The sequence below is a fragment of the Clarias gariepinus genome, chromosome 1 (assembly GCF_024256425.1).
Source record: "Clarias gariepinus isolate MV-2021 ecotype Netherlands chromosome 1, CGAR_prim_01v2, whole genome shotgun sequence".
In the NCBI taxonomy this organism is placed as follows: Eukaryota; Metazoa; Chordata; class Actinopteri; order Siluriformes; family Clariidae; genus Clarias; species Clarias gariepinus.
The window spans coordinates 5,875,683-5,947,771 of NC_071100.1; the positions used below are offsets into that span (position 1 = coordinate 5,875,683).

A 72,089-nucleotide genomic window follows, 5' to 3' on the forward strand; every position below is an offset into this window, starting at 1 on the left:
AAGGCAGAGTCTCTGGTCCTCAGAAGTGCACGCACTTCCGCAGTAATCCACGGTTTCTGGTTGGGTCGTGAGATGATGTTCTTGGAGACAGTGACGTCATCGGTGCACTTGTTGATGTAGCTGGTCACTGATGACGTGTACTCCTCCAAGTCAGTGAAGTCGCCGTAAGTTGCAGCCTCCCTAAACATGTTCCAGTCAGTGCTCTCGAAACAGTCCTGAAGAGCAGAGATGGCTCCTGCTGGCCAGGTTTTCACCTGCTTCAGAACCGGTTTTGAGCGCCTCCCTCTATATCCGGTCTCTTGGTGAGGTCATATCATCGCATGGATTCTCATACCACTGTTATGCAGACGACACCCAACTTGTTCTCTCCTTTCCTCCCTCTGACACTCAGGTTTCCACCCGGATCTCAGCATGTCTGGCAGACATCTCATTTTGGATGGCTGCTCATCAGCTGAAGCTCAATCTCAGTAAAACCGAACTGTTGTTTATCCCTTGTGACTCATCTCCAGGTCAAGACCTTGTGATATCCATGGACAACAACCACATCACTCCCTCAACCACTGCCCGCAATCTTGGGGTAACTGTGGACAATCATCTGTCATTTTCCCCACACATCGCTAACCTTACTCGCTCTTGTCGATTTCTTCTTTACAATATCAGAAGAATTCGCCCATTTCTTTCTTCACAGGCTACTCAGGTGCTTGTTCAGTCCCTTGTTATTTCAAGACTGGACTACTGCAACTCACTCCTGGCAGGCCTGCCTTTGTCCACGATTCGTCCCCTGCAACTGATCCAGAATGCAGCAGCACGACTAGTTTTTAACCTTCCCAAGTTCTCCCACACCACCCCACTCCTCCGCTCCCTGCACTGGCTTCCTGTAGCTGCCCACATCAAATTCAAAACACTGATGCTTGCCTACAAAGCTAAAAATGGCCCAGCACCCACTTACCTCTCTGCACTAATTACACCACGCACTGCACCACGTTCCCTCCGATCCTCCAGCACTGCTCGCCTCATCCCACCATCTCTCAGGGATCGAGGGCGGCATTCATCCAGGCTCTTTTCTGTTCTGGCACCTAGGTGGTGGAATGAACTTCCTCTAGATGTCCGTACATCAGAGACTTTAACTATCTTTAAACGACGACTTAAGAAGCATCTGTTTCTCCAGTACTTGGACTAACCCCCCCCCCCCCCTCAAAAAAAAAAAAAAAAAAAAACTCTTCTCAGATGTGTTGGACTAATGGTACTTAGTTATTAACCTAGTTAACCCAGTGTAAGTATGTATTCAATCTTGTAAACATTAAAGCACTTTTTGTAAGTCGCTCTGGATAAGAGCGTCTGCCAAATGCCTAAATGTAAATGTAAATGTAAATGCATTATCTTGCTGGAAGTAGCCATCAGAGGATGGGTACATGGTGGTCATAAAGGGATGGACATGGTCAGAAACAATGCTCAGGTAGCCCGTGGCATTTAAACAATGCCCAATTGGCACTAAGGGGCCTAAAGTGTGCCAAGAAAACATCCCCCAGACCATTACACCACCACCACCAGCCTGCACAGTGGTAACAAGGCATGATGTATCCATGTTCTCATTCTGTTTAAGCTGAATTCTGACTCTACCATTTGAATGTCTCACCAGAAATCGAGACTCTTCAGACCAGACAACATTTTTTCAGTCTTCAACTGTCCGATTTTGGTGACCTCGTGCAAATTGTAGCCTCTTTTTTCTATTTGTAGTGGAAATGGGTGGTACCCAGTGGGGTCTTCTGCTATTGTAGTCCATCCGCCTCAAGGTTGTGCGTGTTGTGACTTTACAAATGCTTTGCTGCATAACTCGGTTGTAACGAGTGGTTATTTCAGTCAAAGTTGCTCTTCTATCAGCTTGAATCAGTTGGCCCATTCTCCTCTGACCTCTAGCATCAACAAGGCATTTTCGCCCACAGGACTGCCGCATACTGGATGTTTTTCCCTTTTCACACCATTCTTTGTAAACCCTAGAAATGGTTGTTTGTGAAAATCCCAGTAACTGAGCAGATTGTGAAATACTCAGACCGGCCCGTCTGGCACCAACAACCATGCCACGCTTAAAATTGCTTAAATCACCTTTCTTTCCCATTCTGACATTCAGTTTGGAGATTGTCTTGACCAGGACCACACCCCTTAATGCATTGAAGCAACTGCCATGTGATTGGTTAATTAGATAATTGCATTCATGAGAAATTGAACAGGTGTTCCTAATACTTCTTTAGGTGAGTGTATATACAGTGTGTGTTGTAAGGATGTGTACAGTTTTCTAAAATCCACTCTTATCTTGTCTCCTGTGTCAGTCATGGCTTCCTCCAGCAGTGTCCTGTGTGAAGATCAGCTCCAGTGCTCCATCTGTCTGGATGTGTTCACTGATCCAGTCTTTACTTCATGTGGACACAACTTCTGTATGATCTGTCTCAAAGAGTTCTGGGACAGCAGTTCACACTGTCTGTGTCCAGTGTGTAAAACATCTTTTGCTAAAAGACTTGAGTTATGTGTGAATACGTTTATCTCTGGACTGGCTGCTCCTTTTAAGAAGTCAGTTCAGTTGAAATCCAGCAGTGCTGCAGAAAAACCCACCCAATCTCTGGTACTCTGTGAGATCTGCTGTGAAAAGAAATGTGCAGCTGTGAAGTCCTGCCTGACCTGTATGACCTCTTACTGCAAGACTCACCTGGAACCTCATAAAAGAGTGTCTTCATTAAAGAAGCAGAAACTGATGGAGCCTGTGGAGAACCTGGAGGACTACATCTGCCAGAAACATGAGAGACCCCTGGAGCTGTTCTGTAGAGACGACCAGACGTGTGTGTCAGTTCTGTACTGAAACAGACCACAAAACTCACAACACTGTTCCTATAGAGGAGGAGAGTGCAGAGAAGAAGGTGAGAGACTGAAACTTATTAATGGATAGTAAAAGTTTGCAAACTAATGAAATGCAATGACCAAGAGTTGAACATCATCTATATTTTTCTCAGACTGAGATGGAAAAGACAGGAGCAGAAGTTCAGCAGATGATCCAGGAGCGACTGAAGAAGATTGAAGAAATAAAACACTCTGTAGAACTTAATAATGTGAGTCTCTCCTTCAAAACAAATACATTAGTGGAATCCTGATACAATCATATGAAATAAAATATTTTATCTTGATTTAATCTCCTGTTAGAAAACCACAGAGAAGGAGAAAGCAGATGTTGTGGAGATTTTCAGTGCTCTGATGCGCTGCATTAGGAGAAGACAGGCTGAACTGTTTAAGGTGATGGAGGAGAAGCAGAAAGCAGCAGAGAGGCAGGCTGAAGAGTTCATTGAAGATCTGGAGCAGGAAATCACTGAGCTAAAAAGGAGAAACACTGAGCTGGAGCAGCTCTCACACACTGAGGATCACCTCCACCTCCTACAGGTCAGAGTCCCTCTGTTTCTCAATAGCAATGCAGCACATGACAGGACAGCAGTCCCCATGCTGAGGGATTTCTCCTCTCTCCTGCTGTACTGTAGATTTACCCGTCACTGTGCAGCCCTCCACACACCCAGGACTGGACTGATGTCACTATTAACTCTCGTCTGAGTGTGGAGACTGTGAGGAGAGCTCTGTCTCAGATTCAGGAGACTCTCAGTGAGGAAATGGAGAAGCTTGATGAGACCGGTCAGTATTTGCTGATCTAAATGCTAAAATTCATAAAGATTCAGATAACAGAAGTACCGCAACTTTTTTTTTTTACTGCTTGTGTGTGTTCTATTGTTACAGCATCAGCAATTTACAATAATCATATATTTTATTTCACCTCATAAAAATAAAATAAAATTATAATAAAAAAGAAATATATATGACATCAATAATATTCTTAATTTTCAAACAGAACTGAAGAGAATTCAACAATATGCAGGTTTGTGAGCTCTTATCTGATCACACGACTAAATATATATTTCTTTACTGTTACATACTGTACAATGATAAACCTGATGTACGCTGTGTTTCTGTCTCTCAGTGGATGTGACTCTGGATCCTGATACAGCGAATCCTAAACTCATCCTGTCTGATGATGGGAAACAAGTTACAGATGGAGACACAGAACAGAATCTTCCAGATAACCCAAAGAGGTTTGATTCTTATCCTGATGTCCTGGGAAAGGAAGGATTCTCCTCAGGGAGATTTTACTATGAGGTGCAGGTCAGAGGGAGTACCGAGTGGGATTTAGGAGTGGTCAGAGAGTCAATTAAGAGGAAAGGCAAGATTACAGCCAGTCCTAAAGATGGACTCTGGTGTGTGTGGCTGAGAAATGATACTAAATATGAGGCTCTGGACTCTCCTCTTGTCTCCCTCTCCTTAAAACAGGCTCCTCAGAAGGTGGGGGTGTTTGTGGATTATGAGGAGGGTCTGATCTCCTTCTATGATGTTGATGCAAAGTCTCATATCTACTCTTTCACTGGTCAGACTTTCACTGAGAAACTTTATCCACACTTCTGCCCCTGTCCTAATGATGAAGGTGAAAATTCAGCACCACTGATTATCTGTCCTGTTAGTCAAATATAATATTAATTTTATTGTTTGTTTATTTGTATTGTATTTAGAATTTTGTGATCATCTATTTTACATTATCTAGTCCTGTTTATACTGTAGTGAAACAATCACAGAAACAGCAACATTAGTTACATTTTAACTCTGTAAACTAATGAGGTGTTCAAATACGAGCAGTATTGTGGATAATCGTCTCTCATGCTCAGTCTCAATGCGTGTGCGTCACTCATATAGTCAAAATCTGTATACGCTTATTCTGTTTACTATAACACTGTGACCATGTGTGTGTGTGCGCATAAAGCATTTTTTCTTCTATGAGTGAGAGTCTCTGTTGGCAAACTGATGTTCGGGCCCGTGTGTGTGTGTGTGTGTGTGTGTGTGTACTGTACACACTGTAAACCCTGCTAAGATGATTGCACTTAAACCATTTGAGGCAAATGATTTAACTAATTGACAGTAAAAAAAATACATTTGGTTAATTAGAGTCAACTTAAATGTAAAACAGTCAAAATGCCATATTTAAACTCATACACACTTAATTTATTTATTTTTGGCTAAGTAGAGTCAACTTAAATGCAAAATACTCAGAACCTAATATTTTACTTCAAATGCACTTAATACCATATTTGTACTAAAATAATTGGGATAGGAATATTCCAGATCAGTTTGCATTTTCTTTTGTCAATGAACACACAATGCAGTTTTTATTTTTATTTTATTAAAACACAGTGCAGGGTCACCGCCCTATAAAATTAGTAGCTCACTTTGATCCGAGTTTTACCAAGTTCCTGAATGAAGATAAAAGTGTTTATCATGGACTTTGGGTACTCCAGGCGGATTGCATAGGTAAAGTCCAACAAGAGACACATAGCTTGAGGCAGGTTGGTGAGTGAATCCATTACAAGGCTGCCCTCTAGGATGATCCTCACTCTTGTGGGGTTCAGTTGTGGTGATGTAGGGCTCGTGGCTCTGTTGTTCTCATAGCAGAGAATTCCCACTGGAATGTCCAAGGATTCTCCATCATTAAGATTCTTCATTGTGTGAGAGACAAGACAATAAAGAAGAAATTCAGGTAAACTGCAATCTGTCAATATATGACTATATGCTCTTATGTCTTTTAGTTTGCTTTTTATAATTCACTGTAGTTTTTTTGTTGTAATGTTGTGTAAAACAGGCCCTTTGAATTTTCCATAATTTATGCAGTAATGTATTACCTCTTGATAACAGGAAAGGCACATTATCAGACAAATCAAGTTAAAATCAACTTAAAGTAAAATGGCAATGATACGTAAACATATTAAGTAACTAACAATAAGAATTAAAATAAAATTACACACAGAGCTGCTCTTAAAGATCATAAATGCATCATCGCCAAAAATGACTTGAAGTCCCCTCAGGACAAAACATCTAATAATAATGATTTCCATCAAGTACACCAAAAACTTCTTCTTTAAGATCTTTTATAACGACTGAAAAATACAAAACAAGTCACATTTTTGCATACAGGAAAAGTTACTCATAACACAAATGAACCTCTTTTAACTTGTTGTACAATTATGTATTTTATGTAAGACAAGAAAAAAAAAAATTCAGAGGAAACATCCACAAGACTGGCTTTCTGTGAAAAGGGCTGGGGGGTGTTGGACTATCTGGCTAATTTTACGGATTATTTTCAAAGTAAAATTAGTTGTTTAATTCTATAAATTACATTAGCTTCATGGTTTAAAAAAGTTCAATAAAATGTACATTTATTTAAACTACTGTTGCCAACAGTGTTTGTATTAAAACCAACCTCAAATTTACACATTCAGATGTGCACAGATTTTTAACTAGAATTGTTTAAACTGTTTTTAATTTGGAGTAATTGAACATAGAAAACAACTTACCAATCTGTGGTAAGTCTGTGATAAGTTTACCAAAAAAAAAAAAAAAAACTTCTTCTTTAATGCATTCAACTGTCATTTAAAATAGTCCAAACTTGTGAATAACAGAAAAGCAAATGTATTATTTTTTTTTTACTTTATGCTACAGATAAGTTCCAGAAAACATATTTGTTTAAAGAGAGGGTAAATTCCTCAAAAGATCAGATTTACTCTGTAATATTAGGAATAAGGTCCAATTTCCTCAATATCCTCCAACAAAGAAGCTCAGACTAGTTTTGAATCTTGTGTAAAGATTGTCAATGTGTGTGAGAGTGTATGTCTTTGTCCCAGACACCTGCAGCTGAGGCCACACACACTTTAACATCAGCATAAAAGATCTAACAAAAAGTTAATATTCAAAATTCTAATTCTATTATTTGACGGCTGGATGGATGGATGAATGGATGGATTGATGGATTGATTGATTGATTGATTGGTTGATTGATTTTAATGATCCAGAAGAAAATCTGCCCACTTCTGCCCACACTGTCGACACTCTGCAAAAACTTGGTTTTGCTTCCCTTTAGTCCTGATCTCGTTCCACTGGACTTTCACCTGTTTGGTCCCCTGAAAGCAGCCCTACGAGGACGAAGATTTACTTCTGAAGTAATTATATTATATAATATTAATAATATATTTTCATTTACGTCTATATATTTTTTTTCTTAAAGAGTATGTAAAATTATATAGATATATTTGTTTTATATTAAAATTCTATATAAAATATATGTATTATTTAAATTTATATTTTAATATAAATTATATATTTACCCCAATGGTGAGTAAAAAAACACTCACCATAATAAATAAAAATAATAACTAATATAATTATAGATTATACAGTACATGTATAATTAATACATGGCAAATTGCTGAAAACAATGATAAGTTACAAAACAACAGTATACATAAAAGAATTAAAACATACACAGAAGCACCACATACGGATTTACATAACACTTCCTGTAATATGGGAGAATTAGAGTGCCGTAATGACTATAATATTTGTGCACATGGGTTCAATTATATCTCTTCAAATTGCTAAAAATGGCTCTTTAAGTGACATTTATATATATGGTAGGTCCTGACCACTGCAGTCCAGGAAAGGACCAGACAAGCAGTTGGAGTTGATCTGACCCAATAATTTAACTGTCACAGTGAGGCCCTTGTTAAAAGTTCAAGTTCAAGTAGGCATTATTGTCGCTTCAACCATATACAGTTAGTACACAGTGAAACGAAACAACGTTCCTCCAGGACCAAGGTGCTACATGCAACATAAATTTACAACATAAATTAAAAAATAAAAATAAACCAGCTAACTGGCCTAGTTAGCTGGCTAGCAAAGACAACACAGATTGATCTAACATAAATTACAAAATAAATTAACAAAAACTTACTAACTAAGGAAGACTATCTACAGGGTTTTTACAGACAACCAACAGACAACATAAAGTGCACGTGCAAATGTGCAAACAAAAGCAACAAAGTGACAGTGCGACAACATAACATAATAATAAGGTGTTGAGGTGATGAGTTGAGGTAGTGACAAGACGTTAAGAAGTTAGTGCAAAAGTAGTCCAGTAATGAATATTGTGCAAAAGAGCATTTACAGGTTGGTGTGTACGATAGTTTGGTGGTGTAGGTCAGTGTGTCTGCGCTTGCGTTGGATAGTCAGTCCAATCTCAATGTTTTGAGGTAGTTGAGTTAAGCTGAGTGATAATGTCAAATCAAATCAAATTCAAATTTTATTTGTCACATACACAGTCATACACAGTACGAAATGTAGTGAAATGCTTACACAACCGCCAGTGACCTTAAAAAGAGAATTAAAGCTTATAATAGTAATAAATATGAATAAAAGAAATATGATAGAAAATTTAAATAAAAAAGATAAAATAAATAAAATAAAATTTAACTAGGAAAAATAGAACTAAAAATAGAAACTGAAAATAGAAATGTACTGTACAAATAGAAATATAATGGTGTGCAAATATGCATAGAAAAAGTGACTTTGTGCAAAGCTAATTAAAGTGTCTTTGTGCAATGGTCCAGAATGTAAACGTAAACATGTAGTGTAGATGTGCGTGGAGTTGTCCATAGTGTCCATGGATGTATAAAGATTGATTGATTGATTGTGAAAATTGTGAAAATATTGTGTTAATTCTGCATAGTGGTGTGGTTGAGAGACCTTATCGCCTGCGGGAAGAAGCTCCTCTCAAGTCTCTCTGTGTTGGCCCTCAGGGAGCGGAATCGCTTCCCAGACCGCAACAGAGTGAACAGTCCATTGTTGGGGTGGCTGAGGTCCTTCACGACCTTTCTGGCCTTGGTCCAGCACCGCTTGGTGTAAATTGAGTGCAGGTCAGGGAGCTCGGTGCGGATGATGTGCTCAGCTGATCGCACCACCCTCTGTAGAGCTCGTCTGTCCTGCATGGTGCTGTTCCTGAACCAGGTCGTGATGTTTCCCGTCAGGATGCTCTCTATGGTGCAGGAGTAGAAATTCCTGAGCACCTTGGAGGGCAGTCTAAAGTCTCCCAAGCGTCTGAGGTGGTACAGACGCTGCCGGGCCTTTTTTACCACGGTGTTGATGTGACAGGACCATGCCAGGTCCAGCGTGATGTGAACACCGAGGTATCTGAAGCTGTCCACTCTCTCCACTGGGCTCCTGTTGATGATGGGGGTCTGGTAGTTCCTCACCTGCTTTGTACTGAAGTCCACTATCAGCTCCTTTGTCTTGCTGACGTTCAGGAGGAGATTGTTTCTCTGGCACCAGTTCTCCAGTTTTCCAACCTCCTCCAGGTAGGCCGTCTCATCGTTGTTGGTGATCAGGCCCACCACGACAGTGTCGTCAGCAAACTTGATGACGGTGGTGGAGTTGGTAGTGGCCACGCAGTCAGAGGTGTACAGAGAGTACAGCAGGGGGCTCAGAACACATCCCTGGGGGCTCCAGTGCTGAGAGTGAGGGAGGTTGAGACATGTCCGCCCATCCTTACTGCCTGTGGTCTGCCAGTCAGAAAATTGGAGATCCACTGACACATTGATGAGCTGAGTCCCAGGTGCTCCAGCTAGGTGGTGAGTGTGGAGGGAATTATGGTATTAAATGCAGAGCTGTAGTCGATGAAGAGCATTTTCACATAATTCCTCCTCCGAGTGTCCAGGTAAGTGAGAGATGTATGAAGGAGATGTGAGATTGCATCGTCCGTGGAACGGTTTGGACGGTATGCAAACTGTAGTGGGTCCAGTGTGTCTGGTAGTGAAGAAAAGATGAAGTCTCTGACCAGGCGTTTAAAGCACTTCATCACTACTTAGGTAAGAGCTACAGTACAGGGTGATAGTCATTAAGAGAATTCTCTTTGGGACAGGAACAATGATGGACTCTTTGAAGCATGTGGAGATCACCGACTGATTTAGAGAGATGTTGAATATCTCTGTGAACACAGGTGCTAGCTGGTCTGCGCAGGCTCTGAGGATACGGCCTGAGATGTCGTCTGGTCCTGCTGCTTTCCTGGTGTTCACTCTCTTGAAGGCTCTCCTCACGTCATGCTCGGTGATGATGAACGCGCTTCCGGTGCTGGCAGTGACTTCCTGTCTGTAGCCGTTAGAGCCGCTAGCATTAGCATCGCTAGCGTCTTTAGCTGCAGCCTCGAAGCGAGCATAGAAAGTGTTCAGCTCGTCTGCCAGAGTCACGTCCGCGTTCGTCATACCGGTTGTTGGTGCTTTAAAGTCCGTAATTGTCCTTAATCCCTGCCACAGGCTCCTAGAGTCACTCTGTTGGAGTTTTGACTCTAGTTTTCTCCTGTAGCGCTGCTTCGCCTCTTTCACCGCCTTCCGGACGCTGTATGACGCAGCCTTGTACGGTTCCATGTCCCCCGACGCGAGTCCCGTTTTGTAGACAGCGGTGCGAGATCTCAGAGCGTCGCGGATGGTTTTATCCACCCACGGCTTCTGGTTGGGAAACGTTTTAATAGTCTTTTTCTCTACGGTATCGTCCGCTAATTTCCCAATGAATCCCACAACCGCTTCCGTAAACACGCTGACGTCATCATCGGAGCTGTTTCTGAACATGTCCCAGTCTGCGTCATCGAGTGCGTCCTGTAACGCGGCCACCGATTGGTCCATCCAGCGCGCGACCTCCCTCTGAACCGGAACTTCCTGTTTCAGCCTTTGTTTGTATTTTGGCATGAGGAAGATGGCGGCGTGGTCGGATTTACCAAACGGAGGGCGAGATTGTGCCTTGTAGCTGTCCTTGACCGTTGTATAACAATGATCCAGTGTCCTTTCGCCCCTGGTGGGGCAGGTGATGTGCTGATAAAAGTTCGGCGCTGCGCGTTTGAGGTTGGCACTATTAAAGGCCCCTGCTACAATAAGCGCAGCGTGCCGGTGTTGTGATTGTTGCTGTGTGAGTGCCTCATGCAGCTCGCATAAGGCAGTGTCCGTGTCCGCTTGTGGTGGAATATAAACGGGGCTGATTTTGACCGATGTAAACTCCCGAGGTAGATAAAAAGGACGACACATGATGGACAGTAGTTCCAGGTTTGGTGTGCAGGAGCGTGTGAGAGGAACAACGCTCGCGCTGTTGCACCAGCTGCTGTTCACAATTAAACACACGCCGCCTCCCGTTGACTTCCCCGAGTCCCGTGTCCTGTCCATGCGGTGAACCGAGAAGAACTCGCCCGGCTGGATGGCATGGTCTGGCACCGCTGAGTTCAGCCATGTCTCTGTGAAGCAGAGGAGATTGCAGTCCCGAATGTCTCTCTGGAACTTTATCCTGGCCCTGAGGTCATCGAGCTTGTTCTCCAGTGACTGGACGTTGGCGAGCAGGATGCTAGGCAGAGGTGTGCGGTGTGCACGGGCTCTCAGCCTGTTCCTGACGCCGGCTCTTTTCCCTCAGGGCCGCCGCTTCGCGCCGCGTCCTTTGTTTTCCCTCAGGATCTTAATCGGCCAGCTCGGATCCGGAGTTAAAAATGTCGAATTGTGAGTACATTGTATACCAATAGAAACAAGAGTGTCTCTATCATAACTAATGTACTCCATGGTGGTAATTTGACTGGTTTTAAAATGCTAAAAACTAACTTAAAGAACAAAAACAAAGAAAAGGTGGTTGGAGCAGTCGTGACGGCAGCCGACCTCACCGGCGCCACCTTCGAGTTCTAATGTTTGTGTGTGCGTGCGTGTGTGTGTTTGTGTGTGTGTGTGTGTGTGTGTGTATTAGTCCGGTCCCTTTTTGTTGAGAAGAAGGATAGTTTGTGGAAATAAGCTGTTGCACAGTCTGGATGTGTGTGCCCGAATGCTTCGTTACCTTTTTCCAGATGGCAGGAGTGTGAAGTGTGAGTGATGGGTGTGTCCGATCAGCCACAATGCTGGTGGCTTTGCCGATGCAGCGTGTGGTGTAGATGTCCTCAATAGAGGGGAGAGAGACCCTGATTATCTTCTCTGCTGTCCTCACTATCCGCTGTAGGGTCTTGCGGTCCGATATGGCACAATTCCCAAACCAGACAGTGATGCAGCTTCTCAGGATGCTCTCGATAGTTCCTCTATAGAAGGTGGTCAGGATCGGTGGTGGAAGCTGGGCCTTTCTCAGTCTTCTCAGAAAGAAGAGACGTTGTTGTGCTTTCTTGTGTAGGGAGCTGGTGTTGAGGGACCAGCTGAGGTCCTTCTCTAGGTGGACACCCAGGAATTTAGTGCTTTTGACGACCTTCACAGAGGAGCCGTTGATGCTCAGCGGAGAATGGTCGCCTCATGTCCTCCTAAAGTCAACAACCATCTCCTTTGTCTTGTCAACATTCAGAGACAGGTTGTTGTCTTTACACCAGTCTGTTAGGCTCTGCACTTCCTCTCTGTATGCTGACTCGTCGTTCTTGCTAATGAGACCCACCACGGTCGTGTCATCAGCGAACTTAATAATGTGATTTGAACTGTGAGTTGCTACACAGTCGTGAGCTAGCAGTGTGAACAGCAGGGGACTGAGCACACAGCCTTGTGGGGCCCCAGTGCTCAGTGTGGTGGTGCTGGAGGTGCAGTTCCCCATCCGTACTGACTGAGGCCTTCAGGTCAGACAGTCCAGGATCCAGTTGCAGAGGGAGGTGTTCCAGCCCAACACGCTCAGCTTCCCGATCAATTGTTGGGGGATGTACAATAGCTACAGTTACAATAATCCTGTACCAATGGCGGATGGAAGTGGGTGGGGTATATTAGGCAGCAAGTAAACATGTTCTTCCTGAAGTGGATGTGTTGGAAACAGAAAGAATGGGAAAACGTAAGGATTTGTGTGACTTTGATGTGGGCCAGATTGTGATGGCTAGAGGAGTCGGAGCAACTTCAAAACTGATGGCGATGTAGGATGTTCCTGGCCTGCAATGACCACACATGGTGAGAACAATGTTAAGAATCGACCAAAAGTGGTGCAAAGAATTAAAACTGGTGAACCGACGAGAGGATCAATAGCAGCCAAAGTTCACTGTTGCACAGGCTGGTCCATTTACTCTGAGCCATTTACTCTGTACCGGTACTCGTTCAGTTTATGGTACTGAATAACATACTGTAGCGGTAAGGAAGGCCATCTCTTCCCCCAATGATCAGGTGCTCTGTCTGTCCATGGCTAACATTAAGAAAACTGTATGCAGAGTTAACCCATGGAAGTCTGCTGGACCAGACAACATTCCTGCCAGAGTGTTTCCATTTTTATTTACATTTAGGCATTTGGCAGACGCTCTTATCCAGAGCGACTTACAAAAAGTGCTTTAAAGTTTACATCATTGGATACATACTTACACTGGGTTAACTAGGTTAATAACTAAGTGTCATTAGTCCAACACAACTGGGAAGAGTTTTTTTTTTTTTTTTTGTGGGGGGAGGGGGTTAGTTCAAGTACTGGAGAAACAGATGCGTCTTGAGTCGTCGTTTAAAAATAGTCAAAGTCTCATGTGTACGGACATCTAGAGGAAGTTCATTCCACCACCTAGGTGCCAGAACAGTAAAGAGCCTGGATGAATGCCGCCCTCGATCCCTGAGAGATGGTGGTGTGAGGCAAGCAGTGCTGGAGGATCGGAGGGAACGTAGTGCATTGCGTGGTGTGATTGGAGCAGAGAGTGTTCAGGAAATGTGCAGAACATATAGCATTTTCAACATTTTCCTGAGCAGTGCTGTTATTCATAATGTACATGCCTCAAGATAATGTCTGTTGTCCCCACGCTGAAGAAGTCTACAGTTTCCTGCCTCAATTGCGAACGTCCCTCACACCCATTTTGATTAAGTGCTTTGAGAGGCTCTTCATGAGACACATCAAAACATAGCTAGCATGCTCACTTGGACCCTTTGCAGTTTGCGTATCGTCCTAACCGCTCCACAGATGATGCCACAACCTTCCATATGGCCCTTACAAACCTGCACATACATACAAAAGTTCAGCATCCAGTTTAGCATCCAGTACAATCATTCCTCAGCACCTGATTGGGACATTGAGCCTACTGGGACTGAACACCTCCCTCTTCAACTGGATCCTGGACCTGAGTTATGTTGTCTACGTCCTGGAGAAATGTTTCATTTCACTGTGTACTGCAAAAGCTATACGTGGTTGAAATGACATTAAAAGCTTCTTGACTTTACTAATCTCTCCCTCTACTTTTGTAGTCAGAGAGGGTCCTCACCATAAAACGGCCCATGAAATATGCATTATATTCTCTCCTCTCATCAAAAAGAACTAATTGTATATAATGTATTTTTGTCTTTTTAGACATCTGCTCTGGGTGCTGTTGAAGGACAAAACACCAAAAGAGTCCCATGAAACATACTTTCAAGGTTTTAGTCAGATGCAGTAGCCAGACAAATAAACTGGAAAAGAGTCAATAGAAAGCAGTGCTTTAAAGAAATGCTCACAAGAAGTTTGTTTATCAGTAAGTATGGAGTAATACCAAAAAGTTACAGTAAGTATTACAGTAGATACCTCACTTTAACCTATTCACCCTAAATGAAAGGTCTGGCCAAGCTATTACTCAAAGGGATAGTAACAATTCTGTCATTAATTTCTCACCCTTGTGTTACATTCATTTTGATGAAATCCTAAAGCTTTCTGAACCTTCATAGACAGGTTTGGGCCAGGGGTAGCTCAGTGGTTAAGGCATTGGACTACAGTTCGGAAGATCCCAGGTTCAAACCCCACAACCACCAAGTTGCCACTGTTGGGCCCTTGAGCAAGGCCCTTAACCCTCAACTGCTCAGATGTGTAATGAGATAAAAATGTAAGTCGCTCTGGATAAGAGCGTCTGCCAAATGCCTAAATGTAAATGTTTGATCAAGGCACAGAAACATTAAGGACATTGGTTAAACAGTCCATGTAATATTATTGGTGCAACCTGAATTTCATAGAGCTATGAGAATGTGCCATTATTATGGAGCTTATTATTCTGTGGAAGTTCAAGATTTTTTTATTTATGTTACAGCATTTTGTTGTAATTTACAATAATCCTATATTTTATTTCACTTCATAAAAATTACTTCAATAATATTCTTATTTTTCAAACAGAACTGAAAAGAATTCAACAATATGCAGGTTTGTGAACTCTTATTGATCACATGACTAAATATATATTTCTTTACTGTTACACACTGTACAATGATAAACCTGATGTTCGCTGTGTTTCTGTCTCTCAGTGGATGTGACTCTGGATCCTGATACAGCGAATCCTAATCTCATCCTGTCTGATGATGGGAAACAAGTTACATGTGAAGACAAGGGACAGAATCTTCCTAATAACCCAAAGAGGTTTAATTATTATATCATTGTGTTGGGAAAGGAGGGATTCTCCTCAGGGAGATTTTACTATGAGGTTCAGGTCAAATGGAATACTGAGTGGGATTTAGGAGTGGCCAGAGAGTCCATTAACAGGAAAGGGGGGAATACACTCAGTCCTGAAGATGAATTCTGGTGTGTGTTGCTGAGGAATAAGACTGAATATGTGGCTCTGGACTCTCCTCTTGTCTCCCTCTCCTTAAAACAGGCTCCTCAGAAGGTGGGGGTGTTTGTGGATTATGAGGAGGGTCTGATCTCCTTCTATGATGTTGATGCCAAATCTCATATCTACTCTTTCACTGGTCAGACTTTCACAGGGAAACTATATCCAATGTTTACCCCCTGTACTGATAATGAAGGTGAATTTTAGCACAGCTGATTATCTGTCCTGTTACTCAAATATAAATAGTTCTGATTTTGAATATTATTTTCATTCAGTCTTGTTGGCGTCATTTAAAATTGGCTCCTGCTTTAAAGCAAGTTTAATCTCGGCTGATTCACTATTTTAATAGTTTGTTATTCCAATCCAATATTTAGATATATTTGTCTTGTTAGTCAAAAATTAATTGTGGATGTTATTTATTTAATTTTATTCAGCATTAGGGCATCTGAAATGGGCCATATCGGTAAATATTTGCAAGCAAATGTACATGAGCAGATATTATTACTTAATATAGACTCCCATTACTCTGAACAGTATAACATAAAAACAAGTGGAATATCACACTGTAACATTCAGCATGTGTCATAATCACACACTAACCTCATCACTCACTAGCTTTGAACATGATTATAGCTTAATTGTTTGTTGTTTTTAATGAATCATTGTCCTTTTGGTGTAAAATAACATTGGTAAGTGGACTTTTAATCGACAATTTCCTGAATTTTGTGTGTGAGCTGATGCTTAAAAATCTAAAATAAGAAAAGTGAAACTAAATAAATATGAAACTGTACAAAAGGTGAGCAGGCTTTTTCATTACTATGAGCATTTCAGTGGTAGTTTACATATATTATCTATATTTTAAAACCTGTTGGCGTCTCTTAGTATTCCTTTGCCCGAATTGCACACAGTGAAACATGTAACTTGTCTAATATTGTGTTTCAAGGATATTGCCTGTGATGATCTTGTAAAAGAGAAATCATTTACACACGAACTGGACACCACAGAGTTCTGACCTCAACCGCTGCCAAAGTCTTCCCAAGGATGGGATGGAGAAGACTTACAGAGCAGCTCAGCTTTCTAGTGATTGACTGTGATAATAAGATAATGCAATGCACCTCCTAGTTAAGGGTTAAGTGAAATTCTTCATTCAGGGCACCTGACTCAGAGCAGATTGGAAATGAAAGAAAGCTTGGTGCATCTGGCACTGACCCATACTGTATTGTAAATATTGTTCCAAAGTTGGGAAAACAATCCTCCATTGTTGATTCACCAAAGGCAGAGATGGATGCTCTGCGCACGCCTCCAGGGCTGTCTGCCACCCACCCCTGTAACATAAAAGGCTTATACGCTGCCACCGTTTGTTCAGGTAAAATCTGATTTGTTTGTTTTTTTATAAAAACCACAGACTTTGATTTTACTGATGTGTTTTTCTTCTTCCAGGCCTCACAGTCTGAAATCAGATGATCAGGAGCTAAACAATAAAAACAGACCCTACCTCCTCCTGAACGACTTTGAGAGCTTCTAAAAACACCCCCTCTTGCAGGTTTCACACTGCCTGCTGAAGGTTTCACCTGCCCTTCAACCCCACGGGCAGCGAATTTATCAGTTCTTATAACAGGAGAGAATACAGTACGGTGTGTTAACACAAACTCATCAGCCAAAACAGCGGCTGCCGACAAAGAAGTGACTTTTTGCTCATTCAGGTGCAATACAACATTTTCAAACATACAATTTTTAAAATCCTCCAACAAGATTAACTCTTTAAGAGCCTCAAAAGTGGTAGTTTTTGTTGCAGCACACCACTTCTCAAACAATGTTTGTTTCTCACGGGCAAATTCAACAAAGGTTTGTCTATCTGCCTTCCTATGGGACCTAAATTTTTGTCTATAAGCCTCGGGCACTAACTCATAGGCACGTAGGACCGTCTGTTTGACCGTGTCGTAATCCAAACTTTGCTCAATAGGCAACGCAGAGCACACATCCTGCGCTTTACCAGTCAGCTTACACTGTAACAAGAGAGCCCACATTGCTCTTGGCCACTGTAACGTAGCCGCCACACGCTCAAAAGCTATAAAATAGCTATCCACTTCGGTCTCTCTAAAAGGAGGTACTAAAACAATATGCTTGCTTACATCAAACTGGGGTGGGGAAGTAGTAACTGGGGCAGAAACGAGAGAAGAAGAACCCGGCGCAGCTGCTGCAGGCAACTGAGCGAATGATGGAGAGGCAGGGGAACTCTCCGGCGCGCTCTCAGCCCGGTGTAACCGGCTGAAATCTCGCCGAAAATGCTCCCGCTCCATCTCAAGCTCCAGCTCCCGCAACCGAAGTCTTTGAGTCTCCGTTTCCTCTCGTTTTATTTCCAGCTCTACCTCCCTCGTTTTTAGAACCAACAGTTGTTCTGATCTGTCAATCGGTGTTACTGTGGGTGATTTCATTACCTTATGCTTGGGGGGCGTGGAGGGTGACTGTGGCGCAACCGACGGCCTACCGTCGACCTCCGTCAGCGTTGAAGCGTCCTCGTCCTCAGTGTACTCTCCAGCCACCTGAGGTAAAATCTGTTGCTCAATTAATGTGCTAAGCAATATTTTTTTTATCTCCTTTTTCAGACCTTTACGTGGCACATCAATTTCAAAAAATTCAGCAATGCTGAACAAGTCATCTTTACGACACCGGTCAAATTCCTCCAAGGTAGGAGCTAGCGTGAAGGCTATCAAGTTAAATGCCATTGTTTTATAACTACCGTCCAACCTAAGAAGGCAGCCAAACAAACCAATGCCGAGTATGCTCTGAAACGGACAGTCCCTACTTGTTACTGGGGCAACACACAAGCCCCACTTGTTACTCTCAGTAACGGATGAGCCCCCCCACTTGTTATGGAGGAAATGGACGAGCCCCCACTTTGTTACGCCCGGGCAATGGACGAGCCCCCACTTGTTACGACCCCTTAGTCTAGGTTTCAGGGCCGCAACAAAGAAGAAAATAAAAAAAAGAAATCCTTTACAACAGGATGGAGAGTGCGTGGTCTTTATTTTACACACACACAGACACACACACACACAGGAAGCTCTAGGCTTCAGGGTTGGGCCAAGGCCAAAACAATAAACAAAACTTCCCCCTATCTCCTCCCACAAGCTAACTAACCTATCAAAAAGTAAACTTTAAACAAAATACATACAGTAGTTGATCAATCGGAATGGTTATTACCGTCGCGCTCACCGCCGCGTAAAAACGTCAGCGGCCAAAATAAATTAGTTGCATTTCAAAGTCATTCGTAAAATGGCCGCCAGGTGGCGCAAAGTGACATTTTCGCTCGTTGCCGTAAATACAACAGTGACCGTTATACAGCGTATCTCTGTATCTGTTTATTGTTATTTAAGTTCTGGATTATTTCAGGTACTTTAAACACATTGTTGGGTTGCTCATGTTGGCTCATATGAGATGTAGTTTACGAATGAACACCTGGTTGGGTTATTTTGACCCAACAACTGGTTTATTCATTATTCTTTCCTTTCTCCAAATATCAGCCTGCAGAATGTTTGAAATATTACTGTTATTGTGTCACAGGTGTAGTTTTAAGAGTTGTTTAGGCAGGAATGCGTGTGTATACAGTTTAAAACCTCCATAAGTTATTAAAGATAGCGGCTATTTAGAAAAAATGCCCAGTGATTTCTGAGCTTCAGGAAATCTCCCGGCGCTCTGCGCATAACACCGGGCCAACTCATGACGGAAAGAATTTATAAACGGTTTCTAAACATGGGCTATTGTTTTTTTTTTACTTATAGTATTTGTTAATTTAATTTAAATGAGGTTTGGGCTCATGACTTCAGAATCGTGATTCTACTCTTTAATTTACTCCATAGTTTTAATCAGCGCTCAGCCGCATGCATTAAGTTTTCCAGAGTGCACCGGCAGAAGTAGAATAATGATTATGAACGCGTCGGGAAAACAGCAAGCAGACTTTAAATAAACGTTTGCGTTCATTTTCTGACGCGCTCAAGGTTACCAAAAACAATACAGAGCAGCACAGCTTACAACACTTACAAAATCACAACGTTTTTTCGTTATTGTGAGTGCGCTTAAATAAAAGTTAAGTCTTATAAAGGCATGTAGTCTTATATAGTTTTATTATATAGTTTTTGCACATTAATCTGACACAGTTTTTTCAGCCTGTCACGGCGTGCGCCCAAATCAATATCGCTCCTCGCTCACTAGTTAGGCGGCCTCCCCTTCAGACATGCGAAGCAGCGGGACCGCCGAATTACACATGACTAGTGAGCTATCGTTACTATCGTTGCCCGGGCTTGCACTCCGCGCTAGAAAATACTCGGGGTTTGTTGGGCTACAGTGGATTTTACTACGCGCTGTGTATGCAGCGCGCGTGCAACAACGCGGAAGTGCGGCATGCAAGCAAGGCAAATGGAACGCGCCCCAGTAACTTCAAAGGAGCGAGAGGTGGGAGGGGGGCGGTACCATCCGAGGAGAGCAGAGTCAGCGCGAGCAGACGGATGGCCATTGCACTCACACCGTGTAGTAAAATCCACTGTAACCCAACAAACCCCAATCATCACCAGCCGTGCCTTATTCCGTCATGTCATGTGGGCATTATAAGCTTTGTATTGAAAACTTCTAACTAAAAAGTGGCAGCTGGCACGCCTTATTTTGTTAATAGTCTAAATAAAAACCCTCCGATTTAATTTCCTATAGTCTAACCAGCGCTCAACCGCACGCATAGTTTTCCCAAACGCGAGGAAGTTTTTGGTGCTAAATAATGTTTATGCAGTATAAGAATTCCCATTAATCCTGGGTTGTTCTTTTAGTGTCACTATAGTGCTTTACAATGCCAGACAACATTCAAATACAAATGATTCACCCTCCCCAGGTGTGAATCGGCTGTTCTCACCTATACATTCAGAGGAACTGAAATGCATTTCTCCCCACTTTAAAAACCTCTTGAATCTGAGGCTCTTCTGGAGACTTTCAGTGATTTCAATTTGTGTAATTTTAATCTCCTGGATTCTAGATTCTAAAGTTGACATTGTTACCTTTTTTAATCATTGGAATGGAAGAACTTATTTTCCTTGTGATAGCATAACTTGCATTGTTTTTAATCAGTCTATACACAATAATATTATTTGTTTTTTTTGTTTTTTTTTAACGCGTATGGGGGCTATCTTGGTTCATTAATCTCCGTGCCTGGTTTAGGTTTAGTATTCAGTGCGCATCTGTTATATTACAACTATCATAACACTCAAATACCTTTTATTGGGGGTTAAGTGACTGATGTGCCTAACATTTTTCAGCTGAGCCTTTGTTTCACTGAAAACGACCGCGACACCCCTCTCTCTCTCTCTCTCTCTCACACACACACACACACACAGAGCCGAACAAATCATTAGCACGTCCCTCCCCCAAACAGCACAGACATTTACTTACACCTGAACTGAGTTGTTTGAGTAACATGGGTCTAACCCGTTACAAATCATAACAGTCTACTGCATTTCATTCTTATAATAACGCAAAAACACAAGCGGGGCTGAAAGACCGACATCTGCTGACGCAGTAGAACGTCCTAACACTGTTTTAATTTTATGGTCATTTATTTCAGTTAATAAATCTACTATAAATTTAAAGAACACAAGAAATAAGATGACACAAATCCATACACGCTTTTTTTCTAATTACAAGTGATAAAATCAAAAGGCTCACTGGCTCACACATTTATTGTGCTTAAATTTGATCCTAATAAGATTTGATTTAATTTGAATTTTAGAACAGTGGCAGCTGGAACACCTAAAACAGATGCAGGATTATTTTTTTATAATCTAAATAAAAATGCTTTTTTAAACGTGGGCTATTGTTATTTACATGCAATATTTGTTAATTTAATTTAAATGGGGTTTGGTCTCCGGAATGTTGAGCATCAGGATCCTCTTCTTTACTTTCCTATGTAGAATCAGCGCTTAATCGCACGTATAAAGTTTTGTAAATTCGTTTAATGTTTAATAGTAAATAATGACCCCCGTTGCGCTGTACCACCGCTCGGAAAACCTTATGAAATACAAGTTTAGGACAATTATGATGATCTGCCACGGCGTGCGCGTGTGATGGGTGTACGCCCAAATCTACTATAACTACTCCCTCACTCCGTAGGCTCCCTGAATAGGCACCAAAGGGACGGGGCCGCTTATTTGTGCCGGCTGGCGATAATTAACGTTAATATGATCTCGGGCTTGCTCCGCATTATAAAAGCAAGGCGCGGAGGTTTGTCTGAGGTCTGGGAAGTACGTGATGTAATGGAGAATATGAAAGAAGCATGTCAGTGGGGAGATGTGACGCGGCCAGGCACTTTAAACAAGGACACTAGAATTCCGCCCTTTGATCTCCGCGCTGAGGACAGCGCGAGAAAGAGCTGCGCGAGCTCCCGCGGCATCTTCACTCCCGCACCGTGCCCGCCCTCGCAGCCCCGCTGCCGAAGAGGAAAAGGCTGCGAGGACGTTTGTGTTAAGTATTTTTTTACGTCAGCGAGGACTCGCGCCGGCCATCGACAGCGGGAGAAGCGCTGCCTCCGCGTGCTCAGTTCTGCCACTCCGCGCACCAACACTTATTGTCAGCTGTGTGCCCGCATGCCAGTGTGGCACAGCCCCCGGAACTGCACATGCACAATCTTTATCCCTTTCTTTCCTTTCTCCCTCCTTCAACACTTTCCTTCCCCATTTTACCTAAATAAATGACCCTTTTCCCGTAAGACCTCGCCTCGTGTCCATGCTTTATGGTGCCGCCCGTGCAACATGGCTCGAATCCGTTACAGATCATATCAGTCTACTGCATTTCATTCTTATAATAAACGCAAAAACACAAGCGGGGCTGAATGACCAACATTAGCTGACGCAGTAGAACGTCCTGACAATGTTATAATTTTTATGGTAATTTATTTTAGTTAATAAATCTACTATAAATTTAAAGAACACAAGATATAAGACGACACAAAACCCTACACGCGTCTTTTCTAATTACACGTGATAAAATTTAAAGGCTCACTGTGTTAACATTTATTTTGTTTAAATTTGATCCTAATAAGATTTAATTTAATTTAAATTCTACATTTGTATCATCATTTTAGTTCTGTGATTATAAATTTGTTTTACTACAATGTTTTACTTGATTTTATCCGCTACTACGTGCAGTTCTAAAACTCCGTGTCTCATTAATCCAGCAGAGAATGAACTAAGGCATGAGGCGTCAGCCCGTAGTTATATAGCGCCACTCAACGGTAAAAGCCAGCAAACGCACAAAGCCAAAGGGTACCGCCGAACGCGGCGACGGTAGGACCTACAGTCCGATTGATTAACCACTGTAAACTAACCTAACTTCCTAACTAACACAGAAAAACAGGAGAAAATGGGTTTTAAAGGAAACGGCACCCAACCCCTACTGCTTCCGAAGAGAAAGAAAACAAAGTATATACAACCAAACAGAAACTATTTACAATATTTACAACAAAAGCAAAATAAAGGTAGCAACAACAGAAAAAAGAAACCAACACTCTATAACCCACAAAATCTCGGCGCGACTCAATAGCTTTACACTCAATATTCAACACAATCTCCAACACAACACACATCTCCACAGGCAACAACGCGCGCTTCCGGGTTTCACCAGCCCGGTTAAAAGGACGCGCTTCTTCACGGCCAGCCAATCCCGTCGCACGTCACCTTCACGCTCAATCAGGGCGGAACTTCCTGCAGCAGGGAGAGCGTGAGAGAGAGAAAGGCAGGGAGAGAGAGAGAGCAGCACCAGCAGCCACGGGCGCACGCGCACATACGTGCACTACAGCCGCACGTAACAGTAGTAACGAGTTACATTTACTCTATTACATTTACTTGAGTAAGTTTAAAAAAAAAAAAAAAAAAAAGCTTGAGTTGTTTTACTGCACTTTTTAGTTGACTAGATTTTTAAAGAAAAAATGCTACTCTTACTCCGCTATACTCATTACTTTTCTAAACATTTATTCTATACATAAAGCTGGTGCATCTACAACCTGACTGTTTCACTAATTAGATGCAAAAACAATGATCACATGGTTTCATTTGACCAATCAGACCCCCCCCCCCCCGGCCCTTTCCCTCACCTCTTCCTATATTTTTATATTTATATGTTTATGTAAAGTTAGGCAACACTGGTCTAAGAATTTTATTATGATAATGATGCCTCATTGTTATCTGTATATGACAATAAAAACTTGACACTCTGACCAAAGGTGCCAATCCATCGTAGGGCACACACATTGTAGCGCAGCCACATAAAGTTGCATTTTAAATAGCAGGGTATTGATTAAGGAGCTAATGCTGCTCAACTGTGCAAAGAAATGTGCCCTATTTGGTTTTATTTGTCCCCGTTTTATTTGCCCCCAGTGTTGGTCACAGGGTTACGCACTCGTAACCCTGTCTGGATTAATCTTTCAGGACACTTACAATTCACCTGTCATTCCGTTTCTCGTGCTCCCGGATTCAACATCTTTACCGCTGAGGCCGAGCCGTCTCTCCCGTTGTGTACCATTTCACACACTGCAATAACTCTGACTCTGGACTTTCATACATACACACACACACACACACACACACAGCCGCATACATCACACACATTGTTTATATTTGTATATATTTTTGTATATATTGGTTTTGGTGCACCTTGTTTGTTTACTTGTTGGTTGTTTTGTTTAATACACATTGGTTTGATTGAGTAATTGCTGTTGTGTCTTTACTTGTTCCGCCTCGATTGCGCAATACCGGAAGTGACTTTTAAAATCCCGTATTTTGATTCACGACCCCGTGACATTGTAACTAGTGATAAAATTAAATCCAAACGTTACAACATAAACCCACACACTTATTCACACACTACAGATAATTTGGGAATGCCAATTAGCCTAATGTCCATTGGAGGTGCAAGGCGACAAAGCTAATCACTTAGTTTGCATGTAAACATAAAAAAAATTAATCATTCTGACTCTTCATTTTGACATTCTTTCAAAGTTATACTACCTATAACATTTTAATAAATCAACAGTAATATTTATGAACATGTGGAAATTTCTTAAGATTAAACTGACAAGTTCCTGTTTAGATTGTTTCAATATTTGTCCACTAGATAGAAGTAAAAGACTACAAATTATCATTATCTAAACTCAAATTCAAATCAAATAATTAAAATTCTAGTTTTATTTGTCACACACAGTCATAAACAGTACGATATGTAGTGAAATGCTTACATGACTGCCAGTGACCTTAAAAAAATATAAAATAAAAGCTTATACATCAGAAAATAAATATGAATAAAAGAAATACATTAATAAAATTAACTGGTAAAATATATGGTAATAAAAGAAATACGTTAGAAAATAAGATTAACTAGTGAAAAGTACTGTACAAAGTAAAATATACTATACAAATAAGAACAGAATATCAATATAAGCGCAAAATATCAATATAACAAATATAGAAATATAGAGAAAAAATTGAAAGAAATTTGTTAAAACAGAAATTTAGAAGTTTTGAAATTGCTCTGTTGTGCAAATATGCATAAAAAGTGACTTCGTAAAGTCTCTTATTAAAGTAATTTGTGCAGTGGTCCATAGATGAGAATATAAATGAAAATATAAATATGTAGTGCAAAGTGTGCATGAATGCGTCCAAAGTGGCCATGAATGCACAGTCAGTGTTAGATGTTACAAAAAGACTGTATTACTCCTGTGTGGTGGTGTGATTGAGGGACCTCATCGCCTGCAGAAAGAAACTCCTCCTCAGTCTTTCTGTGTTGGCCTTCAGGGAGCGGACTCGCTTACCAGACCGCAACAGAGAGAACAGTCCATTGTTGGGATGGCTGAGGTCCTCCAAACAGTCCATTGTTGGGATGGCTCAGCTGGTCGCACCACCCTCTGTAGAGCTCGTCTGTCCTGCATGGTGCTGTTTCCAAACCAGGTAGTGATGTTTCCCTTATTTTATGTTTTCAGCTCTGGAAAGATAAAGCTTTGTCTACTAAAAGAATTTGTAAATGCAACATAAAGCTTAAGGAAGATGTACATAAATGTGTCAGGGAACGTGCAGAACAGCTATCATCTTCATCATTTCCCTAAGCAGTGCTGTTGTTCCTACATTCCTCAAGATAATGACCATTGTCCCTGCGCTGAAGAAGTCTACAGTTTCCTGCCTCAATTACTAATGTCCGATTGCCCTCATACCAATTGTGATTAAGTGCTTTGAGAGGCTCGTCATGAGACACATCAAAACACAGCTAGCATGCTCACTTGAACCCTTTGCAGTTTGCGTATTGTCCTAACCGCTCTATGGATGATGCCACAACCTTCCATCTGGCCCTTACACACCTGGACATACATACGAATGTTTAGCATCCAGTTCAGCATCCAGTACAATCATTCCTCAGCACCTGATTGTGACATTGAGCCTGTTGGGCCTGAACACCTTCCTCTTCAACTGGATCCTGGACCTGAGTTATGTTGTCTACGTCCTTGAAAAACGTTTAATTTTACTGTGTACTGCGTCAGCTATATGTGGTTAAAATGACATCAAAAGCTTCTTGAAATATCCATTATATTCTCTGCTCTCATCTAAAGAACTAATTGTATATAATGTATTTTTGTCTTTTTAGATATCTCCTCTGGGTGCTGTTGGAGGACAAAACACCAAAAGAGTCACATGAAACATACTTTCAAGGTTTTAGTCAGAAGACAAATAAACTGGAAAGAAGTCAATAAAAGAAGTGCTTTAAAGAAATGCTCACAAGAAGTTTGTTGATCAGTAAGTATGGAGTAATACCAAAAAGTTGAGTATTAGATACCTCTCTTAAACCTATTCACCCTGAATGAAATGCTTGACCGAGTTATTACTCAAAGGCATAGTAATAATTCAGTCATTAATTTCTCACCCTCGTGTTACATACCTGTAAAATCTTTGTTTATTTTCTCCATACATGTTAAGATATTTTTGATGAAATCCTAAAGTTTTCTGAACCTCCATAAACAGCACAGGTCCTACCATGATCAAGTCACAGAAACATTGTAAGGACATTGGTTAAACAGTCCATGTAATATCAGTGGTGCAACCTGAATTTCACGATGCTACTGTATGAGAATGTGCTATTATGAAACTTTTGTGAAAGTTAGAGATTCTGTTTTTCTTTTCTTTTCCTTCTTACAGGGGCTGTTAGAAAGAACCAGTCTTTGACCAATGCTGCAGACAGTGAAATAGATTCTTATGCCATCCGTTGGTTTCATCTTGCCCCTGACTTTGGCGGTGACCAGAAAGAGCGTTAAAGAGTCAAAGAGGCATTAACTGAGGGAAATTCAGATACAAGAAGCATAGTGGCAGTTCCTTTTTTCCATTAGCATACCATTATTAGTCAGCAATAGTGGTTGACTTCATGATAAAAATGAATCAAACTTTTATTTAAGGCAAAATGCAAAAAAAAAAAAAAAAAAAATTTATTATTAATGGCAAGTAAATAGTTTTTAAGTTTAGGATTCAGGTTCGAATGACTAAACATAAGATATTTCTGAAGCCAATGAACACACATGGCGTACTGATGTAACCATGATCAGAAAGTAAAAAAGCGAACTACAATCAGAAACACAGGCAAACAGAAATAGAAAAAAAAATGAGTCTGTTCTGTGCCCTTGGTCAGCTAAATCAAATCGTTTATATATTTGCCAGATTTAGCTTAAACTCTTATTTCTTCTGTAAAGAAATCTTTAGAAAAAAAATAATTAAGTGTGATTTTATTTATTTTCCTATTTTTATTTATATGTTTTTATTTTTTGCATACCACTACCAATGATGTTCATTTGCAATTTATCCATGTCTCATAAATAACAGCTTTCTTGTTTTTTTTTTTTTGTTTTTTTTTTGCAGATGACCCCTGGGAATTTTTTCACATCAACTATTTTTTGAAACAATGTTGTAAGATCAGTGTTTTTTTTCTTTCATTAGTATAAAATATACTGACAATTTACTTTACTTTGAAACAGAAAAACAATACTTAAAGGGGTCATCAAGTCCCATTTTTTATAAGTTAATATGACTCTTTAGGGTCCTAATGAAAATTTTGTAATATACTTTAATGAAAAACTCTCAATGGTTGTGTAAAAAAAACACTACTTTTACCTGGTAAAAAGCAGCTCTGTTCTCAGCAACCTATTTCAGTACATGCTCCTTTAAATGCTAATGACCTCTGCTGAGCCCGCCCCCCAGTTCTGTGGGGCGTGTCTTCACAACACACGTGGGGTATAGCTTTGACAACAGTTAAGGGTATCGTTTGATGAAAGTATGTCAGCGGGAGGCTTTGAAGACACATCTGTGCAACCATATCAATTTGAACCTGAGTCGGACCAGGAACAAGATGAAGAAGTTCAGCAATTATGGCTTGGACAGGACGTATCTGAATGGTTAGTTTACTTAATGTCACTTTGATTTATCTTTGTATATAATAGCAGGGTAAGTAGCGTACTGAGAGAGATACTAACGCAATGTGTTTACTGAGGTATAGTTGATTGACAGCTATGTCTATATGTTACAGTTAATGGTCATGAACAACTTTTTTTTCTCAGTAAATGTTGGCTTGGGAGTTATGCATGTTAACTATGCAGTGCTACTTAAACAGTAATATTGACCGTCGGTCACGGCAAGAATAATGTGTCTAGCAGGGGTAGAAGGAGAATTTGTTGTAATGTATGTACACAGTTTGCAACTAGACAATCTCCTTAATGCATTGTTTATTATAAACGTGCGATGAGAAATTATATAGAGACGGATGTACATAGAGAAGACGACATAACCATGTTCTATGAGAGTGTAAGTTAACTTACACTCCGCATTCATCGTGATTATTAAAAAAGGCGATCTGCAAAGATTCATAGAAAAATAAATAACTCACTGAGCCTGGTGAAGATGAAGCAGGAACACGAAGCGTTAGTACAGATCCATTTTTCAGGAGCAGCTTCCTAGCAAAACCTGCTTTATATTGACCCGCGTTCATAAAGCAGTCTGGTGAAAAATGATTAGCGCAAACATGAACGCATTTAGGTAGATCGGCGGAGACGTTAGCTTCAAAAACAAGCCACTGCGTCCATTCAGCCACTGCGTCCCCAGCGACTCAGATGTCGGTAGTGAATGACGACTGCTGTGTTCGCTATTACACCCAACAACTGTACACCACACTCGCTTAGGCGACATTTTGCTCCAGCGTCAAAAAACAATGGCCGCCAGCTTTCTTCTCACTCGGGGCGGGTCTTTGCTAAAACACCAGTGTCAATCAACTATAGTGGGAGGGGCCTCTGTCGGTGTGACGTCACATCAACAGGCATTTGAGATTGGCCTGATTTCAGAAGGGGCATCTTTTTTTAATAAATTAAAAGAAAATCACTGGACGGCTCTTTATCATTGTAGAGTGGTTGTGTACACACTCTCCTAACACACATTTCAGTCCAAACAGCTTAAAAAAGTGCATGTAGGACCGTATGACCCCTTTAAACACTAGACCAGGAACTGCTAGTGACCACTGACCCAGGACATTTATTGGATGTTATTCCCTATCCTGTCACTTCCCTACCGTCTCTGTTAGTAAAAGCATAACAACAAAACATGGAGAAATGTTTGTGACTTACTAGTTAAATTTAAATTAGATCTTATTTGACTTATTTCGATTTTTTAAATTTTAAGAAGTGTTGCATTACGACTATGTGGTAATAATTTGTCTTTTTCTTATTGTGTAGCACTGATTTAAGCTTGGTGAATATTATGTAAGCACAGTAAGTATAAAACTGTGTTAAGTAGAAAGTAAGTTAAAATTTGCTCTGTAGTTGTTTTTTGCATTTTACCAGTGAAGTAGTGTCTGTTGTGTTAAAATTAACATTAGATGATCAGGAGGCATTTTAATACTGTAGTTGTTTATGTGTATAAATTAGTATTTGGTTAGAATTTGACAAAAAAAGCAGTATTATAAGACAATAAGATATTTAATCATGTATATTTTGGAAAAATATATATATATTATATTATTTTAATTCTAGACAGACAGCAACATAGTCCACATCTGGCCCATATCTATTCCTTCAAATCCACATCTGGCCCGGAGCTGGCTCAGTGCTGGTCCGGATAAGGTAAATTGTATCTGTGCCGGTAGTGGCCCATTGTGCCAAAAGACACCGGGCCAAGTCAGTTGTGCGGATCCGGACCATTTTTGCTATCTGGGATTTTGTTTTGTTTTGTTTTCAAATAAATAAATATTGACACAGTAAAAAAAAAAAGAAAAAAAATTGTTATTGTTGTTTATCTGAGATGTATTGGCCTAATATTAAGGCACGCTATGATCAGATATTTTTTATGTTTTTACACAAAAACACAGGATTCAAAGGGGGGTAATAACTTTTACACATGACTTTACAAAGCCTATGCACATTTAATACAAAGTGGGACCATAAAGATTTTAACTGTTAATTAATATAAGTGAGAAATATTAAAGTGTTTTGTTTATGATAAAAACAGAGAAATTACTCAGTAAGTGTTTTAGTGAACATTTAAAAAGGCTTATTGTATTAATGTGGACAAACAAGATGTGTAATGTTTATCTGTAGTTTCTTTGGAGAATGGCTGCCATCTAGTGGCCAAAATGTGTAACTGGGTAATAAATAAATATTCTAGAATGCGGGGGCGTGGCCTAATGATGTCACTCGGGTGAAACGAAAGTGAAGTGTGAATCTGTTATCTCATCAGGTTTCAGCAGGGCACAATCTCCAGTTTGAAGCTTCTCAGTCTTTCTTCAAGGAACTAAAATCACAGCAGCTGAACTGTAAGTGAGCAGGAAAAGTCAAATATATACATATATATATATATATATATATATATATATATATATATATATATATATATATATGTGTGTGTGTGTGTGTGTGTGTGTGTGTGTGTGTGTTATGGTGAGATATTCCCTATAATGCATTTATCATTAATAATTTTAAACAAAATAAACTTTAGATAATTAATATTAGTTAATTTAACTGCTTTTGACTGAAGAGTAAATTCTTTGTCATTTATTACAATCTGTAATCATTGATACATTTCTGTAGTATGAAGGGAAATAAATACTTTAACACAGGCTTTTATAGAAAAGAAAGAATCAACTAGTAACTATACTTTTATAATCACATACACCATCCTTGATTATATTCCCATAAAAGCACAACACTGATTATTTTATTCCTTGTTTGTAATCAATATTATATATATGCAGTGTCAGTGTGTGTTGTAAGGATTAGAATCAGAATCAGAATCAGAAAGACTTTTATTGCCAAGTACGCTTGCACGTACAAGGAATTTGTTTTAGTGACAGGGCTTCCACAACAGAAAACAAATGACAAGACAAAACAGCACGACACACACAAAAAAAGTTTGACATCAAATAGAGTAGGGTGTGAGATTCTTTTAAATAACTTATATAAATATCTGAAATCTGTGGTATTATACAGTATATTCCACAGTGGTACTGTACACAATATTGCACATATATTTATTGACAGTTAGAATGATTTTTAACTGTTCATGAGGGAGATTGCCTGCGGAAAAAAAAAACTGTTTTTGTGCCTGACTGTCCTAGAATGTGTAAAGTTTCCTAAAATCCACTCTCATCATGTCTCCTGTGTCAGTCATGGCTTCCTCCAGCAGTGTCCTGTGTGAAGATCAGCTCCAGTGCTCCATCTGTCTGGATGTGTTTACTGATCCAGTCTCTACTCCATGTGGACACAACTACTGTATGATCTGTCTCAAAGAGTTCTGGGACAGCAGTTCACACTGTCAGTGTCCAGTGTGTAAGGAGGAATTCCCTAAACGCCCTGAACTACGTGTCAATACGTTTATCTCTGTACTGGCTACTTCATTTAAGAAGTCAGTTCAGGTGAAATCCAGCAGTGCTGCAGAAAAACCCACCCAATCTCTGGTGCTCTGTGAGCTCTGCTGTGAAGAGAAATGTGCAGCTGTGAAGTCCTGTCTGACCTGTATGACCTCTTACTGCAAGACTCACCTGGAACCTCATCAAAAAGTGTTTTCTTTTAAGAAGCACAAACTTATGGAGCCTGTGGAGAACCTGGGGGACTACATCTGCCAGAAACATGAGAGACCCCTGGAGCTGTTCTGTAGAGACGACCAGACGTGTGTGTGTCAGTTCTGTACTGAGGGAGATCACAAAACACACAACACTGTTCCTATAGAGGAGGAGATTAAAGAGAAGAAGGTGAGAGACTGAAAATTAATAAGGTATAGTAAAACTTTAAAAATTGTTTACATTAACAGTGTCCAAGGTTTATACAGGATCTATATCTTTCTCAGACTGAGATGGAAAAGACACAAGCAGAAGTTCAGCAGATGATCCAGGAGCGTCTAAAGAAGATTGAGGAAATCAAACACTCTGTAGAACTCAATAATGTGAGTCTCTCCTTAATGTCCTGATACAATCATTTAAGATCATTTAAGATAAAATCTTTTAGCTAAATTTGTCTCCTGTTAGAAAAACACAGAGAAGGAGAAAGCAGATGTTGTGGAGATCTTCAGTGCTCTAATGCGCAGCATTGAGAGAAGACAGGCTGAGCTGCTTAAGATGATGGAGGAGAAGCAGAAAGCAGCAGAGAGGCAGGCTGAAGAGTTCATTAAAGATCTGGAGCAGGAAATCACTGAGCTAAAGAGGAGAAACACTGAGCTGGAGCAGCTCTCACACACTGAGGATCACCTCCACCTCCTACAGGTCAGAGTCCCTCTGTTTCTCAATAGCAATGCAGCACATGACAGGACAGCAGTCCCCATGCTGAGGGATTTCTCCTCTCTCCTGCTGTACTGTAGATTTACCCGTCACTGTGCAGCCCTCCACACACCCAGGACTGGACTGATGTCACTATTAACTCTCGTCTGAGTGTGGAGACTGTGAGGAGAGCTCTGTCTCAGATCCAGGAGACTCTCAGTGAGGAAATGGAGAAGCTTGATGAGACTGGTCAGTACTTACTGATCTAAATGCTAAAATTTATAAAGGCTCTAATAACAGAAATACCTGTTATTATCACTGCTGTAATTTACAATAATCATATATTTAATTTTACTTCATAAGAATATGACGTCAATAATATTCTTATTTTTTCAAACAGAACTGAAGAGAATTCAACAATATGCAGGTTTGTGAGCTCTTATTGATCACATGACTAAATATATATTTCTTCACTGTTACACACTGTACAATGATAAACCTGATGTTCGCTGTGTTTCTGTCTCTCAGTGGATGTGACTCTGGATCCTGATACAGCGAATCCTTATCTCATCCTGTCTGATGATGGGAAACAAGTTACACATGGAGACAAGAGACAGAATCTCCCTGATAACCCAAAGAGGTTTAATTATTGTGCTGATGTCTTGGGAAAGAAGGGGTTCTCCTCAGGGAGATTTTACTATGAGGTGCAGGTCAGAGGGAAGACTGAGTGGGATTTAGGAGTGGCCAGAGAGTCTATTAACAGGAAAGGGAAGATTACAGTTAATCCTAATCATGGAGTCTGGTGTGTGTGGCTGAGAAATGATACTAAATATAAGGCTCTGGACTCTCCCTCTACCTCCCTCTCTTTAAAACAGGCTCCTCAGAAGGTGGGGGTGTTTGTGGATTATGAGGAGGGTCTGATCTCCTTCTATGATGTTGATGCAAAATCTCATATCTACTCTTTCACTGGTCAGACTTTCACTGAGAAACTTTATCCACACTTCAGCCCCTGTACTAATAATGGAGGTAAAAATTCCGCACCACTGATTATCTGTCCTGTTAGTCAAATATAATATTAATTTTATTGTTTGTTTATTTGTATTGTATTTAGAATTTTGTGATCATCTGTTGTACATTATCTAGTCCTGTTTATACTGTAGTGAAACAATCACAGAAACAGCAGCATTAGTTACATTTTAACTCTGTAAACTAATGAGGTGTTCAAATAAGAGCAGTATTGTGGATAATCGTCTCTCATGCTCGCTCTCAATGCGTGTGCGTCACTCATATAGTCAACATCTGTGTACGCTTATACTGTTTACTATAACACTGTGACCATGTGTGTGTGTGCGCATAAAGCATTTTTTCTTCTATGAGTGAGAGTCTCTGTCGGCAAACTGGTGTTCGGGCCCGTGTGTGTGTGTGTGTGTGTGTGTGTGTGTACTGTACACACTGTAAACCCTGCTAAGATGATTGTACTTAAACCATTTAAGGCAAATGCTTTAAAAAATTGACAGTAAAAAAAATATATTTGTTTAATTAGAGTCAACTTAAATGTAAAACATTCAAAATGCAATATTTAAACATAATAATTTAATTTAATAAATAAAATAATTTAAACATACACACTTAATTTATTTATTTTTGGCTATGTAGAGTCAACTTAAATGCAAAATACTCAGAACTTAATATTTTACTTCAAATGCACTTAATACCATATTTGTACTAAAATAATTGGGATAGGAAAATTCTAGATTAGTTTGCATTTTCTTTTGTCAATGAACACACAATGCAGTTTTTATTTTTATTTTATTAAAACACAGTGCAGGGGCACCGCCCTATAAAATTAGTAGCTCACTTTGATCCGAGTTTTACCAAGTTCCTGAATGAAGATAAAAGTGTTTATCATGGACTTTGGGTACTCCAAGTGGATTGCATAGGTAAAGTCAAACAAGAGACACATAGCTTGAGGCAGGTTGGTGAGTGAATCCATTACAAGGCTGCCCTCTAGGATGATCTTCACTCTTGTGGGGTTCAGTTGTGGTGATGTAGGGCTTGTGGCTCTGTTGTTCTCATAGCAGAGAATTCCCACTGGAATGTCCAAGGATTCTTCATCATTAAGATTCTTCATTGTGTGAGAGACAAGACAATAAAGAAGAAATTCTGGTAAGCTGCAATCTGTCAATATATGACTATATGCTCTTATGTCTTTTAGTTTGCTTTTTATAATTCACTGTAGTTTTTTTGTTGTAATGTTGTGTAAAACAGGCCCTTTAAAGTTTTCTATAATTCATGCAGTAATGTATTACCTCTTGTTAACAGGAAAGGCACATTAAATTCACATTTTTATTTATCACATACACAGTCATACACAGTACAATATGCAGTGAAATGCTTATCATTATCAGACAAATCAAGCTAAAATCAACTTAAATTCAACGAAACTTCTTCATAAATGCTTATTTCAATTACCCACCTTCCCAAATAATTTAAAGCATGGAGTAAAATGGCAATGTTAAGTAAAAATATTAAGTAACTAACAATAATAATTAAAATAAAATTACACACAGAGCTGCTCTTAAAGATCATAAATGCATCATCGCCAAAAATGACTTGAAGTCCCTCCAGGACAAAACATCTAATATTAACGATTACCATCAAGTACACCAAAAAATTATTCTTTAAGATTTTTTATAACAACTGAAAAATACAAAACAAGTCACATTTTTGCATAAAGGCAAAATTACTTATTACACAAATGAACATTTGCTAAAATTCGTGAAGATCCTGTTAACAAAAGTACCGTACATGTTTTCTTTTTTTTAACTGCTTGTGTGTTTAGATTTTATTGTTACAGCATTTTTTTGTGATTTATAATAAATAAATATTTAATTTTATCTCATAAAAGTAAGATATCTAAAATAGTGTTCTTATTTTCCAACAGAACTGAAGAGAATGAAACAATATGCAGGTTTGTGAGCTCTTATTGATCACATGACTAAATATATATTTCTTTACTGTTACACACTGTACAATGATAAACCTGATGTTCGCTGTGTTTCTGTCTCTCAGTGGATGTGACTCTGGATCCTGATACAGCGAATCCTAAACTCATCCTGTCTGATGATGGGAAACAAGTTACACATGGAGTCAAGAGACAGAATCTCCCTGATAATCCAGAGAGGTTTGGAATGTATGGGATTGTGTTGGGAAAAGAGAGATTCTCCTCAGGGAGATTTTACTATGAGGTGCAGGTCAGTGGGAAGACTAAGTGGGATTTAGGTGTGGCCAGAGAGTCCATTAACAGGAAAGGGGTGATTACACTCAGCCCTGAAGATGGAGTCTGGTGTGTGTGGCTGAGGAATAAGACTGAATATGTGGCTCTGGACTCTCCTCGTGTCTCCCTCTCTTTAAAACAGGCTCCTCAGAAGGTGGGGGTGTTTGTGGATTATGAGGAGGGTCTGATCTCCTTCTATGATGTTGATGCAAAATCTCATATCTACTCTTTCACTGGTCAGACTTTCACTGAGAAACTTTATCCATTCTTGCCCCTGTTTTAATGATGAAGGTGAAAATTTAGCACCACTGATTATCTGTCCTGTTAGTCAAATATAAATGGTTCAGATTTTGATTTTAATTTTAATAAAAAATGAATATAAATTTGGCTCATGCTTTAAACCAAGTTTAATCTCAACTGATTCACTATTTTAATACAATCTGTTTTTTAAATGTAATATTTAGATATACTTCATTTGTCTTGTAAGTCAAAAAATTATTTGTGAATATGAATTATTAATTAAATTTTAATCCGCATTAGGACATCTGAAATAGGCCATATCAGATAATGTAAATATATGCAAGAATATATACACGAGCAGATATTATTACTAAATTATGGACTCCCATTACTCTGAACAGTATACCATAAAAACAAGTGGAATATCACACTGTAACATTCAGCGTGTCATAATCCCACACTAACCTCATCACAAACTAGCTTTGAACATGATTGTAGCACAACTGTTTTTTTTTTTTTATGAATCATTGTTATTTTGGTGTAAAATGACATTGTTAAGTGGACTTTTAATCGACAATTTACAGAATTTTGTGGGTGAGCTGATGCTTAAAAATCTAAAATAATAAAAGTAAAACTAAATAAATATGAAACTGTACAAAAGGTGAGCAGGGCTTTTCATTAATATGAGCATTTCAGTGGTAGTTTACATATACAGTGGAACCTCGGATTACGAGTAACGTGGTTTACGAGTGTTTCGCAAGACGAGCAACGATTTTTATTCATTTTTGACTTAAAAAACGAGCATTGTCTTAGTTTACGAGCACAGAGTATCATGTTTTACGCATGCGCTTCTTGTTCTGACACCGAGCATCACGTCATCACAAGTGAGCAAACGGTTTTTCTCTCTCTTTCAGCGGAATTGTAGGTAATCGTCTCTCCTGCTGGGTGAATACACACACACACACACACACACACACAGCGTGTGTGTGTGTGTGTGTATTCACCCAGCAGGAGAGACGATGTGTGTAATGTGCGTGTGCGTGTGTGTGTGTGTAATGTGTGAGCGCGCGCACACACACACATTAACAGAGAGACCGTTTTTAAAACTATTTAAAAATTAGCAAGGAACATCGCTAGTCACACTTGCGTGAGCGCATACTAACGGGATCACTACTGTGAAGTAAAACAACAACAACAACACCAAAAAATCAAACAAATTAAACAGCTCCTTACCTTTGAAAACAGTCGTGACAGAGAAGAGTTTGTGTGTTTGTTTGGCAACCTGAGAGGAGGGGAGCTGTAAAGCCGAGACCTATCGTCTCCCCTGCTGGGTCTTAGTGCTTGCAGTGTTTTTGAGTGTGTGTGTGTGTGTGTGTGTGTGTGTGTGTGTGTTTGTGTCTGTGTAAGGCAGAGAGTTTGTGTGTTTGTTTGGCAACCTGAGAGAAGGGGGCTGTAAACGCGAGAGAGCCCCCCTTCAGCCCTGCTTCTCTCAGGTTGCCAAACAAACACACAAACTCCTCTCTGTCGCGATTGTTTTCAAAGGTGAGGAGCTGTTAAATTTGTTTTTTGTTGTTGTTGTTTTACTTTACAGCAGTGCTCCTGTTAGTATGCACTCACGCGAGTGTGACTAGGGATGTTCCTTGCTAATTTTTAAATGGTTTTAAAAACGGTCTATCTGTTATATGTGTAATATATGAGTGTGTGTGTGTGTGCACGCACATTTTACACACACACCCTGCGTGCACAAACGAAAACACATCTGTCGGGATTTATTTTGAATTTTTTTTAAGGTAAAGTACAGGTTAATTTGTTTTATTTTTACTTAATATTTTGTATTAATTATTTTTATGTATTTATTTTTTTGGGCTGTAGAATGAATAATTTAAGTTTCCATTATTTCCTATGGGAAAATTAAATTTGGTTAATTCAACACGGAGAGAACATGCAAGCACCAATCAAACAGAGATGGGAATCGAACTTGGACACTGGAGATGCAAGGCGACAGAGCTAACCACTTAGCTTGCACTTAGCTTGTAAACATTAAACACCAGATTGTTTTAATATTTGTCCACTAGATATGTAAAAATTTACAAATTATTATCATTATCTAAACTCAAATTGGCATATAATGATCGAGAGATTACCCAGAAGCGGCACCCTGGCTTAGTGGTTAACATTGTCACCTTGCTACTGTATGTATTTGTCATATCCAAACTCTCACACATCACTGTCTTATAAAACCTCATTCTTTTGTAGTGGATATCATGATGTCAGCTCAAAATCAGAATCAGAATATTTTTATTGTTATTGTAACAAGTACAACGAAATTAGGTGCAATCCCTGCCTCAGGGAGACATGCAAACAAATAAAAACAAATATATAATAAGGAAGAAAGAGAAAAAATAAATACATAAAATAAATACATAAAATAAATAAATAAATAAATAGATAAAAGGCTAATATATGTACACTAGAACCAAAAATGAGTTGTACTCTAAATGAGGTAGGTTATACACTATAGTATTAAAACTCAATCTGTATAAAACTGCATAAGATATTATTGCACACGAGTCCTTATTGCACATAGAGTTATGATGGGATGTAGGTGAAAAATTAATTTTTATTCAATGTCCTGATGGCAACTGGGTAAAAACTTTTTTAGTCCATTTGTCCTTGTTTTAATACTCCTGTATCATTTGCCTGCTGGCAGCTGTTCGAACAGATCATGAGCAAGGTGTAAGGAGTTTTTTAGGATGTATTCCGCTCTCCTGAGGCAGCGAGAGTTGTGCAATTCATCCAGAGAGGGTAAACATCAGCCGATAATCTCCTGGGCAGTCTCTACGATCCTCTGAAGTGATTTCTTCTGCGCTGATGTACAGCTGGAAAACCACACGCAGAGGCAGTAGCACAGGATGCTCTCAATGGAACAGCGGTAGAAGGACACCAGCAGTTTTTGAGAGATACTGTTTTTCCTGAGGACTCTCTGGAAATAAAGTCTCTGCTAAGCCTTCTTTGCCAGTTTAGCTGAGTTCACACCCCAGAACAGGTCGTCAGTAATGTAAACACCCAGGAAACGGAAGTCTGACACCCTTTCCACACAGTCCCCACTGATGTAAAGTGGTTTGATGTCCATTTTCCTTTTCCTGAAATCCACAACAATCTCCTTGGTCTTTGCTGTGTTCAGGAGCAGGTTGTTGTCGGTACACTACCCTGTCAACTGCTCCACTTTGTACTTGTACAGTAGGCAGACTTATCTCCCCCAGAGATGAGCCCCACCACAGTTGTATCGTCTGCAAATTTGACGATAGTGTTGCTGTTGTAGGCGGGGGCACAGTCGTGTGTGTACAGCTCTGGAAAGGTAAAGCTTTGTCTAATAAAAGCATTTGCAAATGCAACATAAGGCTTAAGAAAGACGTATATGAAAACTGTTATCAAAGACTTATCTGTGCTTTGTCTCATTTGAGATGGACAGTGGCACATTTAAAACATATTTTGTCAGGAAGACATTTTTAGGACTGAATGTATTTGAGAAATTGTGGGGTAAAGGACCTGTCAAGGGTCCAACAGTGGCAGCCTGGAGCCATCAGTACTTGACCCAGGAACCTCCTGACCAGGAGTCTAATGTCTTACCACTAAGCCACCCCTGCCCCCATTGGTGCATTATAAAGTGCAAAATTTGGCCTTAAAGATGCTGTACAATAGAGCAGCTGAAACCTTGCAAAATGGAAAAATGGAGGAAACTCCCACTAGCTAAAAGTGACCACTTGTCTAAAGTTAACAGGTTAACAGATGTAGTCTCTAATAAAGTCAAAATGTTGCTGATACAAACTATCTGGAATAAAACATTAACAGATAAAATATTATTTTAAAAAGGTAAAGATAAGGATTTGTCAGTGGAATGTTTTGGAGATTGTGGCTTCTATGAAAACTCACGCCTGCAGGGGGAGAAATAAAAGTGTTTGCTATTAGAGTGAGTTTCATCCCATCATGGTGACCTGCAGATTGAAACATCAAAACATTTCATTTTAGATCACTGATAAACATTTTGGTGTGTATTGTTGAGAGAAGACTGTAGATATGTTTTATATTAACTAACCTCTGTTTATTTGTTTTGCTTTCATTTTTGTAGTTACACATCAGACTAAATTGCCTGAAATTTTATTTTAAAACATGGCTTCAAAAATATATGTTTAATTGTGGCCTTACAGAAAAGTTAGGATGGGAAAACATAAAAGATATCATCAGTTTGGAGGTCTAAGTATTAAGCAAAACCAACTTCAGACAAACAACATTTCTTTTTTTTTTTCTTCGCCATTGTTTATTTAATAATTAGAGCTGTGCTTAAGCAAACTGTTGTACAGGGGTGTTGATTTATGATTGTTTAACATCCACAGGACCTGGACACCTTACAGTTACTGAGCTGACCTTGTGCTCCTTTGTATACCAGAGTATTCTTAAGATTTGTTTCAGTGTTGGACAGGTTTTTACTTTGGCTGAAATTATTTTCCAGTTGCAGTTGGTAGTGATTTAATAGCCACATTCAATTTTTTCATTTCATTCCATGAAGTTCAAAGATTAATCAAGCTTTTTCTGTAACTGAATTTAATTATAAAACTGAAGTAAAATAAAATCCAGTTGCAAACACCAGTGTGACGTCTTGCCATACATTACTGTAAATGTTCAAACCCCCCCTCCCCCCACACACACATTTTAAAGGCTTATAAGTCTGCACTGAAACAGAAAATGAAAATAAAAAGAATACATAACACGTGACTGAGCCTGTGTTCTTTCACTTGGTGTGCAATTTTAAACAATATTATGTATTAATTCCAAGATACATAAAAGAGTGTGAAAAGTGTGACAATATGCCCCAGTCTCCTGTAACTGCTCAAAGTGCACTGGGTTTGTCACAGATCACGTGCTCTGTGTTTACTCACACTGCGAGTACATTCACTTTAAACAATAGATATTAGCACACATTAAAATGTTTTTATATGTGTCTTTATATGATCTTTTATATTCTTTTATGCATAGAGCTGTGCATAAGCTCTATGCATTTAGCATCAATAATTCTAAACAAATTTAACTTTAAATTCTAAAGATTAATGACTTCTGTGACAACTGATTTTACTTCAAGGAATAAAAACTATGAAAATAGAATACTGGAATAAAATAGTTGAATAAAAATAGAAATATGAAAATATATGACTTGATCATGGTAATATCATTGGTGCAACCTGAATTTCATGAAGCTATGAGAATGCGCCATTATTATGGAGCTTACTGTATTATTCTGTGGAAGTTTTTCTTTTTTTTTTCTTTTTACAGGGAATGTAAGAAAGAACCAGTCTTCGACCAATGCAGCAGACAATAAGATATTCTTATGCCATCCGTTGGTTCAATCTTGCCCCTGACTGTGGCGATGGTCGAAAAGAGCATTAACTGGGGTAAATTCAGATACAAGAAGCATAGTGGCAGTTCCTTTTTTTTAAATTAACATACCATTATTAGTCAGCAATAATGGTTGACTTCATGATAAAAATTAATAAAACTTTTATTTAATTAAAAAAACGCAAATAAAAAACTTGATATAAATTTCAAACATTTTTAACACCAAATAAATAGTAATGAATAACACATTAGCATTAGTATAAGAACAAAGATGCAAGTGACATAAACAATTTTTAAGTTTAAGATTCAGGTTCGAATGACTAAACATAAGATATTTCTGAAGCCTATGAACACACATGGCGTAATGATGTAACCATGATCAGAAAGGAAAAAGTGAACTAGAATCAGGAGCACAGGTGAACAGGAATAGAAAAAAAAAATGAGTCTGTTACAATCCAAATGTGTGCTGTTACGTCCAAGGACGTATTAATTTATTTATTATTGTGACTGGTGTAGTTGTTCTCAAATTCTCCAGAGCTGTCGGGTGTCCTGCTTAGTACAATTTGTTGTTAGGCTTCACCTTTACCATCATAACCGGTTGTACCTTATTTTCCATCTCTTCTCCTGTTTTGGCTTAGCTGTTTCTATTAGTTGCTGAGACGGTTGCTGAATGTGTAAAGGTTAACCCTGAATTAACAAACTTAACCTCCAACCTCAAGCATTGTGGCTTTGAGCGTTGCAGATTCATCCTCATGTACAGGGGAACCGTAGAGAGGTCCCCGGCCTTTTTATTTATTGTAACCCCCCCATTATTCTCCTGTTTTTCTTTAGTTAGTCAGAGAGTGTGTGTATATTTCTGTTGTTGATTTGCTTTTGTTTTGTGAGATTATTAAGCTGAACCACTCCTAGGTTAGAGGGGAATTTTTGTTTGTTGTTTTCTTGCCTGGCTGCTCCTGAACTTATGTTTCCATCCTTGTTTGATTACTTTGTTACAATAAAAAAGACTATAAAGATAATTGTTGTCTTTGTGGTATGACGGCAGGACCCTCGACATAAAAGCTCATTCACATAATGCTACGTTTCTTCATCCCTTAGACACTGTGTGGGACGTAACATTATTTGGGGGCTCGTCCCTTTCAAAATTTATTGCTCAGTTGAGACCTGGTACAGATCTGGCCTGTAAAAACGCGCGTTTTCGGAAAAGGAATCCCACGACTTGCCGCGGCTGCGCCCGGCAAGCTGTGAAAATGCCCTTCAATACCTGTAGGGGGCAGTCGTGTTTCAGTCTAAAGTATTGTGTGTCTATTGAAGCCGAAAAATTTTGTCTCTTAGGCGCCCATTAATGGCAAGCGATAGAGCTCATAAACGTGTCAAGCTCAAACTGTTATGTATTTATTCTTCATTTTCATTCAGAATTATTATTATTATTAGTAGTAGTTCTCCAAATTTATTATTATTATTATTATTATTATTAATGTAACGCACCCGCGCGTGTGTGCAAAAGGGCTACAAAAATGTATGATGTTAGCCTATAACAGTATTGTTTTATTGTTTTTATGCACTCGGAATATACAGATCTGTCCTTTAAAAACGCACGTTTTCGGAAAAGGGATCCCACGACTTGCTGCGAGTGCGCGCGGCAAGCTGTGAAAATGCCCTTCAATACCTGTAGGGGGCAGTCGTGTTTCAGTCTAAAGTATTGTGTGTCTACTGAAGCCGAAAAATGTTATGTCTCTTAGGCGCCCATTGATGGCGCCGGTGAGGTCGGCTGCCGTCACGACTGCTCCGACCACCTTTTCTTTTTTTTTGCTCTTTAAGTTAGTTTACAGCGTTTTAAAACCGGCAAAATTACCACCATGGGGTACATTAGTTATGATAGAGACACTCTTGTTTCTATTGGTATACAATGTACTCACAATTCGACGTTTTTAACTCCGGATCCGAGCTGGCCGAGTGAGATCCTGAGGGACAACAAAGGACGCGACGCGAAGCGGCGGCCCCGAGGGAAACGAGCCGGCGTCAGGAACAGGCTGAGAGCCCGTGCACACCGCACACCTCTGCCTAGCATCCTGCTCGCCAACGTCCAGTCACTGGAAAACAAGCTCGATGACCTCAGGGCCAGGATAAAGTTCCAGAGAGACATTCGGGACTGCAATCTCCTCTGCTTCACCGAGACATGGCTGAACCCAGCGGTGCCGGACCACGCCATCCAGCCGGCCGAGTTCTTCTCGGTTCACCGCATGGACAGGACACGGGACTCGGGGAAGTCAAGGGGAGGCGGCGTGTGTTTAATGGTGAACAGCAGCTGGTGCAACAGCGCGAGCGTTGTTCCTCTCACACGCTCCTGCACACCAAACCTGGAACTACTGTCCATCATGTGTCGTCCTTTTTACCTTCCTCGGGAGTTTACATCGGTCATAATCAGCGCCGTTTATATTCCACCACAAGCGGACACGGACACTGCCTTATGCGAGCTGCATGAGGCACTCACACAGCAACAAACACAACACCGGGACGCTGCGCTTATTGTGGCGGGGGACTTTAATAGTGCCAACCTCAAACGCGCAGCGCCAAACTTTTATCAGCACATCACTTGCCCCACCAGGGGCGAAAGGACACTGGACCATTGCTATACAACGGTCAAGGACGGCTACAAGGCACAATCTTGTCCACCGTTTGGTAAATCCGACCACGCCGCCATCTTCCTCATGCCAAAATACAAACAAAGGCTGAAACAGGAAGTTCCGGTTCAGAGGGAGGTCGCGCGCTGGACGGACCAATCGGTGGCCGCGTTACAGGACGCACTCGATGACGCAGACTGGGACATGTTAAGAAACAGCTCCGATGGTGACGTCAGCGTGTTTACGGAAGCGGTTGTGGGATTCATCGGGAAATTAGCGGACGATACCGTAGAAAAAAAGACTATTAAAACGTTTCCCAACCAGAAGCCGTGGGTGGATAAAACCATCCGCGACGCTCTGAGATCTCGCACCGCTGCCTACAACACGGGACTCGCGTCGGGGGACATGGAACCATACAAGGCTGCGTCATACAGCGTCCGGAAGGCGGTGAAAGAGGCGAAGCAGCGCTACGGGAGGAAACTAGAGTCACAACTCCAACAGAGTGACTCTAGGAGCCTGTGGCAGGGATTAAGGACAATAACGGATTATAAAGCACCAACATCCGGTATGATAAACGCAGACGTGTCTCTGGCAGACGAGCTGAACACTTTCTATGCTCGCTTCGAGGCTGCAGCTAAGGACGCTAGCGATGCTAATGCTAGCGGCGCTAACGGCTGCAGACAGGAAGTCACTGCCAGCACCGGAAGCGCGTTCATCATCACCGAGCATGACGTGAGGAGAGCCTTCAAGAGAGTGAACACCAGGAAAGCAGCAGGACCAGACGGCATCTCAGGCCGTCTCCTCAGAGCCTGCGCAGACCAGCTAGCACCTGTGTTCACTGAGATATTCAACATCTCTTTATCTCAGTCGGTGATCCCCACATGCTTCAAAGAGTCCATCATTGTTCCTGTCCCAAAGAAACCTCATCCTGCTTCACTCAATGACTATCGCCCTGTAGCCCTCACCTCAGTAGTGATGAAGTGCTTTGAACGCCTGGTCAGAGACTTCATCATCTCTTCACTACCAGACACACTCGACCCACTACAGTTCGCTTATCGTCCAAACCGTTCCACGGACGATGCAATCTCTCATCTCCTCCACACATCTCTCACTCACCTGGACACTCGGAGGGGGAATTATGTGAAAATGCTCTTCATCGACTACAGTTCTGCATTTAATACCATAATTCCCTCCACACTTACCACCAAGCTGGAGCACCTGGGACTCAGCTCATCTATGTGTCAGTGGATCTCCAACTTCCTAACTGGCAGACCACAGGCAGTAAGGATGGGCGGACATGTCTCAGCCCCTCTCACTCTCAGCACTGGAGCCCCCCAGGGTTGTGTTCTGAGCCCCCTGCTGTACTCTCTGTACACCCACGACTGCGTGGCCACTACCAGCTCCACCACCATCATCAAGTTCGCTGACGACACTGTTGTGGTGGGCCTGATCACGAACAATGATGAGACGGCCTACCTGGAGGAGGTTGGAAATCTGGAGAACTGGTGCCAGAGGAACAATCTCCTCCTGAACGTCAGTAAGACAAAGGAGCTGATAGTGGACTTTAGTACAAAGCAGGTGAGGAACTACCAGACCCCCGTCATCAACAGGAGCCCAGTGGAGAGAGTGGACAGCTTCAGATACCTCGGTGTTCACATCACGCAGGACCTGGCATGGTCCTGTCACATCAACACCGTGGTAAAAAAGGCCCGGCAGCGTCTCTACCACCTCAGACGCTTGAGAGACTTTAGACTGCCCTCCAAGGTGCTCAGGAATTTCTACTCCTGCACCATCGAGAGCATCCTGACGGGAAATATCACGACCTGGTTCGGGAACAGCACCATGCAGGACAGACGAGCTCTACAGAGGGTGGTGCGATCAGCTGAGCGCATCATCCGCATCGAGCTCCCTGACCTGCACTCGATCTACAACAAGCGGTGCTTGACCAAGGCCAGGAAGATCGTGAAGGACCTCAGCCACCCCAATAACGGACTGTTTACTCTGTTGCGGTCTGGGAAGCGATTCCGCTCCTTGAAGGCCAACACAGAGAGACTGAGGAGGAGCTTCTTCCCGCAGGCGATAAGGTCTCTCAACCACAACCACACCACTATGCAGAACTACACAATATTTTCATAATTGGTCAAATCCATCAATCTTCTTACATCCATGAACACTATGGACAATTACACGCTCACCTTCCTTCATATATACACTACATGTCGTACGTTACATCCTGGACCATTGCACAAAGACACTTTAATAACTTTGCACACCTACCTTCACAACTACACTACATTTTACAGTTTTACGTTTACATCCTGGACCAGTGCACAAAGACACTTTAATAACCTCTGCACTAAGACACTTTGTTCCATGCATATTTGCACACACCGTAAAGTATATTTCAATTTGCACAGTATATTTCTATTTTGTACATCCTATTTCTATTTTTATTTTTAGTTCTATTTTTTCATAGCACATTTCTATTTTTATTTTTAGTTCTATTTTTCCTAGTTTAATTTAATTTTGTAATTTAATTTCTATCGTATTTCTTTTATTCATATTTATTTCTTATTTGTAAAATTTAACTCTCTTTTAGGGTCAATGGCAGTCGTATAATACATTTCACTACATTTCGTACTGTGTATGTTTGTGTATGTGACAAATAAAATTTGAATTTGAATTTGAATTTGACGGCAAGCGACAGAGCTCATAAACGTGTCGAGCTCAAATTGATATGTATTTATTCTTCACTTTCATTCAGAATTATTATTATTAGTAGTAGTAGTTCTCCAAATTTATTATTATTATTATTATTGTAACGCACCCGCGTTATAGCCATTACATTATCAAGTTATGCTTCAGTACTAAATGCATGTTTGCACTTAAGAATTTTTTTTTTCTTAAGCTATGAAACACATTAGCACTCACCTCACAGTTGCTGTAATTTAATGATTATCATAAGCAAAAAGTGTAAAACAAAGGATTCACATTTATTACATTTTCACCCAGAGCGGGATTCGAACCAGGGTCTGGAGGATTTTATGGGATATACGGATATTATACGGATATTGTGGCAACGCCACACCACGTGGAAAGCGGCAAAAATGCTTCAATTTCATTGGCTGTCACTAAGTGTCAGCTATTCACGACTGGCCCCCCGGGGAACACAGAATCCCCGGGCTTTGACTGCGCTTTCTCCATTCGTTATTACAGGGGCGGACTGGGACCAAAAAGTGTCCCTGGACTTCCTGGCCCACAGCAGCCCACACCATAATACATTGGCTCATTAATGTAGAGATACATTTTTAACACCAGTTACTAGTATAAAAATATAACACAATACAGAAATCAATGCTATTTAAACATGTTATTTGAAGTATCACTGAACATATATTGGGTCAAAGAAACGAAAAAAAAAGAACATCAAGACAAACAACTATCTATAAAGACAATATTTTAAAAGGAATGGCAATAAAACTGAACAGGTAAGCTGAAATAAAATCAGTATCAGCAGTAGCTCACGCTAGTGAACTAGTTACTTATTTTAATTATTAGGGTAGTCAATATTAACACAAAATAATGCTGAGAAACATTATTTCAATTAATATTGACCACCATCATAATAACTAGCACAAGTTAATGCTGGTACTAATTTTATTCTGTTTGATTGCCATTCTTTTTCCTTGGCTCTGGTAGATGAGGGGAGACGTGTTGGTCATCATCAGCATGTATTATGATGTGGGATGTGGTGCGCTGCTGGATCCAGCCTCACTGTCCCTGACCTGTTATAGGCAGAATCTGTTCATTTTAAGCATTTCACAGCATTTACCTCTAAAGCTTTTTCTTATTTCGTGTAACCTTTTCTTCTTCCTGCTTTTCATTCATGGAAATTATTATTAATTTGCTCAGAAAATTCGCTGCATCGAGAAAGGATCAATATCTAAAGATTTTAAGATGCCCACGTGTGTGGACAAAGAATACAAGAGTGTATAATCTTTAATAAAGTTAATCTATTACAATGTTGTTTCCAATGCTGAAGCAAACATGATTTTGTTTTAGTCTATTCATTGAATACAACGCGACATCGCGCTCCGAGGTGAAGCGCACCCACAGTTACTGTAATCCCCAATCTCACCTTTACTACAGGTGTGAAGTCATCAAACCGGTTTCGCTGCTGGGGGAATTCACAGAATTGGGGGTTTTAAAACAAATTAACAAGACCGAGCAGACTTCAGACAGGGGGTTTGGTTGGTTAGAAGTGGCGCTGACGGGGGGGCGGGAGGGAGTCTCGCCCGCGGAGCAATTCAGTGTAGAACCGCCACTGCCTATTTTCCACCACATCACGTACTTCCCTGATCTCGGACTAAACTCCGCGCTTTGCTTTTATAATGTGGAGCAAGCCCGAGATCATATTAACGTAGCATTCATCATTCAAAGTTATTCATATCAGTGTATAGTAAGTGTGATTTGAAAAGTGCTATAACTCCACCTGCTACAGTTTCAGCCAGTGGAACAATCTGACTACATGTGAAGTGCCATGAAAAAGTATTTGCCCCTTCCTATTTTTTTTCTTTGCATATTTGTCACACTTGTATAGGTGGAATTTCACCTAAACACTTTAGGTGAGAATGTATAGGTTAATATGTATAGGTGAGAACAGCTGATTCACACTTGGGGAGAGTGAATAATTTGCATTTGAATGTTGTCTGGCATTGTAAGCACACGCAGTGACACTAAAAGAACAATAGGATTAATAGGAATAGGAGGCACTAAAGAGGAGGATTTTAATTTAGACTATAAAAAAATTAACCTGCGTCTATTTTTAGGCGTGCCAGCTGCCACTTTTTAGTCTTATAATGCCCACATGACATGCTGGTACAGAGCTGGACATAGCTCATCCATGCCAATGATCCCGGGTTTGCACCCTGCGCTATAAAATACGAGTACGACGGCCATCCGCGGACAGCAGCTCCTGCCTCCGTCTGCTTGCGCTGGCTCTTCTTTGAAGTCCCTGGGGCGCGTTCCATTTGCCCCGTTTGCATGCCGCACTTCCGCGTTGTGTGCGCGCGTCTCACTCACACCGCGTAGTAAAATCCACTGTAAACCAACAAACCCCGAGTATTTTATAGCGCGGATGAACCCGGGATCATTAGCAAGGAGAGCTCTTCTTCACTATTCGTGCTTAATTCCGCAGCCCCGCTTCTTCGCATATCTGAAGGAGAGGCCGCCTAACTAGTGAGCGAGGAGCGATATTGATTTGGGCGCACGCTGTGACAGGCTAAAAAAAACTATTGTCCTCAAAAATGTAACAGATGAGGACTCTGATTAATGTGCAAAAACTATATAATAAAACTATATAAGACTACATGCCTTTATAAGACTCAACTTTTATTTAAGCGCACTCACAACAACGAAAAAACGTGATTTTATAAATGTTTGAAAGCAAATAAGCTGCGCTGTTCTGTATTGTTTTTGGTGAACTTGAGCGCGTCAGAAAATGAACGCAAACGTTTTTTTAAATGGTCAGAGTCAGTCTGCTTGCTGTTTTCCCGACGCGTTCATAATCATTAGTCTACTTCTGCCGGTTCGCTCTGGAAAACTCCATGCATGCGGCTGAGCGCTAAATAAAACTATGGAGTAAAGTCCTGAGCCCAAACCTCATTTAAATTAAATTAACAAATACTATAAGTAAAAAAAAAAAACAATAGCCCACGTTTAGAAACCGTTTATAAATTCTTTCCGACATGAGTTGGCCCGGTGTTATGCGCAGAGCGCCGGGAGATTTCCTGAAGCTCCGAAATCACTGGGGCATTTTTTCTAAATAGATGCTATCTTTAATAACTGATGGAGGTTTTGAGCTGTATATACACGCAGTTTTGAGGGGTTTAAAACGAATTAGTCCGAGCAGACCTACATGAAAGGTGAGAAGTGAGTAACTGCGCGCGCTGTCGCGGTGTATATACTGTACAACACACGTTTATCAACCTTTTGATAAAAACGCTGCCTTTTGTAAAGTGAAAGTACTTTACAAAAGACAAACTGCTTTATTTCAGTCATGAATTCACAATCACATCACATTCCAGCTATTATTTTCAGCCGTGGTTTAATAATGGATGAAATAATTATTAAATGCTGGACAAAAACAGCAAATATGATGATTATTATAAAAAGCCCGAAGAAGTTCGTGGTCATAAAATAATATTTACTAAATAATATAATATATATAGTTCATTCATGTCTTCTGATGATGTCGACACATTTTTTAAACACAAGTTTTAAACCCCTCAATTCTGCCAATTCCCCCTGCCAATATTTAACGTTTTAAATAAGATATGTTGGCATATTCACGAATCAGGACATTCGCATAGTTAAGACTATCAGATCAGGAAATTAAATTAATTTCAACACCATGTAAACCGAGACATTGCCATGTCTTTCACTGTTTTGTCCCTGTTAAAACATTACAAAAAATATATAAGAAACTTATTAAAAATTTTAAAGCACGAATTTGGGCATCTCATTTCATCATTATGAAAAAAATATAAAGCACATATACACACATTTATCATGAAATATCTGTTGTAAAGCAAAATAAAATTCATGTTTTTATTGTTGCCTTTACAACAGGCTATGGCTGAATGATACTTCAGTTATCTGGATCAGTTGCAAGAGAGAGTCTTGTATTATGACACCGACAGCCTGATCTATATAACCAGAGAAGACGAGACCCCTCTCGAGCTGAGGAATTATTTGGGTCAGTTAACGGACGAATTGTACGGTGATATGATAAAAAGAATTTGTTTCTGCCTGTCCTAAAAGTTACGCCTATCAGACTAAAGCGTCTAAAGTAGTGCTTTGTGTAAAGTGGATTAAACAGACGTACACTTGTTGTCAAAGAATCAACTTTGACACCGTGAAAGACCTTATTGAAGATTTTATCGGTGGTGTACACGAGAGTTCTCTCTTTTTGGAGAGTTACGAAGATGCTACAAATAACCCCAATAGCTATTTATTACTAGACTTGACACCCGCGTGTCCAGACCGCTTCAGACTGGGAGACTGAGACTTGAGAGATCGCCCTCACTTTACCTAGAAGAGCCGAAGCCCTCGTTAAGCATCAAAAAGAAAAGAAAGACGTTATTTTAAAAGACATTATTAACTGCATTAACCCTCTTTTCAAAAGGAATGCCAGTTGTACTTTACATAAGATATCAGAGGCATCCGACCGGGGGAGTGGAACGATAGTGGGGAGTTTATTTTTAAGAAGCGTGTGATTAACGGTTCCCACATAGTCGATCTGATGAAACATTTAACAAGCACACGAAAGATGTCTCTTATCAGACGCCCCATGGGCTGGAAGGCATTTATACAGACCCTCTCGATCCTGAATATCCCCTTATTATCCATCTCTAACAGTCACGTGCAGCAGAATATTGAATAGTTACATATTATGATACTCTGTAAACATCTTCAGAGAGCAGACAGTGTGATTAAATAGACCCGCTTGATGATTTCTTATACAACTTATACAACAATTGCTATCTGTTCATAAACGCCAACACCATCAATTTTTACACAAAAACACACAGGATTAAAAGGGGGGTAAAAACTTTTGCACATGACTTTACAAAGCTTATGCACATTTAATACAAAGTGGGACCATAACCATTTTAACTGTTAATTAATATAAGCGAGAAATATTAAAGTGTTTTGTTTATGATGAAAAAAACAGAGAAATGACTCAGTAAGTGTTTTAGTGAACATTTAAAAAGGCTTATTGTATTAATGTGGACATACAAGATGTGTAATGTTTATCTGTAGTTTCTTTGGAGAATGGCTGCCATCTAGTGGCCAAAATGTGTAACTGAGTAATAAATAAATATTCTAGAATCCGGGGGGCGTGGCCTAATGATGTCACTCTGGTGAAACGAAAGTGAAGTGTGAATCCGTTATCTCATCAGGATTCATCAGGTTTCATCAGGACACAATCTCCAGTTTGAAGCTTCTCAGTCTTTCTTCAAGGAACTAAAATCACAGAAGCTAAACTGTAAGTGAGCAGGAAAAGTCAAATATATGTGTGTGTGTGTGTCTGTGTGTGTGTGCGTGTGTGTGTGTTACGGTGAAATATTTCCTATAATACATTTATCATTAATAATTTTAAACAAAATAAACTTTAAAAATTTAAAATTAGTTAATTTAACTGCTTTTGATTTAAACACAATTAAATGAAACTAAAGATTAAATTCTTTGTCATTTATTACAATCTGTAATCATTGATACATTTCTGTAGTATGAAGGGAAATAAACACTTTAACACAGGCTTGTATAGAAAAGAAAGAATTAACTAGTAACTATACTTTTATAATCACATACACCATCCTTGATTATATTCCCATAAAAGCACAACACTGATTATTTTATTCCTGTTTGTAATCATTATTATACAGTGGTGTGAAAAACTATTTGCCCCCTTCCTGATTGCTTATTCTTTTGCATGTTTGTCACACAAAATGTTTCTGATCATCAAACACATTTAACTATTAGTTAAAGATAACACAAGTAAACACAAAATGCAGTTTTTAAATGATGGTTTTTATTATTTAGGTAGAAAAAAAATCGAAACCTACATGGCCCTGTGTGAAAAAGTAATTGCCCCCTGAACCTAATAACTGGTTTCGCCACCCTTAGCAGCAATAACTGCAATCAAGCGTTTGCGATAACTTGCATAGAGTCTTTTACAGCGCTCTGGAGGAATTTTGGCCCACTCATCTTTGCAGAATTGTTGTAATTCAGCTTTATTTGAGCTGAACTGCCTTTTTAAGGTCATGCCACAACATCTCAATAGGATTCAGGTCAGGACTTTGACTAGGCCACTCCAAAGTCTTCATTTTGTTTTTCTTCAGCCATTCAGAGGTGGATTTGCTGGTGTGTTTTGGGTCATTGTCCTGCTGCAGCACCCAAGATCGCTTCAGCTTGAGTTGACGAACAGATGGCCGGACATTCTCCTTCAGGATTTTTTGGTAGACAGTAGAATTCATGGTTCCATCTATCACAGCAAGCCTTCCAGGTCCTGAAGCAGCAAAACAACCCCAGACCATCACACTACCACCACCATATTTTACTGTTGGTATAATGTTCTTTTTCTAAAATGCTGTGTTACTTTTACGCCAGATGTAACGGGACACGCACCTTCCAAAAATGTTCAACTTTTGTCTCGTTGGTCCACAAGGTATTTTCCCAAAAGTCTTGGCAATCATTGAGATGTTTTTTAGCAAAATTGAGACGAGCCTTAATGTTCTTTTTGCTTAAAAGTGGTTTGCGCCTTGGAAATCTGCCATGCAGGCCGTTTTTGCCCAGTCTCTTTCTTATGGTGGAGTCGTTAACACTGACCTTAATTGAGGCAAGTGAGGCCTGCAGTTCTTTAGATGTTGTCCTGGGGTCTTTTGTGGCCTCTCGGATGAGTTGTCTCTGCGCTCTTGGGGTAATTTTGGTCGGCCGGCCACTCCTGGGAAGGTTCACCACTGTTCCATGTTTTTGCCATTTGTGGATAATGGCTCTCACTGTGGTTCGCTGGAGTCCCAAAGCTTAAGAAATGGCTTTATAACCTTTACCAGACTGGTAGATCTCAATTACTTTTGTTTTCATTTGTTCCTGAATTTCTTTGGATCTTGGCATGATGTCTAGCTTTTGAGGTGCTTTTGGTCTACTTCTCTGTGTCAGGTAGCTCCTATTTAAGTGATTTCTTGATTGAAACAGGTGTGGCAGTAATCAGGCCTGGGGGTGACTACAGAAATTGAACTCAGGTGTGATAAACCACAGTTAAGTTATTTTTTAACAAGGGGGGCAATCACTTTTTCACACAGGGCCATGTAGATTTGGAGTTTTTTTTCTCCCTTAATAACGTAAACCTTCATTTAAAAACTGCATTTTGTGTTCAATTATGTTATCTTTGACTAATAGTTAAATGTGTTTGATGATCAGAAACATTTTGTGTGACAAACATGCAAAAGAATAAGAAATCAGGAAGGCAGCAAATGGTTTTTCACACCACTGTATATATGCAGTGTCAGTGTGTGTTGTAAGGATTACACTGTGGAACGTTTTCTAAAATCTACTCTCATCATGTCTCCTGTGTCAGTCATGGCTTCCTCCAGCAGTGTCCTGTGTGAAGATCAGCTCCAGTGCTCCATCTGTCTGGATGTGTTCACTGATCCAGTCTCTACTCCATGTGGACACAACTACTGTATGATCTGTCTCAAAGAGTTCTGGGACAGCAGTTCACACTGTCAGTGTCCAGTGTGTAAAACATATTTTGCTAAAAGACCAGAGTTATGTGTGAATACGTTCATCTCTGGACTGGCTGCTCCATTTAAGAAGTCAGTTCAGGTGAAATCCAGCAGTGCTGCAGAAAAACCCACCCAATCTCTGGTGCTCTGTGAGGCCTGCTGTGAAAAGAAATGTGCAGCTGTGAAGTCCTGCCTGACCTGTATGACCTCTTACTGTGGGACTCACCTGGAACTTCACAGGACAGTTTTGTCATTTAAGAAGCACAGACTGATTGAGCCTGTGGAGAACCTGGAGGACTACATCTGCCAGAAACATGAGAGACCCCTGGAGCTGTTCTGTAGAGATGAACAGACGTGTGTGTGTCAGTTCTGTACTGAGGGAGACCACAGAACTCACAACACTGTTCCTATAGAGGAGGAGAGTACAGAGAAGAAGGTGAGAGACTGAAACTTATTAATGGATAGTAAAAGTTTGCAAACTAATGAAATGCCATGACTAAGGGTTGAACATCATCTATATTTTTCTCAGACTGAGATGGCAAAGACACGAGCAGAAGTTCAGCAGATGATCCAGGAGCGACTGAAGAAGATTGAGGAAATCAAACACTCTGTAGAAGTTAATAATGTGAGTCTCTCCTTCACAACAAATACATTAGTGGAGTCCTGATACAATCATATGAAATAAAATATTTTATCTTGATTTAATCTCCTGTTAGAAAAACACAGAGAAGGAGAAAGCAGATGTTGTGGAGATCTTCAGTGCTCTGATGAGCTGCATTGAGAGAAGCCAGGCTGAGCTGCTTAAGGTGATGGAGGAGAAGCAGAAAGCAGCAGAGAGGCAGGCTGAAGAGTTCATTAAAGATCTGGAGCAGGAAATCACTGAGCTAAAGAGGAGAAACACTGAGCTGGAGCAGCTCTCACACACTGAGGATCACATCCACCTCCTACAGGTCAGAGTCCCTCTGTTTCTCAATAGCAATGCAGCACATGACAGGACAGCAGTCCCCATGCTGAGGGATTTCTCCTCTCTCCTGCTGTACTGTAGATTTACCCGTCACTGTGCAGCCCTCCACACACCCAGGACTGGACTGATGTCACTATTAACTCTCGTCTGAGTGTGGAGACTGTGAGGAGAGCTCTGTCTCAGATTCAGGAGACTCTCAGTGAGGAAATGGAGAAGCTTGGTGAGACTGGTCAGTACTACTGTACATTTGCTAAAACTCATGAAGATTCCGTTAACAAAAGTACCGTAACTGTTTCCTTTTTTTAACTGCTTGTGTGTTTAGATTTTATTGTTACAGCATTTTTTTTGTGATTTATAATAATTAAATATTTGATTTTACCTCATAAAAGTAAGATATTTAAAATATTGTCTTATTTTCCAAACAGAACTGAAGAGAATTAAACAATATGCAGGTTTGTGAACTCTTATTGATCACATGACTAAATATATATTTCTTTACTGTTACACACTGTACAATGATAAACCTGATGTTCGCTGTGTTTCTGTCTCTCAGTGGATGTGACTCTGGATCCTGATACAGCGAATCCTAAACTCATCCTGTCTGATGATGGGAAACAAGTTAGACATAGAGAGACAGGACAGAATCTCCCTGATAATCCAAAGAGGTTTGATTATTGTACTGATGTCCTGGGAAAGGAGGGATTCTCCTCAGGGAGATTTTACTATGAGGTTCAGGTCAGAGGGAGTACCGAGTGGGATTTAGGAGTGGCCAGAGAGTCCATTAACAGGAAAGGGGAGATTACACTTAGTCCTGAAGATGGACTCTGGTGTGTGTGGCTGAGGAATAAGACTGAATATGAAGCTCTGGACTCTCCCTCTACCTCCCTCTCCTTGAAACAGGCTCCTCAGAAGGTGGGGGTGTTTGTGGATTATGAGGAGGGTCTGATCTCCTTCTATGATGTTGATGCAAAGTCACATATCTACTCTTTCACTGGTCAGACTTTCACTGAGAAACTTTATCCATTCTTCAGCCCCTGTTGTAATGATGGAGGTAAAAATTCCTCACCACTGATTATCTGTCCTGTTAGTCAAATATAATATTAATTTTATTGTTTGTTTATTTGTATTGTATTTAGAATTTTGTGATCATCTATTGTACATTATTTAGTCCTGTTTATACTGTAGTGAAACAGCACAGATAAAAATTAATTGACTTTTAAACAAGTAAGTCATAATTATATACACAGCTGCACAGGACAGTTAGATTAGATTGATGCACAACTCACAGCGTGTATCATCTGTGAGAGAAATCTTAACACTTACATCTTTTTTATTGAGATTATCAAGCAGCATGTCACAACCAGTGGGAGCATGAACCACAGTGTATCAGTGACAAAACCTGGAACATTACTTTACTGTTTTAGGGAAACTGTCTCAAAGTCATCGCCATGTCAAATATATACAAACAGCATCAGCAAACAGGAGACACAATCATAAGTCAAAGGTCACAGACAGGGACAGACAGACACTTTTCACTTTACATCAAAGCCTTGGATTGCAAGTAACCTGATTGGAGTGTTTTGCAAGACGAGCAAACATTTTAAATAAATTTTAACTCTGTAAACTAATGAGGTGTTCAAATACGAGCATTATTGTGGATAATCCTCTCTCATGCTCGGTCTCAATGCGTGTGCGTCACTCATATAGTGTGTGTGCGCCCACGCTTATGTAAGTGAGAGTTAAGATTCAAGAAAAGCGCTTTATTGGCATGACAAATATAAAATATAAAGCATCAATCACTGTCGGCAAACTGGTATGTGTGTGTGTGTTTGTGTGTGTGTGTGTGTGTGTGGCTAACATGATTGTACTTAAACCATTTGAGGCAAATGCTTTAACTAATTGACAGAAGAAAAATACATTTGTTTAAATAGAGTCAACTTAAATTTAAAAAAGTAAAAATGCAATATTTAAACTCATACACACTTAATCAAGAAAATATTTTTTTTTCTTTAGCTAAGTAGAGTCAACTTAAATGCAAAATACTCAGATATTAATTAATTTACTTCAAATACACTTAATACCATATATGTAATAAAATAATTGGGATAGGAAAATTCCAGATCAGTTTGCATTTACTTTTGTCAATGAACACACAATGCAGTTTTTATTTTCATTTCATTGAAACACAGTGGCTGCCGGTCAATAATGGGCGCAGGGGCGCCGCCCCCTTAAAGTTAATAGCTCACTTCGATCCAAGTTTATCAATACCTGCTGAATGAAGATAAAAGTGTTTATCATGGACTTTGGGTACTTCAAGTGGATTGCATAGGTAAAGTCAAACAAGAGACACATAGCTTGAGGCAGGTTGGTGAGTGAATCCATTACAAGGCTGCCCTCTAGGATGATCCTCACTCTTGTGGGCTTCAGTTGTGGTGATGTAGGGCTTGTGGCTCTGTTGTTCTCATAGCAGAGAATTCCCACTGGAATGTCCAAGGATTCTCCATCGTTAAGATTCTTCATTGTGTGAGAGACAAGACAATAAAGAAAAAGGTCAGGTAAAAACATATTAGGTAAATTCAGGTAAAACAGGCCCTTTTAATTTTTCCATAATTTATGCAGTAATGTATTACCTCTTGATAACAGAAAAGGCACATTATGTAATGTATGTAAGGGACTGCCCCTAGAGGGCACTGTGTGCATCTTTTACTTTGTTTGTAGTTCTGTTAAAAGACTCAGTTTCCCAGAAGGCACCTCGATCAGTTAATGATGGAGCCCACCTGAGCCGAGGCAGCTAATTAGAGATCATATAAAAAGCTGGTAGCTCTGGGAAACTGGATCGAGCATTAATACTGTCTAGTAGACATTAGTTTTGTTTTGTTTAAATTTAGATTTGTGTTGAGCTGGCTCTGAAGGCTTGTTTTGTCAAATGTAGTTAAGTGTATCTTTAGTTTACATGTGTTTATGTGAGTATTGTGGAATGTTGTTATAGTCTTCTTTAGTCTGGCTTTTTTTGCTTGATTGTTCCTGTTGCTGACGTAGCTTCCTGTTTTCGTATCGTTGCCGCGAAAGTTTGCGTTTGTGTTAGCGTTTAAATTACATACTTTTTTTCATTTATACAATAATAATATTAATAGCAACTAGTTTTTACATCTCACACTATTTGGCTTCGCCTTTTTCTGCGCTTTTTGGAGAACGCGCGAGTTTCTTTTTCTAAAAACAACAAACGGAATTCAGCTCCAAACAACTACAACTCCGACTCAGGTACGTTATCATGTCCAATATTCAGCTTGTTCAGTGTGTAGAGTGCAGGATGTTTAGACATTCTTCCTCCGTCGTTAGTAATAATTTTATTTGTGATAGGTGTGTGTTAGTGAGCACTCTGACGGAGAAGATATCAGCGTTAGAGGAGCGCATCCAGACTTTAGAGAGGGTTAGAGAGTGTAAGAGCAGTGTTATTCCTGTAGCGGACAGTCTGGGTGCCGCAGGCGGAGATAACCAGCCCCCGACTCCGGCATTAGAGCCCTCACAGCGGGGCGAATGGGTGACGACTCGGCGGCATACTCGTTCAGCCAAAGCTAACGCTAAGGCTAGCCCACCGGAGCACACCTCTTCTGCGCTTCACCTGTCCAACAGGTTTGCTCTCCTCAGTGATGCACCCGCTGAGAAACCTGAAAGAGCTCTGGTTATAGGAGACTCTATAATGAGACATGTGAAATTAGCCAGGCCTTTAGGGGCGCCAGCGGCAGTGGTTAGGTGTATCCCGGGAGCCAGAGCACCGGACATAGCAGGTAATCTTAGGGCTCTAGGACAGCACAGGTTCTCAAAGATAGTGGTACATGCTGGAGCTAACGATATACACCTTCGTCAGTCAGAGGTTAGTAAGAATAACTTTATAGAGGTGTTTAAATTAGCGAAGGCGATGTCCGATGGAGTAGTATGCTCTGGTCCCATCCCAATGAGACGTGGTGACATAACTTACAGCAGGTTATGGTCGCTGAACCGCTGGATGTCCAGGTGGTGCTCCAAAAACAACGTGGGCTTTATTGATAATTGGAAGACCTTTGAGGGCAAAGCTGGCCTGTTAGGGCGGGACGGTGTCCATCCCACTCAGGAAGGTGCTGCTCTCATTTCTTGTAGTATAGCTCATAGTCTTAGAAAAGGCCTAGTTAATCGGTGACAATCCAGAGCCCAGGCCAGGGAGCAGACAGACAGGCTAAACCAACCGTCTGCTAGCTGCATAGAGTCGTCACTCAGGGTTCACTCTATTGAGACTGTGTCTGTTCCCCGAGCTAAAATCAAATTTAGAAAGACTCAGAAAGTCTGTTTTAGTAATTTAATTAGCATAAAGACCACAAACTTGGATCAGACTGAATGCGCAGCCGGCACCTCTGATCTGAAGCTAGGACTGTTAAATATTAGATCTCTCGCATCTAAAGCAGTTATAGTTAATGAAATTATCACAGATCAGGAGTTTGATATACTCTGTTTAACAGAAACCTGGATTAAACAGGACGAGTATGTAGCTCTAAATGAAGCTAGTCCTCCTGGATACAGCTACATACACCAGCCTCGGTTAACTGGTAGAGGAGGAGGCGTCGCAGTTATTCACAATGATAATTTGACTATTGTACAAAAACATGGACACAAATTTAATTCATTTGAAATTCTTTGTAGTAACATAAGTTTATTTAACTATATTAAGTCAGCTCAGTCGATCCCGCTAATTGTCATTTACAGACCTCCAGGCCCGTACTCGGAATTTCTTAGTGAATTTGCAGATTTCCTCTCAAACCTAGTCGTTTCTGTAGACAAAGTGTTAATTGCTGGAGATTTTAATATTCATTTTGAAAACCCAGAAGACCCTCTGAGAACTGCATTTATTTCTATACTGGACTCGGTAGGAGTAAATCAGTGTGTAGTAGGACCCACTCATAAAGCAGGTCACACTTTAGATTTAATAATATTATTTGGATTAAGTATAAGAAATATATTCACAATACCACTATCTGAAGTTATCTCAGATCACTATCTTGTCTCAATTCAAGTGTGTCACAATAATAATGTACACACAGCGCCGCGCTACCGTATGAAACGTACATTCACATCAACTACCAAACAGAGTTTTATCAGTAATCTCCCAGAGTTCCCAACTTCGATTAGATCACCGTCTGACCCCACAGAACTCGATCAGGCGACTGAATATTTAGAGTCGACATTTCGCTATACCCTAGATAATGTAGCTCCAGTCAAAAGAAAAATTATTAGAGATAAAAAACTTGCTCCCTGGTATAACGATCACACGCGCACTTTAAAACAGACCGCTCGGAAATTAGAACGTAAATGGCGTCAAACTAAATTACTAGTATTTCAAATAGCATGGAAGGAGAGCATCCTGAACTATAGAAAAGCTCTTAGTGTAGCTAGATCACCATATCTCTCCACTCGTATAGAAAATAACAAAAATAATCCTAGATTCTTATTTAATGCTGTAGCCAAATTAACCAGAAATAAGACCACTGCAGAAATCTCCACAACAACATCATGCAATAGTGAGGACTTCATGAACTTTTTTAATAATAAAATTGTAAATATTAGGCATAAAATTGAGGTTTTGAAACGGAACAATGTAATTGATGCAGATGTTAATCTAGCCATGTCAGACCAGAACCTAGAATACTTTACTCCCCTTGAAGAGAATGAACTAATTTCACTCATCTCTTCTTCAAATTCATCAACCTGTATATTAGATCCTGTACCGACACATTTTCTTAAACAGATAGTACCAGCAATAATAGAACCCCTGTTGAGAATAATTAATTCTTCACTCAGCATTGGATATGTTCCAAAATCTTTTAAATTAGCAGTTATCAAACCAATAATTAAGAAACCTGACCTCGACCCCTGTCAGCTGTCCAGTTACAGGCCAATATCAAACCTTCCCTTTATCTCTAAGATCCTGGAAAAGATAGTAGCGGAGCAGCTATGCTCATATATACATAGAAATGGCATACATGAACTGTATCAGTCAGGATTTAGGCCTCATCACAGTACAGAGACAGCGCTCGTTAAAGTAGTACTGTAAATGACATTCTATTGGCCTCTGATCAGGGTTGTGTAACTATGCTTGTATTACTCGACCTCAGTGCAGCTTTTGACACTGTTGATCACGCTATTCTTCTTCACAGATTAGAAAATGTAGTGGGAATTAAGGGTACAGCCCTCTCCTGGCTCAGATCCTATCTGACCCATCGTTATCAGTATGTAGACTTAAATGGTGATTATTCTGCATGTTCTCTAGTGGAGTTTGGCGTTCCGCAGGGTTCAGTTTTAGGTCCACTGCTTTTTTCCCTTTACATGCTTCCTCTGGGCAACATAATCCGTAAGCATGGTATTAGTTTTCATTGTTATGCTGACGATACACAGTTATATGTCTCAGCAAAACCTGATGAGAAAAAACAGCTTACTAAAATTGAGCAATGTGTGCAGGACATAAGAAATTGGATGCTAATTAACTTCCTTCTGCTAAATCCGGATAAGACAGAAGTTCTAGTCATAGGACCGCATACAGCTAGAAGTAAGATTCTAGATCACTCTGTAACTTTAGATGGCCTTTCTGTTCCATCAAGTGCAACAGTAAAAGACCTCGGTGTGATTATAGATTCCAGCCTGTCATTTGAAACTCATGTAGATAATATTACCAGGATAGCATTCTTTCACCTCAGAAATATTACCAAGATAAGAAATATACTGTCGCTGAACGATGCAGAAAAACTAGTTCATGCTTTTATCACCTCTAGGTTGGACTATTGTAATGCCTTACTGTCTGGTTGTTCAGCTAGATGCATAAATAAGCTTCAGCTAGTCCAGAATGCAGCAGCGAGAGTCCTCACCAGAACCAGGAGATATGAGCAAATCACCCCTATCTTATCTTCACTCCATTGGCTCCCTGTGAAATTTCGCATTGATTTTAAAATACTACTCTTGACATATAAAGCATTAAATGGTCTCGCGCCGCAGTACCTGAGCGAACTGCTAGTGTCTTACGATCCGCCACGCCTACTTCGATCAAAGGATGCAGGCTGCTTGTCAGTACCTCGTATTATGAAAAATACAGCTGGGGGCAGAGCTTTTTCTTACAAAGCCCCAAAGTTATGGAATAGTCTTCCAAATAGTGTTCGGGACTCAGACACAGTCTCAGTGTTTAAGTCCAGGCTAAAAAAACTATTTATTTAGCCAAGCATTTTTATAAATAGATTTTCCATAGGTAAAGGAGCAGATCTGGGGGACTCATGGACGTAGAGTATTATGGTGAACTGGTATATTTAGATGCTGTCTTCCTCACTCTCATTGATCACTCAGGTTTGTTGACGGTGAGGTGATTGTTTGCTTTACATGTCAGGAAGCCCTCATGTTTGTGTTTCCTTCTGGCCCTCCCTTTTAGTTATGCTGTCATAGTTAGTCCTGCCGGAGTCTCTGCTTGCACTCTACAGTTAATATACATTCACATTATACATTGTGTGACTGTGACCATACCTAACTGCCATCTCTCCTCTTCTTCTCTTTCCCCCCCTCTTTCTTTTTCCTCTCTCCTCCTGTCCCCCCTTTCACTCTTTCTCTCTCTCTCTGTCGAGCTACACATGTCGTTCCTGAGCTGCCAGTGATCCAGACTCCCTCTGCCCTCCGGACCTGTCTGTCCCATCCTGGTGCCCCGCTTCTGGCTGAAGATCTCGTCACATGGATGCCCCGTGTGTCTCTCTGGGATGCGTCTGGTGTCTGGGGATGATTCTCTCTACCTAGAAAATGGTTCTGGCCTTGACTGGTGTTGGCAACTGTTTCTCTGTGGACTTGACAGTTCGATAGTTCATGACTGGAACTTCTTACAAGTCTACCTGGGTCTTCAATAACTACCTGGACTCCATATTAACATCAATTAACATCAGCTATTATAGCTGAACTGCCTCCCACCCTACACACTGTATAAATGCAGATCATTTACTGCTTTCTGTTTCACCCAAATGAGGATGGGTTCCCTGTTGAGTCTGGTTCCTCTCAAGGTTTCTTCCTATTACCATCTCAGGGAGTTTTTCCTTGCCACTGTCGCCCTCGGCTTGCTCACCAGGACAAACTGACCATTTTGATTCATACAAATTCACATTTCATACAAACTTAAATAATTCTTTTGACTATGTAAAGCTTCTTTGCGGCAATGAAAATTGCTAAAAGCGCTATACAAATAAAATTGAATTGAATTGAATTGAACTTCTACAGTAATTATTAACATTACCTACCAGATATTCCTTGACGAAACTGTCCAGATCTTCATTTAGGTAGACACAAAGATTAATTTAAAGTTAATACTGCAGAAATTCAGTTTATTTAAAAAGATATATCTGTATAATTACTGATGTACCACCCAACCCTTTTATCAAGCATCTTATTACAATGTTTTGTTCGAACCACAGATATAAGTAAGGCCTTGTTCACACGGGCGTTAAATTTTTGGATAAACGAACTTGCTCTAAATGTCCTAGACGTTTATGTTGCGTTTTGTAGTGGCGCTTCAAACATACTTTCTAAGGTTTTACTCAGATGCAGTAGCCAGACAAATAAACTGGAAATGAGTCAATGGAAAGAAGTGCTTTAAAGAAATGCTCACAAGAAGTTTGTTGATCAGTAAGTATGGAGTAATACCAAAAAGTTACAGTAAGTATTACAGTAGGTACCTCTCTTAAACCTATTCACCCTGAATGAAATGTCTGCCCAAGTTATTACTCAAAGGCATAGGAACAATTCAGTCATTAATTTCTCACCCTTGTTTTACATCCCTGTAAATTATTTTTGATGAAATCCTGAAGCTTTCTGAACCTCCATTGACTGCACAGGTCCTACCATGATCAAGGCACAGAAACATTGTAAGAACATTGGTTAAACAGTCCATGTAATATCATTGGTGCAAGCTGAATTTCATAAAGCTATGAGAATGCGCCATTATTATGGAGCTTATTATTCTGTGAAAGTTAGAGATTCTTTTTTTTTTATTTATTTAATTTTTTTTACAGGGGCTGAAGGAAAGAACCAGTCTTCGACCAATGCAGCAGACAATAAGAGAGATTCTTATGCCATCTGTTGGTTCAATCTTGCCCCTGACTGTGGCGGTGGTCGGAAAGAGCGTTAAAGACTCAAAGAAGCATTAACTGAGGTAAATTCAGATACAATTAGCATCGTGGCAGATATTTTTTTTTCATTAGCATACCATTATTAGTCAGCAATAGTGGTTGACTTCGTGATAAAAATAAATAAAATTTTATTTAAGGCAAAAAATGCAAAAAAAATTCATGAGAATTGAATATAAATTTCAAACATTATTAACGTCAAATAAATGGTCAGTAATAAAGTAACAAATTAGTATATGAACAAAGATGCAAGTGACATAAACAGTTTTTAAGTTTAGGATTCAGGTTCGAATAACTAAACATATTTCTGAAGTATATGAACACACATGGCGTAACAATGTTCAATTCAATTCAATTTTATTTATATAGCGCTTTTAACAATGGTCATTGTCTCAAAGCAGCTTCACAAAGATGAAAGAAATTCACAAAAAAAATAAAAATAAATAATAATAATAATAATAAATAAAAAATAAAAGATAATAATAATAAATTGTGTATGTGTGAGAAAAGTGTCTCTAGATAATAACGAGATGAATGAATGAAATGTCTCTGATGAGCAAGCCAAGGGTGACGGCGACAGTGGCAAGGAAAAACTCCCTGAGATGGCAATAGGAAGAAACCTTGAGAGGAACCAGACTCAACAGGGAACCCATCCTCATTTGGGTAATAACAGATAGAGATGACATAACACCATGTGTGTTATGCAGCTGAAAGTACAATATAACAGAAATTCTTTAAATTAACATAAAGTCAAGTTCAGCATAGGGATGAGTCAGTAGGTGCAGAGGGCAGATGGGGTCTGGATCACTGGGAGCACAGGAGCAGGATGTGTAGCTCCAATCATAATAAGGCAGAATTCAGCTGGAGCTGGTCCTTCTCTGGATGCCTTAGGATCCTCACAGGGTTGGCCTTTATCTACTGAAGCTGGTACAATCTCCAGATGCCTCGGGATGGGTAGAAAAGTAAAAAACAGATGGAGAGAATTAGCGTAGTTGCCATTCAGAATAGATGTACTGAAGTATGAAGTTATGGGATGAGTTACGCGTATGCCAGATTAAAGAGATGCGTCTTGAGTCTACTTTTAAACTGGGAAATTGTGTCTGAGCCCCGAACAGTGTCTGGAAGGCTATTCCAAAGTTTTGGAGCTAGATATGAAAAAGCCCTGCCCCCTTTTGTAGATTTTGAAATTCTGGGAATTACAAGAAGTCCAGAGTTTTGTGATCTTAAGGAGCGTGGCGGATTATAGCGTTTTAGAAGACTGGTTAGGTATGTGGGAGCTAAACCATTTAAAGCCTTGTATGTAAGTAATACTATTTTGTAATTAATTCTAAACTGAACAGGTAGCCAGTGCAGGGATGATAATATAGGTGTTATATGATCATATTTTCTGGATCTGGTGAGAACCCTGGCGGCTGCATTTTGGACTAACTGTAGCTTGTTTATTGAGGATGCAGGACAACCACCTAGTAATGCATTACAATAGTCCAGTCTGGAGGTCATGAATGCATGAACTAGCTTTTCTGCATCAGATACGAATAGGATACTCCTAAGTTTGGCAATATTTCTAAGATGGAAAAAGGCTGTTTTTGTGATATTGGAAATATGATTTTCAAAGGACAAGTTACTGTCTAATATTACGCCCAGGTTTTTTACTGTTGAGCTAGTAGTAACAGTACATCCTTCTAATGTAACCATGATCAGAAAGTAAAAAAGCAAACTAGAATCAGCAACACAGGTGAACTGGAAAAAAAATGAAACTGTTACAATCCAAATGTGTGCCCTTGGTCAGCTAAATCAAATTGTTTATATATTTGACATATTTAGCAACTAAACTCTTATTTTTGTGTAAAGAAATCTTTTGGAAAAAAATACTTTTGTGTGATCTTATTTTTGTTTTCTTAGTTTTATTTATTTGTTTTTATTTTTCTGCATATCACTACCAATGTGTAAGAAATCGCCACTAGAGTTTGTTGTAGTTTTTGTTTGCAGACTTAGTTTCCCAGAAGACACTTCGGTCAGGTGATGCGGGTGTGTGGAGCTGGTTCGGTTTCGTGAAGTCTTGTGTTTGTCTTAAGGTTATGTAAGTTCTGTTTGCGTCTCTAGTGTTGGTGTAGTCCCTTGCATGCTAGCTCTTGTATGTTTAGCTTCTTCTATGTTTATGACATTGTATGTTTGGCTATTGGTAAGCTAATTGCCATATCTTTAGTCCTAGTCTTGTCTCTGGTCTCCGTGTCGCTAGTCCGGTCTCTCCGTGCTTAGTTTGTGGGTAATGTCATGTGTATCGTCATTAAGCTTGTGTCACATCAGAGCTTATGTGTACAACGTCTTAGACCCTGTGAGCCTACGCCTTGTATGGACCGCCGTCTCGCCATAGCACCTGTTTCACAATATGCTTTGTGTGATAGTTTAAGTTTGTTTGTTTGTTTTTGGTTTTGTCTCATTGTGCTTGGTTTGTTATTGTTTCATTAAAGACACTTTTTTTCGGTAAACTCCCCTCTGCGCCTATGCCCCTGCCCCTTTCTGTCCACGGCAACACCATCAGCCATAACACCCGTTTCATGACACAATGATGGGAATTTGCAGTTTATCCATTGTCTGTCTCATAACACTGCTTCAGTGGAAAAATAACAGCTTTTTTTTTTTTTTTGCGGATGACCCATGGAAATTAAATCGTTTGACTGCTCTATCTGATTGGGTGTGTTTACAGTTTGTTGGGATAAATTTGTTATTATTATTTGCTTTTTTTTCTGACCACACTGTTTGGACTCAGGGGATCAACTCCAGTAGTTTCCATAGTTAAAAGAATTAATGAATAAATAAATGAAATGACTTACAATGTTCTTATACTGTTTTTAGATACGTTTTTCTTTCATTAGTATAAAATATACTGGCAATTCACTTTCATTTGAAACAGAAAAACAATACTTAAGCACCAGACCAAGAACTGCTAGTGACCACTGACCCAGGACATTTATTGGATGTTATTCCCTATCCTGTCACTACCCTACCGTCTTTGTTAGTAAAAGCATAACAACAAAACATGGAGAAATGTTTGAGACTAATTGGTAAATAGTATGCAAGCACAGTAAGTATAAAACTGTGTTAAGTAGAAAGTAAGGTTAAATCTGCTGTTTTGTGTTTTGTATATTTACAGTTGTGGTAAAGCGAGAAGAACCGCTCGCTTCTGGACGTGGTAATGTTCGTATAAGGTGGTAAAAAATGATGGCTCCACCCGCAATAGCACTTCGGTGCAAAGTGATATTTATTTACAGTGCTCAGGAAGTGTACAGTCCACTGGTGCAATATATTTACAGGTGGCCACGCAAAAACAAGGAAGATGAAAAACAAAAAAAAGAAACCCAAAGTACCAAAAAAAACAAACAACAAAACCGAAAAATAAAGGTTGGGAAATAAATCCCAAAAACCAACATGTATCCACAATATACCAACTAAGGAAAAAAAATTGCTCAAGGCACCACAGTTGCACTCTCGCTCTGACTTGGTAAACAAGCAACCATGTTGGAGTCTGGTCTCCTCTTTTATAGGCCAGACTCCGCCCCTTCCTGGGACTCTCTCATTAATGGGTAATCACTATTCCCACTGAAACCATTACTTTCCCCTGTCACATGCTTAAGACATATTTAACACACTTGTCTAAGTTACTTACACAAGAAAATAAAAATAAAACATTCCTCTACAGAAACAATGCATTCAAAAGGTAAATTTTTCTTTGCCCCAACTTTAGACACCCCTTCAAACATTACACAATGGTTTGGCCCAAAGAGAATGTGTGTGTGTGTGTGTGTGTGTGTGTGTGTGTGTGTTTGTGTGTGAGAGAGAATATGTATGTGTGCCAGGGTTGCTCAGCGGTGACATTTAGGCCAACTTTGTCACAACAGTGAAGTAGTGGCTGTTGTGTTAGAATTAACATTAGATGATCAGAAGGCATTTTAATACTGTAGTTGTTGATGTGTATAAATCAGTACTTGGTTAGAATTTGACAAAAAAGCAGTATCATAAGACAATAAGATATTTAATCATGTATATTTTAGAAAATAAATGTTTAAAATTCTAGACAGACAGCAACATAGTCCACATCTGGCCCACATCTATTTTACAATAGATGGAATCTGGACCACTTTAAAACATTTTAAATTTTTTTATATATATATAATTCCCCCCCCCCCCATATTCCTATATTTTATTTTTGTGATATTTTTACATGCCCTTATTTGTACAGTTGTTAATTTTACTAGTTACATTTTTTTTTTGTATTTTATTTATATTTTTTAAATAAATAATAAATATTATTTTGTATTAATATTTATTCCTTATATATATATATATATATTTTTTTTTTTCTTTTCTTTTTAAGTTCACCGGCGGTCGTATAAGCATTTCACTGCATATTGTCCTGTATATGACTGTGCATGTGACAAATAAAAATTTGAATTTGAATTTGAAGCTGCCTCAGTGTTGGTCTGAATAAGTAAAATTTGATCTGTGCCGGTAGTGGCCCATTTTGCCAAAGACACCAGGCCAAGTCAGTTACACGGATCAGGACCACATGATTTTTGCTATCTGGGTTTTCTTTTTTGTTTTCAAATAAATAAATATTGACACAATTACAAAAAAAAGTTATTTGTTGTTTATCTAAGATTTGCCTAATATTAAGGCACGCTATGATCAGATATTTTTTTATTTTTTTACACAAAAACACATAGGATTAAAAGGGGGGTAATAACTTTTGCACATGACTTTACAAAGCTTATGCACATTTAGTAAAAGTGGGACCATAACGATTTTAACTCTTAATTAATATAAGTGAGAAATATTGTGTTTCAAAAGTGTTTTGTTTATGATAAAAACAGAGAAATGACTCAGTAAGTGTTTTAGTGAACATTTTAAAAAGCTTATTGTATTAATGTGGACATACAAGATGTGTAATGTTTATCTGTAGTTTCTTTGGAGAATGGCTGCCATCTAGTGGCCAAAATGTGTAACTGAGTAATAAATAAATATTCTGGAATCCGGGGGGCGTGGCATAATGATGTCACTCGGGTGAAACGAAAGTGAAGTGTGAATCCGTTATCTCATCAGTATTCATCAGGATTCAGCAGGACACAATCTCCAGTTTAAAGCTTCTCAGTCTTTCTTCAAGGAACTAAAATCACAGAAGCTAAACTGTAAGTGAGCAGGAAAAGTCAAATATATGTGTGTGTGTGTGTGTGTCTGTGTGTGTGTGCGTGTCTGTGTGTGTGTGCGTGTGTGTGTGTTACGGTGAAATATTTCCTATAATACATTTATCATTAATAATTTTAAACAAAATAAACTTTAAAAATTTAAAATTAGTTAATTTAACTGCTTTTGATTTAAACACAATTAAATGAAACTAAAGAATAAATTCTTTGTCATTTGTTACAATCTGTAATCATTGATACATTTCTGTAGTATGAAGGGAAATAAACACTTTAACACAGGCTTGTATAGAATGAAAGAATCAACTAGTAACTATACTTTTATAATCACATACACCATCCTTGATTATATTCCCATAAAAGCACAACACTGATTATTTTATTCCTGTTTGTAATCAATATTATACAGTGGTGTGAAAAACTATTTGCCCCCTTCCTGATTGCTTATTCTTTTGCATGTTTGTCACACAAAATGTTTCTGATCATCAAACACATTTAACTATTAGTTAAAGATAACACAAGTAAACCCAAAATGCAGTTTTTAAATGATGGTTTTTATTATTTAGGGAGAAAAAAAATCCAAACCTACATGGCCCTGTGTGAAAAAGTAATTGCCCCCTGAACCTAATAACTGGTTTTGCCACCCTTAGCAGCAATAACTGCAATCAAGCGTTTGCGATAACTTGCATAGAGTCTTTTACAGCGCTCTGGAGGAATTTTGGCCCACTCATCTTTGCAGAATTGTTGTAATTCAGCTTTATTTGAGCTGAACTGCCTTTTTAAGGTCATGCCACAACATCTCAATAGGATTCAGGTCAGGACTTTGACTAGGCCACTCCAAAGTCTTCATTTTGTTTTTCTTCAGCCATTCAGAGGTAGATTTGCTGGTGTGTTTTGGGTCATTGTCCTGCTGCAGCACCCAAGATCGCTTCAGCTTGAGTTGACGAACAGATGGCCGGACATTCTCCTTCAGGATTTTTTGGTAGACAGTAGAATTCATGGTTCCATCTATCACAGCAAGCCTTCCAGGTCCTGAAGCAGCAAAACAACCCCAGACCATCACACTACCACCACCATATTTTACTGTTGGTATGATGTTCTTTTTCTGAAATGCTGTGTTACTTTTACGCCAGATGTAACGGGACACGCACCTTCCAAAAATGTTCAACTTTTGCCTCGTCGGTCCACAAGGTATTTCCCTAAAAATGGCTCTCACTGTGGTTTGCTGGAGTCCCAAATCTTTAGAAATGGCTTTATAACCTTTACCAGACTGATAGATCTCAATTACTTTTGTTCTCATTTGTTCCTGAATTTCTTTGGATCTTGGCATGATGTCTAGCTTTTGAGGTGCTTTTGGTCTACTTCTCTGTGTCAGGTAGCTCCTATTTAAGTGATTTCTTGATTGAAACAGGTGTGGCAGTAATCAGGCCTGGGGGTGACTACAGAAATCGAACTCATGTGTGATAAACCACAGTTAAGTTATTTTTTAACAAGGGGTGCAATCACTTTTTCACACAGGGCCATGTAGATTTGGAGATTTTTTTCTCCCTTAATAACGTAAACCTTCATTTAAAAACTGCATTTTGTGTTCAATTATGTTATCTTTGACTAATAGTTAACAGTTTTTGATAAGCAGAAACATTTAGGTGTGACAAACATGCAAAAGAATAAGAAATCAGGAAGGGGGCAAATAGTTTTTCACACCACTGTATGTATATATATATATATATATACACTCAACAAAAATATAAACGCAACACCTTTGTTTCTGTTTCTGCTCCAATTTTTTATGACATGGACTTAAAGATCTAAAATTCTTTCCAGATACACAATATTACCATTTCTCTCAAACATTGTTCACAAATCAGTCTAAATGTGTGATAGTGAGCACTGCTTTGCTGAGATAATCCATGTCAAAATGGTGTGCCACATCAAGATGCTGATCTGACATCATGAGTAGTGGACAGGTGTACCTTATACTGCCCACAATAAAAGGCCACCCTGGAATGTGCAGTTTTTTGCTTTATTGGGGGTCTGGGGACTCAGAACCGGCCAGTATCTGGTGTGACCACCATTTGCCTCATGCAGTGCAACACATCTTCTTCGCATAGAGTGTCAGATTGTCAATTGTGGCCTGTGGAATGTTGGTCCACTCCTCTTCAATGGCTGTGCGAAGTTGTTGGATATTAGTGGGAACTGGTACACGCTGTCGTATACGCCGGTCAAGCACATCCCAAACATGCTCAACAGGTGACATGTCCGGTGAGTATGCTGGCCATGCAAGAACTGGGACATTTTCAGCTTCCAAGAACTGTGTACACATCCTTGGAACATGGGGCCGTGCATTATCTTGCTGAAACATGAGGTGATGTTCATGGATGTATGGCACAACAATGGGCCTCAGGATCTCATCACTGTATCTCTGTGCATTCAAAATGCCATCAATAAAATTTACCTGTGTTCTTCGTCCATAACAGATGCCTGCCCATACCATAACCCCACCACCACCATGGGCCACTCGATCCACAACATTGACATCAGCAAAGCGCTCACCCACACGACGCCACACACGCTGTCTGCCATCTGCCCTGACCAATGTAAACCGAGATTCATCCGTGAAGAGAACACCTCTCCAACGTGCCAGACGCCATCGAATGTGAGCATTTGCCCACTCAAGTCTGTTACGGCAACGAGCTGGAGTCAGGTCAAGACCCCGATGAGGACGAAGAGCAT

The 72,089-nt window shown here is 39.8% G+C and overlaps 3 protein-coding genes and 1 pseudogene across 4 annotated transcripts; all 4 read left to right on the forward strand.

The window, feature by feature from the left end:
* The first annotated feature begins 2,314 nt into the window (after positions 1-2,314).
* Positions 2,315-4,843, forward strand: LOC128519523 (E3 ubiquitin-protein ligase TRIM21-like; annotated as a pseudogene).
* A 23,631-nt stretch (positions 4,844-28,474) lies between these two features.
* LOC128519450 (nuclear factor 7, brain-like) lies at positions 28,475-33,662 on the forward strand. Of its 2 annotated transcripts, none has more exons than XM_053493190.1 (7): positions 28,475-28,503; positions 31,135-31,702; positions 31,798-31,893; positions 31,976-32,209; positions 32,305-32,452; positions 32,604-32,630; positions 32,732-33,662. In XM_053493190.1, exons 1-7 carry the CDS (start codon positions 28,475-28,477, stop codon positions 33,274-33,276), a joined length of 1,647 nt encoding a protein of 548 aa, XP_053349165.1. In that variant the 3' UTR covers positions 33,277-33,662. The 2 variants fall into 2 exon arrangements, with proteins under 2 accessions (XP_053349165.1, XP_053349157.1); XM_053493182.1 differs by lacking the exon at positions 28,475-28,503 and adding an exon at positions 30,211-30,268 and having other exon boundaries at positions 31,119-31,702.
* A 1,496-nt stretch (positions 33,663-35,158) lies between these two features.
* On the forward strand, positions 35,159-35,818 carry LOC128509277 (E3 ubiquitin-protein ligase TRIM21-like). Its single transcript, XM_053480970.1, is given in 3 exon segments — positions 35,159-35,174; positions 35,276-35,747; positions 35,749-35,818. Coding segments are annotated over 3 exon segments (558 nt in total).
* An 18,042-nt stretch (positions 35,819-53,860) lies between these two features.
* On the forward strand, positions 53,861-56,880 carry LOC128519595 (nuclear factor 7, ovary-like). The gene is made up of 6 exons (XM_053493372.1): positions 53,861-54,457; positions 54,551-54,646; positions 54,738-54,971; positions 55,067-55,214; positions 55,411-55,437; positions 55,539-56,880. The coding sequence occupies exons 1-6, from the start codon at positions 53,876-53,878 to the stop codon at positions 56,081-56,083; spliced, it is 1,632 nt and encodes a 543-aa protein (XP_053349347.1). The 5' UTR covers positions 53,861-53,875; the 3' UTR covers positions 56,084-56,880.
* Positions 56,881-72,089: the final 15,209 nt, after the last annotated feature.

Bases quoted from the DNA above. Each gene is read 5' to 3' on its own strand.
- LOC128519595 (XM_053493372.1), top strand. From the start codon at position 53,876: ATGGCTTCCTCCAGCAGTGTCCTGTGTGAAGATCAGCTCCAGTGCTCC. The intron at 54,647-54,737 runs GTGAGTCTCTCC...ATCTCCTGTTAG, and splicing joins ACTCTGTAGAAGTTAATAAT to AAAAACACAGAGAAGGAGAA. The intron at 55,438-55,538 runs GTTTGTGAACTC...TCTGTCTCTCAG, and splicing joins GAGAATTAAACAATATGCAG to TGGATGTGACTCTGGATCCT.
- LOC128519450 (XM_053493190.1), top strand. From the start codon at position 28,475: ATGATTAGCGCAAACATGAACGCATTTAG. The intron at 31,703-31,797 runs GTGAGAGACTGA...TATCTTTCTCAG, and splicing joins AGGAGATTAAAGAGAAGAAG to ACTGAGATGGAAAAGACACA. The intron at 32,210-32,304 runs GTCAGAGTCCCT...GCTGTACTGTAG, and splicing joins ATCACCTCCACCTCCTACAG to ATTTACCCGTCACTGTGCAG.